This window comes from Molothrus aeneus, chromosome 1 (assembly GCF_037042795.1).
Source record: "Molothrus aeneus isolate 106 chromosome 1, BPBGC_Maene_1.0, whole genome shotgun sequence".
Lineage (NCBI taxonomy): Eukaryota > Metazoa > Chordata > Aves > Passeriformes > Icteridae > Molothrus > Molothrus aeneus.
Window position 1 is genome coordinate 117884121 of NC_089646.1, and position 60948 is coordinate 117945068.

The window sequence follows — 60948 nt, forward strand, 5'->3', positions numbered from 1 at the left end:
AAGTCTGTGCAGTACCTGATCTATTATTCTGAGCTGCTAAATTTTTCTTCTTATCTTTCCATCCCTGATGCATTTAAGCAAGCACAATCAGTGTGATTAAAAAGATGTTCTAAGACACTGCAAGTCACCTGTGAGACAACAGATACATAAAAGCAAGGGTCAGGAAAAGGAGCTGCTTTGGGGCTTGGATGGAGCTGCCCCTCCATCATGCAGCAGAGTGAAAAAGCAGGTGTCGGCTTTAGGACAAGCGAAACATTAAGAAAAAGAAAGGTATAAAAAATGGGAAAAATACAACTGGTGGGTTTCCATCTTCCTTTTGTTCTCCTGCCCCCTCACCACCAACAGAGAGATAATAAATTGAAAGACTTGGTGCTGTCAGTGAATCAGGGTCCAGCCTCCATTGGCATCTAGAATCCAATTTGAAATCATCATGCCATTTTCCAGGTAATAGATATAAAAGTTTCTGTAGGAGACAAAGCACCTGAAGTTGGATCACCTCATCAGTTTTGTACTGATGAGACATTGGATGGGTTTTCTATTACATATCCAAAGAGCGAACATCTGTCTTACCAGAAAGCTTATTCAGGCTCAGCCAAAAGCTTTCATATTCAGGGATACATGTCATAATTCGAGCTTAGTGAACTGGAGATATTCTGGGGGAAGAAACATGCCAGCACAGAATATTTTAACACAGACAAGATTGGTCTAACATGGAAAGGACACAGAAAAACCCCAGAATTTTTGAGTTTTCTATTCCTGTTTAATTCTGAGAAATTTGTTTTTCTCTGTAATTCTAGTCTGCTATATACACACTGGCACTTAACAGGAGATAAAGCCACTCTCAAAAAAGAAAAAAAAAAAAAAGAACATTAAACAGAACAGTAAAAGAACATTAAAAAAGAACAGTAAATTTCAAAAGTATTGGCTCTCTAAAACAAATTTAAAGTATGTGAGTTTTTTGAAAATGACATAACAGAAAAATTCTCCCAGGCTAAAGCAGACCTCCTGAGACTCAGTAAGCCTCCAGAAAGTGTTTCTTTCTGGCCATCAAGGAGATCAGGCTTCAGGGAAATTTTGCTTTAAAGTACACGGGGAAAAGCAAGCTTTGATCATGCATGCTCTGGTTTGCCTCCTGAAGGTGACCTCCTGCCTGTGCAGTGACCAGCCTCCACACCACACACCTTCCCAGAACACCTAAAGTCACCTGAGGTCAATATTGCCCAATGTGACCATAAAATAGAAGCCTCCTGGAGTCACACCATGCTATAAATCAAACAGCTAGAAAATTTATCTTTCCAAGAGGGCTTTTAGAAGACAATCTATTTTGGATGCTTAAGTATTCAGGTACAAAACAAGAGGGTCCAACCTGGAAACAGCTTCCTCACACGGGCAGAGCCATCAGCTTTAATGTAACCATTTGCATGAGTAAGTATTTTGCAGAGTCGTGACTTTATTTCTTAAGTACCTTTTGTAGAAATGGCATCCTAAAGCCCCTTATAGAATTAAATAATGCTGTCCACTCTCTTGTATCTCATATAAATTACAGAAAACAGCATCATAAAGATATTGCACAGTGAATAAATTAAACCATTCAGTCGTAAGGCCAATGACCAAAGGAAAGAAAAATTAAGAGACGTAGGCAAAGGAGGAAAGATATGTTTAAAGCTCAGGTTTGAAAAGAGATAGAGTTGATGAAGCAGAGAGACATATTCACGCAATGGGAATGAGTACCAAGAAAAACTTTCAGATGTCCTGATAGCCAGACAAAACAACCATGGACAGGCTTGACTAGACACATGGTACATGGAGGCTGTCACACATCTTCCTACACAAACAGCAATTCTCACACCTCACAAATTAATTATAGGGAGAAGCCTGGTGCTTGACTGGTCTATAACTTGTTATGTCTCTTGTTTTTCAGTTCACTGCCCTATAAAAGGCATTTATGCTAGCACAAATCCAGCAAGGCACTAGGAGCATAGCTTCAACCCATAAACCAGAGACATACGGAGTGTTTCCTGAGAGAAAGAACAACATTTGTGAAGGTACTCCAAAACCTTGTGCAGTTATGTGCAGCCATCTTGAGGTGCCAGCAATCCAAGGTGCTAAACAGGTGGACAAGATTACTGCAGTAACAGCAGTAGTTACAGCAGAAACTCCAGCCAGGTGGCATTGGGTTTGGTTTTCACTATTGTATTTGCAGGGAAGCCCTACGAAGGCAGGAATGATGCATCTGACTCCATGTTCTCAGAAGGCTAATTTATTACTTTATGATACTATATTATATTAAAGAATACTATACTAACCATACTAAAGAATACAGAAAAGATACTCACTGAAAGCTAAAAAGATAATAATGAAAACTTGTGACTCTTTCTAAAAGTCTTGACACAGCTTGGCCCTAATTGGCCAATGAGTCAAAACAACTCACACCGAAGACCGATGAAACAATCACTTGTGGGTAAACAATCTCCAAACACATTCCACATGAGCAAAACACAGGAGAAGCAAATGAAATAAGAATTGTTTTCCTTTTCTCTGAGGCTTCTCAGCTTCCCAGGAGAAAAATCCTGGGCAAAGGAATTTTTTCAGAGAATATGAATGCCACATTTCACTTCTATCAAACTCATGGGCCATACCCACATTCATGTTTGTGTGTCCTGTGCCACTAATTTCAGTGAACCTAAATACCTCCATAAGAACAGGTTTTATGCTTGCTCTTCTGCAAGTCATTTAAAGATTGTGTAATTCAAACCCTTCTCTACTAAGCTGGGATGTTAGCTCTTGGTAACAATAAATTAGGCCAGTGAAAATTCCTGTAATAACACTCAGCGCTAGAGCAGTAATATCTGCCTAACGCTTCCTGTGTCACATCAACCAAGAGACAAACAGCCCAATGCCAAAATTAGAAACAGTTGCCAGATAGGGCTTACTGCCTTTACATGCAAGAGCAAGACACTGTCAGACCCAGAAAGAGATTCTGAAAGTTCATTTAAAACCTGCCTGTATGTCAGTTTCACCAGAGCTGATGGAATAAAGCTGGAGTCCACGGGAAGACAAAGACAAAGGATTCCTTCCATCAGTGCAGAGATAAAAGGTGTATAGCCTCTTCCTGCTGTCATACTGGCTGTTTTCTCTCAAGGGGGGAGGGATCAGTTATATGATTGTAAAAGACTCTTTGCACTATGTACATCTTCACTCCAGGTCGTCTTGCCCCTGTTCGCACATGCACCTTCTCTCCGTCATTACGCTGATCAAAGTCCCAGAATATCCCTGCCACCTCCACCTAGAAGACTCCCAACCCCATCTGAATCATCTAAATTTTTCTTTTTCCCTAGAAAACTTATCCTCTGAAGTTTCCACTCATGTCAAACAGCTTAGGTGTGATCTGAAGAGCAGTGCTGCAGAAAAAGCCCTGGGAATCCTGGTCAATGGCGAGCTGAATATGAGTCAGCAGTGTCCTGATAGCCAGGAGGGCCACCTGCCTCTTGGGGGACATCAGGGACAGCATCACCAGTTTGGCAAGGCAGGGCATTGTCCCACTCTGTGTCACTCTGGTGTGGCCTCACCTTTGAGCGTTGTGTGCAGTTTTGGGTGCCACAATATAAAAAAGGTACATTAAGCTATGAACGAGTGTCCAAAGGAAGGCAACGAAGATGGTGAAGGGCCAAGAGAGGAAACCTTGTGAAGAACAGCTGAGGTCACTCGGTTTGTTCTGTGGGGAGAAGAGGAGACTGAGGGGAGACCTCACTGTGGTTTTCTGATGGGAAAGTCTCCTGATGGGAAGCAGAGGGGCAGGATGAGGCTGGTCTAGCAGACTGCCCGGCAGTAACCTTGCTGCCCATGGCAGCAGGGCTGGAAATAGATGATCACTGAAGTCCTGTCCAACTCAAGCCATTCTATTATTCTATGACTTAAACTGGGAAACCCACAAACCAGTCACATTGTTAAGCTGCTTCTAAAATATCATGCTAACTTTTAATGCTCTGTGGAGATGACTGCTGATGAATAATATGGTCTATCCTGCTAAACAAAAAAAAGAGAAAAATTAGTTGTCTTGTTTTTGTCTGAAGACAAGAGGGAAATGTAATCTTATAGGTCCATCAGTAGGACAGGTAGTAAGCATTTAGGTTCTCAGTTTTGGCAAAGACTTTTCACCTTTCCTAAGCTGAGTCATGCTGGCCTGTGTTTTCCATGGTACCTTTTTTTGCATTATGAGACACCATAGGTTTGGCTCACCGAGAACTTCCAGATTCATAGAATCATAATTGATCAGAATTGTAGAATTATCAAGGTTGGAAGAGGCCTTTATGATCAGCAAGTCAAACCATCAATCCAGCATTACCATTGTAATCATACTATTTTATCTGGAGGTACAGCCAAATCGTGCCTCCATGAGCACTGGTTGTGAGGAGAGTCGAGTAAAGAACTCACAAAAATGCACCATTGCTTTTGAAAACTTGGATATTAACAACCCTTCCTCTCAATTTTCTCCCTAGTGCAGAAATGTTGTACCTGCTCAACACACCAGGGCATAATGAAGCTGAAATCAAGCTTAGAAATAATGTAAGACTCTTGGAAGGAGCTGCCTCAGAGGAATGATTGCTTAGCAAATTCCTCCTAGGAAAGGGAAGGGACACATGTTATGTCTTATTGAGCCTGGCTGTTGAAGTGAGACCCCAAAGATTGCATGGTACATGGCCAAGATTACATGGTACATAGACGTTTGCAAAACAGACACATTCTTAATATGCTCTTAAAGTCACATGGACACTCACTAATTCTTCATTAGGCTGATAATCCCTCTGCATGAAAGAACAAAGACTACAGATTTTTCCATGTAGCCTGGGAGCCATGAGGTCAGCTTTACTGAATGAATTTATCAATAGAGTTAGAGTTTCAATTTGTCTAATATGTTTTACCTAATAAGGCAGTTCCTGTTGTAATTGCTGCTGTGGAGATAGGAGGTTAATCTTGTAAGTGATGGCACTGGACTTACCTGCTGAGAGATGATCTGGAGCTCTCCAATAAAACATTCATGGCTTCATGCCTCCTCTGCTGCACTTAAATCTATGTTAACAGTTTCAAAAAGCTGAAAAGTCAGGTCTGTGCCCTGCAGTGATCAGTGGCACCAGAGTTAGATATCATTGCATTCGGCTCAGTCAGATGAAAGTTCAGTCTTTGGTAGATTTAGTAGTGGGTGGAAATGACAGATGGAATTTAAGTCTTTTGTTAAAAAGCTTTGTTCTCCTCCTGCATTAGTGCTAAAAAGTTTTCTGTGATGTTTTGCTTGCTACCCAAGAGACCTGAAGCACCAATCATTTTGCTGTGTTCACCCTGGAAAATAAAATAAAAGAAAAATATCATATTTACTGAGTAGGTTGTGAGGAGAGAAAGGGCAAAAAGGGACACACATCACCCCTTCCCTACTGAGGTGACCCTGAGAAGATTACATAGAGTAATTGAAGGATTTAGAAAACAAAGAGCTAGAAGTAACTGACAAGAATGGCAAGACTTAAAAGGAATGACTCTGCCATGTAATAAAAGTTACAGTGTGTTTGAGTAGAACTTACAAACTAGTTACACTTTACTATTAAATCTGGGGGACAGAGATTGCTTTCATCTGTTAATGACAGAGTTAAGAAAGACTATGATTATCCAGTGAAAAATGGCATTCAAGTGTGAATCATCAAGCTCCCAAAACTACTGTCTTCTTTCTGAAAAATAAGAAGCCTCTCCTCAACAATGGTCATGTTACTAGTGCAAGTCAAGCGCAGAATATGATTTATTGGTATCCTCTTTATTATTATTAGATGGATGTTACACTTGCAATTTGCTTTTTATAAAAGTGAGGTAGTTTACAAAGATACAGTGGATGTAATTTTAAACTTGTGACCCAGTTAAGGTTATAGATACCTGCAATCTCAGCAAACACCAGTCTGCAGTGGGGAATCAGTAAATTGTCACCAGGTCACCATGGAATTCAGCTGAAGAAGACTCAAAAGAAGAAAAGCAAAAAATATAACAGCTGAAGGTTAAAGTCTAGTCAGCAGTGGCAAGGCCAAATACAGTCCTGGGCAATAATTTCCTCAGAAGTTGAAACAAATATCTCTTAAAAGGCTTTTTTCAAGCAACATTCAGAATAGTTTGTTTGATGTGCTTCTTCCAGAAGAAGATAGTCAGGTATGGAGAAAGAATCTAGAGAACAAACAATTCAGCAATAGACTAAAACATAAGGATTAAGATAAAGTTATCAATATTTCAATCCCTAAAAGGAATGCCTTTTGTTTAATCAATAAATTTTTCTCTGAACAAAGTGGAACTTGAAAAATCCTTGAAAAATCCTACTAAAAAAAGGCACACAAGGGTTAGCATAATTTGGAAGATGCAGCATAAGTGGAGCCATACTGAATATGAAGATGAGACACATTTAGTTTAAACCTCAGATAGGGATTTTCTCAAAGGAGGATGAAACATAATGTTTGCTATGTGCAAAACATAAAGATTGCATCACCATCCTTTTAGATACAGCATATGAACATATCTGCTGAAAGTCAAAAGTGAAAGACTCTAGGAAGCTGCCAGACCTAGGGAAAATGAATATTCTGCAAATATATTTATTTTACATGTAAAGCAAAGCAAAGAAAAATGTTGTTAAATATTTACTCATCACCCAGTAGCTTATTAATCTTTGTTGCAGCAAATACAGCTGACTATAGAGTGTGGGCAGAGTGTGGGCAGAGATGGTCCTTACCAATAAATAAAGCAGAAGATGCACCACCACAGCCTGGGTAAGCACAACCCCCAAGAGGGGCAGTGACTCAGCTGCACAGGCAAACCTGGCCATTGCTCTTACATCTTCTTGCTTTTGTTTTTGCTCTGTGGTTTCCTTCATCTGGCCCCCAGAGCTGTCCTGCTCTAGCAGACATCTCACAGCTATTGCTGCAGCACCACCTCAGAATCACTGGAGCCCATGAAGACGTGGACTATGTTCCTACTTCAGACACTTAATATTGAGGGTTGCAACACCTGAAAATCAAATGCCTTGTCCTAGCCTGATGACTCAGGAGCAAAGGCTCCTCAGCTGGTCTGTGGGGAATCTGATTCAGTGATTCAGGTCATCAAATGTCTTTTTCTCCCCTTGGTCCTCTAGGTTTCCCGAACATGGAACTTTCTGCCTCCACCTGGTAGGAAACACTGGTTCTTAGCAGGTCTGCACTGGAGCTTGGTGCAGTTTCATGCCACTGCCTGCTGAGAGAAGACTCAGAAGTTCAGGCACTCTTCTGATGGATCGAGCAGCCACAGTTCTTCAAGTCAAGAATGGACACTGATTTCCTGCCTTTGCACAACAAAGATCCCCAAACCCAGGAAGAGGAGACTTAAATTCTGAATTTTGCTTCAGACTGAGGGCATCAACTCCATCAAAATCCCATTTCCCTGGAAGTACCTGGCTGTACAGATTACACACTAGGACACAATATTCCCTTTCTTAAAACTATGCCTTTTTTGTTCCCCTACACACTTCTGTGCAGGACTCACAGCACCAGACAACAGACTGGGAACCTGCCTGCACCATCCAGAAGAAATCAGAGAGGTCTGATTCATGGTTGCTGTCATTCAGTGGAATTGTCATCAATTCAAAAGAAAAATACCAAACCTCCTGAAGCAGGAAGCAGATGACCTTGAGAGAGTCTCCTCCTCATGGATGGCATAGAGGCATAGAGGAAAGTCTTTTATTAGCTTTTGATTAAAAAAAAAAATTTAAATTAACACATTGCACATAGAAAAGACCACAAAATAGTTAACAGAGAGCTTCATTGGGAAATGTGCTAAGAGTTGCAGTGGGCTCTGGCAATAAAATCATGATTGGCTGTTTTCCTTTGGGATACACTGGCCTTCAAGTGTGAGTTATTTAGCAAAAGTCCAAAGGTCTATGTTATGCAAGAAGGCAGATTAGATGGTCATAGCAGCCCCTTCTGGTCTTTTGCAATTAATCTATGACATGATGTCAGAAGGTTGGTTCATCACTGCCAAGAAAAAAAGCAATTTTCTTGCTGATAAATGAAAAAGTAAATCAATTTTTAGTCCTGAGGATGGGATTCCACTGGTCCCTAGGGGCTGTTTCCCCGTTCAGGCCCTGAGCAAATGAGCAAGGGACTGTTGGACCAAACAGCATGTGCTCTTTCCAGGACCTGGATTTATTCTCTCAGTTTCCAGCAAAATCACAGCCACAAAAGGTGAATTCTGGCTTCTGAAGACACTGATGAGTTTAGATGAGGTCTTGGCTTCCAAAAGAGTACAGAATGCTGAATGATACTCAGCTAAACAAATGATGGAAATCAGGGAAGGAAAAATGGGCTGATATTTATGCTGCAGGATCACAACCTCACTGGTCTACATTTTCCCCACTAATTTTGTTCTTTCCCCACTAATTTATGTTCTTCAAGTCAAGAATGGGCACTGAAAGGCAGTTTTCAGACTTCACTACAAAATTGTGCAAGTATTGAATAACTGACTCTCAAATACTTGTGTGACACCAGGGGCAATGCTTTTCTTACCTCCAGTTCCATAGGGAGGGAAGTGAAACATGAGAGGACATGGCCAAGGGACAAAAACCAAATAAATAAAAGAGAAGGAATTGAAAGTGGAATAAACAATTCTCCCAGTCCCATACTCCTACCACCAAATTTCACAATCCCTCAAAGGTGATTCCTTCCATTTGCAAGACTCATACAACTTAAATCTCCATGTAAGTTTAAATCTCCATTTAGATAGCACTGTTTTCTTTTCCCTATACTGGGATCTTACAAAGTGAGAAAACAACAGTGGTTAGAGCCTGTTCCTTTTTCAGCTGAGTAATGCCTGTAATACAAAATGGCAGAAGGAAACCAAACCACAAAATGAGTTATGCACCATCATCCTCAAAAACTGAGACTGGGTGGATTACACTGCCACTACCTTTTTATTGATACCACTGCCAAGAGAATTTCTCTACAGCAAATGTAAATGTAAATTTTTCATTAATGCAGTTGCAGAAACTATATATTTTTTAAATTTCTCATTGGTTATCTTTAAGTGTATAGCAGAATCGTTGATGTGCATGTTTGCAAAGGACAGATGCAGAGGAACTGCTCAGAAATAATGTGAAGTGGAGCCACAGTGCCTTTATTTTGTATTTGAGGCATCTTCCCAGTCAATGAACCTCTGTGGAAGATAAATGTCATTTGAACATTTATTGTGGAATATCATTCGTGCACTGTCACACTTCGCACAAATGGTGCTTCAGTCACAGTTGGGTAACACTCCAGCATATTATTTCCCAGGCATTTGAGAGTTCAGAGAATTATTGAAGGGCAAACTGTACTCATTTGGTAATAAGGCAGAGTGCAGTTGCAGTCTCCATATGAATTCAACAAATGGAATCAATGTTAATTTCATTGAACGTAGCAAAATAGTTGTGATAATAACCCCAGTGAAATATTTCACTAGAGAAAAGAGATGAAGGATAGTGTCACAGTGTTTTATATTATCTACACAAAAGATTCCAGAAAATATACAGAAAAAAATGGGTGTGAAAAAAAACCTTAATAATTTCTGAAAAAATATACTCACTTGGAAAATCAAAACTGTTATTTCTCCCAGTCCTTACTCTTTGATTTTAAGAATGTGCTGCAGAAGAAAGACTTAAAGAAACCAACTGAGATTCACTTCCTATTTTTACCAACCACATCCAGCTTTGAGGGAGTCTAGATGTTTCAATTTGGCATTACTGTTTGTGCAAATACATGTTATACTGATCCTGAAAGTAAACATTTCCCAAAGCCATGATTTGTTAGCACTGTCTTCACATATTATAGTCAATTAGTCAATAATTAGTCAAATAATTAAAAATATAATTATGCAATGATGTTGCCTTATTTTTAAATTAAGGACTCATTCACAAGCTGATTCCTTTTTCTGATTATATATTTCTTTGCTGCTAAGCACAGAAAGTTTAAGCATGTAAGCCTTGGTTTCTTTTTCTCCCTCTCAGATTTATAACAGGATTCTGTTAATAAACAGACAAGTGCTTATTCATATGCTGTCACCAGCAAAGACACAAATGTGCAACTACATACTTATGCATCTCCCACAGATGCAAATATATCTGTAAGAACCATCACTGATGTGTTAGAGACCTCTAGAGCTGTAGCTCTCCTCATGAAACTACAGTTGCTAATGCTACCAATTATTTTATTAGAGCTATGGTTCAGGTACACAATATCAAGCTTTAATTTAAAAAACTAAACAAACAAACAAAAAAAACCTACAATAAAACAAACAAACTCACTAGCTAAAAATGAGAGTTCCCTTGCAGAATTATCAAAATATCTCCAATAAACAATCATAAAATGCACAACACCCCAGCAACCGCCATAGTTTCAGTGTCTCTAGAAACTTGCTTGAAACAGAGGGATGTGAGCCTTTACATGTAACTTCTACATGAACATCACAGCCATGAGACAACCAAAATCAGGACTTTAGTGTGTCTTTAACCATCCATTCACTTATCTGGTTCCCATCCATCTATACCAAGGCTATAGGACTTTCAGCTTGCAAGGTCTGCTAGGAGGGACTAGGATAGCTTGGAGTGAAGCAAGACACACACTCCACCTCAACCTTCAGAGCTAAATCTATGTTTCTAACTTAGGAACAGATATGTATTGCTCCAATGCTCTCCGGTGACTATATTCACCCTCTTATCTAGGTATCTTTTGTAGTTGTGGTAATGACACACAAATTCTGAGAATTTCTTTCATCTAGGCACTCAGTTATCAACAGGATTGTGTGATGCTATGCCATGCTCCATTGCAGCCACCTCCTGCTTCTTCACCTTAGGGCTGCGAAGAGACCTTATCTCCCTGCAATCTCAAGTTAAGAGTTACTGACACAGTCAAAACAAACACAGGACGACTATTCATTAGTTCACCTATAGATGGAAATGGAGACTTATGCAGAAGAACAGTTAAAATTTGAACAAAACATTTGCCAATCCTCTCATGTCTTTAAAAATGCTATTACTTTAGCAGATGCAAACGATTCCTATCAAAAACTCATAAAGGTTGCCTTACATTATATTTAAGGCCATATAAAATCACCACTATGGGCCAAGCTGTCCTGAATAAAATATCATCAACAAATGTATCTTAATGATTGGAGGGTTAAATACTGAATCACAGAACCACAGAAAGGGTCAGATTGAAAAGGACAGCAGTGGGTCATCTGATCCAACCTCCCTGCTTGAGCAGGATCATCCCACATGGCATAGCGTTATGTCCAGATGGTTCTTGAATATGTGCAGCAAGGGACACTCCACAACTTTTCTGGGCAATCTGTTCCAGTGCACAGTCACCCACATAGTATAGAGGTTCCCAATATTCCAGTGGAACTTTCTGTGCATCAGTTTCTGCCCATTGCCTCTTGTCCTATTTCTTGGCACCACCAAGAACCTGGATCTATCCTCTTGACATTCCTCATTCAGACACTTGCATACACTGACAAGGATCTCTCTTTGCTGTCTCTTCCCAAGGCTGAACAGGCCCAGCTCCCTCAGCCTTTCATCACAAGAGAGGTGCTCCAGACCCTTATTCATCTTTGTAGCCCTTCACTGGACCTGCTCCAGAGTCTCCATGTTTCCCTTGTCCTGAGGAGGCCAGAACTGGACAGAGCACTCCAGCCATGCCCCACCAGGGCTGAGCAGATCAGTACCAGCCACTTAGCCACACAGGTGAGCCACATTCTTGTCTGAATGAGGACTGAGTAAAGAGATCAAAGCTTGACTGCAGTTATGAAGGCAAGCGTCCAATTCCAGTCACACATAACATAAACTTCTAAACTAAATGCATCCAATACACTATCAAAAAGATTCATTTTTGTAATATGTATCTTTTTCCAAGAAAACTCTCAACCATAATTGGTACCAAGATGTGGGCTTGGCAGGTGTATAGAAAACTTCAATTTTTGTCTCTTAATACATGGTACTAGAGATGGGAAACATTTCTGCCTTCATACAGGACCCAGATGGCAAACCGTGAAAGCTTAATTTCAAGAGCATTCAGGCTGACAGCTCTACAAGCAGCTAGCTGAATTTAACTTATGTGATTATGACACATACACAGGACTCTTCAACCAAGTGGTCCAACACTCTACCTATTAGAGGCACAGCTATGAGAGCTTTCCTGTGTGTGCTGCAGGAAAGCCTTTACTGTGCAGATCAGGTCTGGATTACTACGCTAGGAACCCCATGTGCACGTGCATACAGCAGATTTACATGGTCTAGCCTGTCAACCGGGGTATTGGTTCTATTTCTGCTTTTGCAAAGGGTAGTGAAGAGTCTAAACTTAAAGGGTTTTGCTTGTGTTATGACTTACTCAGCTCCATGCTGGCACACCACCTACTGACAGCCTAGCGTTGCTTTCCGTGTTTATTAACATCCTGTCCCTATGTGAGCCCAAGACCTCTGACCCTGTGGTGTGTGGCTGTGCAAACCAGAGCAGCAGCATTTGTCAAGGCTCTAAAAAGAGAAGAGCGGCCTGAAGAGAAAGGGTCTTCAGGCCACTGGTAGTATATTGATAAAAATTAATAAGCTCAACTGTTCAGCATTTCAAGCCAAGCAGTGGGAAATGAATTGTCTCCCAGCCGAATGAGAAGCAAGCAGTAGGACAGCTTATCAGCAAGCAGTTAATGAGACTCTGGTATTCTGAGGATCTCTTTCATCCAGGCACAAAGTTAGAAAAAGGAGTAATAATTGTATGGTTATATCCCATCCTCCATTTCAGGCATCTCCTCATCTCCCAGGTGCAAAATCAGTTTAAGATTCTTTTGATTCCACATTATTTTAAGGTGTTTGTGTATTTTAATGGTTGCAGATATGCAGCTGGATTGTGGTGCACTGAACAGAAATGCATTAAAACACCACCTTTTGCCCTTCCTGACATTTTTTGTATACCACTACTGCACAGCTCCAGAAGGTTGAACTTCCTGTCCTTATTTTTGGCAATATTTGGCATTCTTTTCCATGTATTTACTTTGATGCTCCATAAGTAGCACCCTTGGACCTCACAGGCTTTTCTAAGTAAGAGGAAACCATGACAAAATAGTTGATCCTGATAGTGAAATTAGGCATGTCTAGAGAGAATTCACAGCAACTAATGAGCTCCTTTCTCCAGGTTGCAGCTGACAGTACATTAAGTTAACCAAGCATTCTTGAACTTAGTAATGCTGGGATTTGACAGATACTTCACATCATCTTTAACACTATTTAAGCCATCCTGATCCACCAACTTTGTCTCCTTCAGCAACCCACTGGTAGCTATTCGTCTCCCTTTCCCCCTGACTTCTCATGACACCTTGATTTGGTCTGGATCTCCAGATATCAGCCCATCTGTTCTACCTTAACTCACAAAAATACCATAAAAACACTATTTCTGGAATTTTCGGTGTGAGGAAGACATGAGTGATAAAAAAGGAGGGAGAGACTGTCACATATCTGACTGAAGAGCTGTGTGATCATCCTCCTTTTCCTCTGCTCACAACATGAAGGGTACACAGTCACATCCATGGAATTCCTGTTCCTCAGTGCCAAGATCATCATGTGCCTGTCCCTGTTAGACACTGAATAGCCATTTAGAATAATAAAGGGAGGGATATTTCCTATGGAGGTTGCTAGTGTTGCAGTCTCTTAAAAAGATTAGTCTCTAGAAGTATCTAGTGTGTCTAATCATCTCAAGGGCCGATTGGAAAGAAGATTAAGAGTGGTCTGATCCAATTAGCAGGGATTTGAGGAAGAAACAAAAAAGTTGTAGATTAACCTTTAATAAACCCTCAGGCACAAGTCTGAGGAATTGATAGAGGTTCTGCATAGCTGTACAAGAATGTGTTCATTTTGGTATGTGTGGCCTTAATGGGATCACTGCTGCAAGGGGCTTTGCCCTCCTGCTGATGTTTCCCTGTTTGGTGTGTGTACCTCAGCTGAGATGGCACAGGGCATCCAACTCCCTCTGCAGCTACATCCAGCCTGGAACACTGTTATTAACCACCAAGGGAGAAAACCTGATGCCTTCACTTGCCCTGCTTAGAGCTACAGGGTGAAACATTGGATGATCTCCCTAAGTCACACAGGTACAGCAGGGAACGTAGCCCTGGGATCACCAAACAAAAATTACTGTCCACAACAAAGAGCTTTTCTACCTGGAGACAGAAGAAGCAATAAGAGTTAATCCTAAAGCAGCATCACAAAGACTATCAGGAAATGGGCACAAGTTTCTATTGCACAAAGGTATTTGTAGAAAAATCACCCTCTTTACTTCAGTTTTAAGTGTTGACACTAAAATTCCATGAAATCTAACTGTAACAGTTAAACTAATGAAGATCCAGCAGATGTTGGATCTGTGATATTTTATAGCATTATTTTAATTGGGGAAAGAATCCAGTTTTGCTAAAATATTAATGAAAGCATGCTCATTTTGCTTCTGGATTCACAAAATGCCTCTTTTCAAAAGCTTGTTCCTGTTTTCAGTTCTCACTGTTACTTCTTCATCTTACTAGCAAGACAGCAATAGGCAAAAACAAAGAACTAATAGTCTTTGTGCACTGAACTGTTGAATGTTTGCTGCGAAGAGGACAACACAGAGGCTGACATGGGCATATTTTTTCCTCTATGAGTGCACCTTGGAAACATGTCCAATTGAATCCCAATTGAATTCAGACTCCCCAAATTTCCTTTTGATTATGTCCATACTGTGCGAACAAAAGTCACAGGAGACTTTCCAAGTCTCGAGCTTCAAAACTGCAAACCTCATTATGGACAAAATATCCCAGAGTAAACTGGGAGGTTTTCATATAACAACTATGTTTGACTTGTTATGAAAAGGTAAAAAAACCTCAAGTTTTGCACTCAGCCTAAGTCACGGGATCACAACCATCTAGGCTTGCCACGGGGCCTTGCTATTTGGAACATTTCTAAAGGCCTAGAGTGAATTCTCATTTCTGACTGACTGTCAGGAGAAGTTCTCTTTTCTGTCCCCAGAACAGAAACCTCAAATTCTGTCATTTCCATAACAAGCAATCCTGTGCCTTTTTTTTCCTGACTCACTCTGCTATATGTGCCTCTCTCCTGTTATACTTCTGTTGTGGAACAAGCTCATTTCCCCACTGTCATTCTCTGAGTCAGTATTTGTACTTCTGTCTCATATTATGAAGAAAACATCTCTAGTGGCACTACATTTTAATTGGTATGAAAATATTTGGTAGCACAGTCAGTAACACCCACAACTTTCATTTATTGCTTCTCTCTCTCTATGGAATACTGGTATCATCATCCACTTTTAAATGGCATTATTTTTTATTTCACTGATGGGACTCCAAGTTTTAAGCAGTCCATTTTACTAATACATCAGACTCTTTTCAAGGAAATAGCTTAGAGACATGAGAAGGGAATTTAATCATGACACAAACATCAATGAACTTTACACCAACATCTTCAGCTGCACTTACAACCAGAGCCTGACACAAGGTAACATAGGACCATAACACAAAGCTATTGCTGAAATTTCTGTGGGCAGGTCTTCTTGGCCAGCAGCTGTGGCCACAGACCAAGCTGACTTCTCTTGGAAGGGTCCCATGAGGAAAATGACCATGTGCCCTGTTTATTACACTGCTAGAATATCAAAGCCTCTGCACCTGCAGCAATTTTATGAAATTGTACTTATATATAACATAGGGTATGGTGATGAATATGCACTGTCGGGGGCAGGAGGAAGTCTATAAACAGACTGTTGTCTATTCAGAAACATTCAGGTAACAAGAAGAGCCTTTTGAATGAATATACACATTTCTCTCTCCCACACATACCCACCAAGTCAACTGATCTTCCAGTAATATATTTTAAACAGGCCCTACAACAGAAAAAAATACTTGTGTCTGCTTTCTGTTCTTTGGAATAAAAGTGCCTACATGGCATTGTGAAAAAGATCTTCTAGGTTCTAAATTAAAATTCCTTTCTGTTTCCCATCTGTACTGATTGTCTCCATAACAGTGGCACTAGTTTCCTCTAATTTCACAGTTAATTCCTCTGTTTTTCAGAAGCTAAACAAAATAGAGTGGAAGGGCATCACTTTCTAAAGAAGAAACTTGGAGCTCAAATTTTGGCTGCATTAACCTGGGCCTAACTTTACATATCCCAGCACAGCTAAAGGGTGCAGACCTCTCCTTTGCCTCACTCGACCTTCCACACACCCATGGACCAACCCCACAGGCACAGCAGCCAGGAGACTCTCGTGGTGCCAGCACCATCCTTGCAGGGGAATCAGCTCTCCTTAGGAAAGGAGAAGCCAGGGTGCCATCCCTGCTCCCAGAGCTGAATGAGGCACAACACACTCAAAACAAAAATAAACACACACAGACAAAACCTTACACTTCCAGGAAACACTTTTTTTGCACTTCTCACTAATTCCTCATTTAGATGGACATTCTTCCAACAGGTATCACCATGAGAAACACCAGAGCAGCTGAAGAAGAGAGGCACTGCTCACATTCCTGTATTTTAAAGTCAGCCAGTGATGGGGCATTGGGTGAAACCCAGTTACAGCAGCCTCTGCCATGTGCTGGGCAGGTCTGAGAGCCAACCACTGCTCATGCAAACTAAACCTACAAACCTACAAACTCCTTGGCAATTCCTGGAGCCTGGCTCAAGCACGGGTCTGGAGGTTGAACCAAAAGGAATGTCCATTGCTCTGGAACCAAAGCATGGACCTAGAAGGGGGCATTTCTTTGCAAAGAACTAGGGCTGAATCCTGATTTGTGTTACATTTGGGATAAAACTAGGATTAAGTTATCCTGTACTTGCACTGCTGCCAGGTAGATCAGCTCAGGACTCCTGTCACTCAAGCAGGTGGCACACAGAGCATAAATCTGCAGATATTTACACACAGACATACAAAACCCACTATCCATTGCCATTTCATGGGTCATTAAGATCGTCTGTAGCGCTTTATATGCAGTTATGAATAAATTATTTGTAAAAAATAAACAGGTCTTTATTTAGAGACAAAACTCATTTCCAGGGTTTGTTTTTAAAAAAAAAAAAAACACAAAACAAACCCCAACAAAATAAAAAATTGAAGAAACGCAAGTGTGAGATCCATATGAGAACAAAGAAAGACTAATGCTCCATTTATGAAAACCACACGAAGTTCGGCAGAAAAGTGAAAGAATGCATTAAAACAAACAAACAAGCAAAAAAAAAAATCCAAAGGAGTCAAAGATGGTCAGACATCTTCAGCCTCGCATCCCAGCCGGGAAGGAGCCGGGGGCTGCGGTGCCAGCATCCCCGGACGGGCTGCCCGCTCTCCTGCTCCCTGTCTCCTTCCCTTCCTCCCTCTCTCGTTCCCCGTTCCCGTTCCCTGCCGCCTCCCGGCCATCGGCACGTCCATGCTGCCATCTAGTGCTGCCGCCCCGCTGCGCACCCGCCGCGGCAGAACCGCCCGGCACCGCCCGGCACCGCCCGGCACCGCCCCGGCACCGCCCCGGCACCGCCCCGGCACCGCCCCGGCACCGCCCCGGCAGAACCGCCCGGCACCGCCCCAGCAGAACAGCCCGGCACCGCCCCAGCAGAACAGCCCGGCACCGCCCCAGCAGAACCGCCCGGCACCGCCCCAGCAGAACCGCCCGGCACCGCCCCGGCACAGCCCCGGTACAGCCCCGGCACCGCCCGGCACAGCCCCGGCACAGCCCCGGCACAGCCCCGGCACCGCCCGCCACCGCCCGGCATAGCCCCGGCACCGCTCCGGCACAGCCCGGCACCGCCCCGGCACCGCCTGGCACCGCCCGGCATAGCCCCGGCACCTCCCGGGACACCCCGGCACAGCCCCGGTACCGCCCCGGCACCGCCCCGGCACAGCCCGGGACACCCCGGCACAGCCCCAGCACAGCCCCGGTACCGCCTGGCACCACCCGGCACCGCTCCGGCACCGCTCCGGCACCGCCCCGGCACCGCTCCGGCACCGCCCCGGCACCGCCCCGGCACCGCCCCGGCACCGCCCCGGCACCGCCCGGCACCGCCCGGCACAGCCCCGGCAGAACCGCAACAGGTGCGCGACCGCCGGGACCCGCAGCTCGGGAGGGAGGGACACGGAGGCGGGAGCGGGGCGGAGAGGAGAAACGGAGCTGGTGAAGGGTCTGGAGCACAAGTCCAGGGAGGAGAGGCTGAGGAAGATGGGAGTATTTAGCCTGGAAAAAAATGAGGCTCAATGATGACCTTATTGCTTTCTCCAACACCCTGAAAGAAAGCTGTAGCCAGGGGAGGGGTTCAGCGTCTTGTCGCAGGCAGGCAGAAAGCATGAGAGGTCACAGTCTTAAGCTCACTAGGGGAGCTTCTGGTTAGACATAGGAAGAAATTCTTCAGAGAAAAAGTGATTAGATATTGGAATGGGCTGCCCGGGGAAGTGCTGGAGTCACCGTCCCTGGAGGTGTTTAAGGAAAGACTGGATGTGGCACTTGGCCGTGGTCTAGGTGACAAGGTGGTGTTTGGTGACAGGTTGGACTCAGTGATCTCAGAGGTCTTTTCCAGCCTGTGATTCTGTGACTTACTAGCTTGCCATCTTGCTTAATGTGCAGAAGTGGTTTCAACAGGATGGCAGAACATCTCAGAGCTGGCAGCATCAGCTGCCAGCCACGGGGAGCAGCCCCCAGTGGCATTGCTGAGGCCCAGGATACAACCCCTGTGCTTGACATGGGTCCATGAGTAATGGGAATGGGCACAGGCAGCAGCAGCCGAAAGATGGGCAAACACCTGAGACACAATACAAGTGGAGTTTCTTCCTAAAGTCTCTTCCCATGCAGCAGGAAACCAGCATGGCCATGCAGACCTTTTAGGACTTTGGACTCTAAAGGCTCAGTTAACTTTAGGTGTTGCTGCAAACATCTGTTTATGTGGGGTGTCAGTCAGTCCCTCCTTCCCATTGCCCCTTCACGCAGGAGGTTTAGCGTGGTCAATTAGATGGAGATGGAGCATCAGCCAAGCCAGTGCTGCAGGTCCACAGGCTGGAAGAGGAGGAGGTGGGGAGGGTTTTCCCTTTGCATCAGAACTTCCCTTTAAAAAGTGCCTCTTCAGAATTTTCATAACATTTACACAGTCATCAACCACTAAGCAGCAGCTTGGGGAATAAGGCCAGACCACAGTTACCAAGAATACCTGAACTGGTGGTAGTAGAAGTCCAGGAGTCCTTCCTGCCTGCACTAGTGGGTTGCACAAGCAGCCACCCAGGCTCCTGGCAGCAGCAGAGACTAATACTTTCAAACAGAGAATAAAGGAGTTTCCTGATTTCCCACATTTTCATTGATACAAGAATCATCCAGGAGAGGAGGTGTTACAGCTTCTCTTCATAATCTTCACATACCAGAGACAATTTCTGTGATTTCATAATATGTGTGGGGTGAGATTTACTAGCAGCCCCCTCGTATCTTGGCCCAGTGCTTGCTGCTCAGTCAAGCCTCTCTGACTTGTTTCAAATACTTCACTTTACCAAATCCCAAAGGAGCAGAAACTCTCAGCCCTGTTATCCTGCTTTGCCTGGTTGAAAAGTGAGATGCAAAGCTATGGCAATCAAAACAGGCAAAAGAAAACAAAGCAAAACACAAACAATCCAAAAGACTCTGAATGCTTCAAAATCACAAGCCAGGGAAACAGGAATAGGTTGCATGAAACAGCAGGATGAAGCTGAGGCCAGCGAGGAATTAGCAAAGTAAGGGTGAAAAACTTTTAACTTTCTGTTTTGTTTTGTTTTTCTGATGCAAAGCCCCAATTTGTAAGAAAAGGAATTCCACAAAATTTCAATTTTCATTTAAAATAAGCATCCCTAATCCTCACAGCTGCAGAAATGATGGGGAAAAGCAGGGAACTGCATTCTAGCATACCCAAACATCATGATAAAACAAAGAAAGAAAATTATTTGGTTTGAATCCTAGAGAAATTTAAATCCAGGTTCTTGTGGGAACTAAATTTCCATATTTAGTATTATAAGGACTGAAAGGATGAAAGACTACAAAGATGATGACAACAATAGTATTGTAATAACAGCAAAAACAAGGAACAAAGTGTGCACTAAAAGAATAGTTTGTACAAAAGAAAAATACTTACTTGTCTAAGGATCTCACACTCTGTGCTGATAGACACTGCACCAAGACTGGAACTCCCAAAATCCTTGGATTTACTTTTTTCTATGAAGGGAACTGTTAATTTTAAGTGTCTAGAGTCAAGGTCCTGAGGAGCAAGAAGCTCAGGTCACAGAACCCAAACCAATTTCCCTGTTTCATGCTGGTCAAGCCAGCATTTTGCAGGATGGCCCAGCAAAATGCACTGCACAATTTTTGTGGGTGTCCAGTTTCTTAAACAGCTCTCCCCTTGGCAGGAGACAAATTTGGTTCTTAGTTTTGCCTTCTCATGTCTCACACAGAAACTTTCTTTGTATAAACAGATACTCTCATCCACTTTACATTGTTTCATAATTCTTGGGTTTAGAGAGTGGAGGCCCTTGGTTATGCTGGAATTCAGTCACCTTGTAGGACAGTCCCAGTTGTACTGCCCTCTGCTATGGAAAAAAGGAAAAACTCCTTTATGGAGGCCAGTTCTGGTTATGTCATAAAAGCTGGTACAAGGAGCAATCACCAGTAACTTTCTTCAGATTTTTAACTTTTGCCTGCCAGATTTAAGGGCCAGCCTCAGAAAAGTATGAAGGAAATATGTTCTTGCCAAGACACTATTATTAGAAAAGCTATCCGTGGAACAGCCATTGCTTTGGGGTATTACGGTGGCACTGCAAACTGCTACTGATAATTAATAAGTGGCTTATAAGAGCTTTGTCTTAGGAAAGTGAGAACACATCACCCATGGATGAAATAAAAACATTTTTACATTATTTATTCCTATCAAAGAAAGTTTCCAATTAATAGCAGTGGAAGATGTTGATCAGCTCACAGACTTCTTTAAAATCAGCTTAAGGACAACATTGCAATCACAACAGCATTATGTGGGGGCATTTTTGTCAGCATTGACAATTTTTATCCTGTACAAATGGTGGTGTTTAACAAAGACATATGTTTACACAGATGGAGGAGGGAGGTTGTAGTAATGGTGTGATTGAAAGTAAATTGGATTGGTTGAGTAGCTGATGCCAGCTGCCGTTTCAGCCTAGGAGTAGGTGGGTACTTGAGATGGGCTGTAGTCACTGGGACCAGATATTGGAAGTTTGCTGGGTACCTCTTATCATTCATTTGGATGATCCTAAACCCATCACTCAGCAGCTGAGAGCTGGCTCAGGGTTCAGGATTCAGTGAGGAATTTTGGGTTTGGATGTTCCTATCCTGAAGGAAGGAATGGCATTTAAGTACACATCTCTTTAGAGGCGGGCACACAGCACATAGATGAAGGCTAAACTTAAGTATCCTTACAGTTCCCCAAAAGGAGAATTTATTTAAAGACCACCCTTTCTCTCTTCCCTGATGGTGGCAGACTGTCCCACAAGCCAGAAATACAGACAACCATACTGTTGTTTAGCCAAAATAGCATGGCATTGACATTGCAAAGGAAACACTGGTCCTAGAGCGCTAATATTTTGTCTGGTCAAAAAGGGGTTTCTAAAGATAGAAGCTCAGTTTCAGAATTTGTGTCTTTATGAGCAACCACTACTGGAATGTTGAAGTATCTCAGATCTAATGGGAATGACAACTTCTTCCACTCATTGCCAGTCTCACATGAACAGAGGGTCTGCTCCTCCCCACATCTCTGTTTACAGACCCTGCTGCAGTCTAGTGGTGTTGGGATGAGGGACAGAGAAGGACCAGGAAGGGCTGGGCTATGTTCAAGCTTTTTCTTCATTTTGTGGCATTAGGTTTTTTTCTTCTCTTCCTCCTACTCAATTAATTTAAATGATGCTGGAAACTCTTACACATTCAGGGTCTTCACAGATAATAGTCAGGTGTAGCTCTCACTGTAGTTAACCAGTATCCATCCATTCTGCAGACAGCTCTGCATCATGCTTCCCTATATATATTATGAACAGTGCCTCAACAAAGCATTTTTTAAATTTCTGAAGTTATTTTTGGTGCTTTACCCTAATAATGACCATTTCCGTTTCATAATAAAATCATAGGCCCTTGATTAATTGAATTGCAACTGACTATTTAGCTTTACCTACATCAGGTTCATTATACTGGGGATGATGTGTGTGGAAGGCTGAAGAAAAAAGAAAACAGCATAATATGACATTCTTCACTTCTTTAGCCAGTACCACAAATATGAATTACAAACATAATATTAGAGAGGGCATGACCTCTGAGACATTCCAGGTGAAGAACTAGCCACTGCCAGCTTTTATTTACAGGTTCCTAGCTTTGAAGAGTGTAACACACACCTATTTGATAATAATCACTGTGAAATTATGTATCAAGAAGCTGCTTTCACAGTGAAGGCTTATATCCAAAAATCTATTTACTTTATTTTCTTAGAACAAAATTTTGCAGAACAGCAGAGAATTTTTATTGTTGAAGCTATAACAGTGAAAAAGGTTTCAAAAACCAGTCATTATTTATATTATATTTGTTTAGCCTGTTGTAAGGTTCAGATATAACTTCATTTAAAGAGCAGGAGTATCCTTCGAGCACACGTAATTTACTGTTACAAACACCAATGGATTTTATACACCAGAACATCTACACATATGGAGAAACAAAAGCAGCTACATTGACTATAACAATAAGATTGCTTCAGCAGCCTAAATGACAGAGTTAATGCTCAGCTATGTTAAATGGCTGCTATTTCCCTATTATAGTGGGTGATATATCTTCATTGTTTCAGTAATGTAGCCAACAATTGAGAGCTAAGTAGTAGTCACTCTTCACCTTCAGTAAGCTTTACAGGTATTTTATATGCAAAGAAATAGACTCCTTAAAATATGCCATTTACTACATCCCACTGAATTACAGTGTATAAACACTAATGGTTATTTGCTAAAACATTACAGCACATATTTGTTGTAGCAAAGGAGGTAAAGCCATGAAATCCAATGACAACGTATAAGCTGCTAGTTTTATACCAAGATTATGAACCTGAATGGCATTGTCAATATTGAGTGTGGGACTTCCATACGAATAATACAGGGATTTACAATCAAAAATCCATTATGGCAGTTTAAGATTTTATTCAGAAAAAAATTAATCTTGCAGTAATGCATATTAAATCCTCACCTTGAGACAACTCATGTAAAGCTAAATTAGCACTGTTCCTCTGGCTAGGAGGAGCAGCCATTTGCAGATGCAAAGTCTCTTTGCCCGTGAATTGCCTTCCAGCTTCCTTCCACTCCCTCCCAGCCTTCCCAAAACCAGGACTGCCTGTGCTGGATCATCTATCTACCCTTTAAAGTTAAATACAAAACAATACACCACGGATACTTGCCCAGTGAAGGAAGCACAGGCAAAAGGTCACACCACAAAAGGGACACTTTGGTGTGCTGTCATTTTCTACCTGTGCTATACACAGGGGCAGGAAGGGAGTTTAACCAAAAAATGCTCTTGACAAATAATTAAAACGAAACACCACATTTATATAAGATATATAATACTGTGTATATGGGGAGTCTAACATTTCTCCTTAGAGAAATGTTAAAGATTAAAACCAATTAATAACATTAATTGCTGGAAAGAGCACAGATACCATGGTCAGGGTGGTGTTTAACTCTGCTGAAATAGATCATGTTGTGCAAAGCTTTTGAAATACAACATATGCAAAGATAGCTCATTTTTTTAAACAATTTAAAAAGGTATTTGTTACCAAAAGTTCTTTGCTACCTAGAACTTCAACAAATCAGTAAGAACTATTTTGAGATGAAAATTGGCTTTTGACCACGCCTTTCAACATCCTGATGTAGGAAATGTATAACTCAATAAGGAAAATTGCTTGTGACAGGTTTGACTTTCCTACTCCAGCCCGGAGAAGTTGACAGTGCAAAGGTCTCTCTTAAAATGGAAAACATTTCAGTTTATTTATGAAGTGAAGCATGAACTAAGAATCCGAGACAGCTCACAAAATTTTGCACTTCCCAGGATTCCTGAGCAATTTGGGTAAACAGATTCTGTTGTGCAGTCTGTAAAAATGAGGTCAGTAGAAAAACCTTTTTTAAAAGACCTTGTGTTACGTATGTTCACGTGTCTGTGGGATCTTAGGTGTGAACAGTGTGCCAGCTGCTCCCTGCTAGCTCACCATGGGCTCACAAGGGATCTCACCCTCCCTTCACCAGCAAACATCCAGAGGGGCAGCTCCCACAGAGAAGCTGACACAGCAATTCCCTGCACCGGTTAGCATGCCATGAGCCTGAAGGATCTCAGAGAAAAGAGATTTGAAACAGCAAAGTATTACCTCAAACAGTACCCCCTTATTTTCTGTATTTAAACTTAGTGCTCTGATAGGAAATGAAAACAACACTCCTGTCATATGGTGGGTTTGTGGCATTCAGATTTCTCTAACAGCTACTTAAAAGACCTTTGGTATGCCAGTCAGACACAGTGCCATGCACTGCTGGCACAGAAGTGCTTTTGACATAAGAAGTTTGGTTTCACTTGTGATTTTATTCAGCTCCTTAGAAACAATAGAGTAGCACAAGCAGCAGTGGCTGATCAATCTGAACTGTAGCCACTGGGCAACTATTAAACACTGCAGAAATTATTTAGCTACCAAGTTCTGTATCTTGGTAGCCACAAAGAGAGAGAGCTGCTGGGAACTCGATCCACATAGCAGCCTTCGGATCCTAACATAATAAACAACTTCTACCATGACAACTGGCACAAAAATCTGTTAACAGTGTGCATCTCCTCTGAGATGTGTTTGTATCTTGAGACTTTAACTGCTTTAAGGGATCTTAATTTATTCCACAGAGGAAGCTCTAACTCTTGCCATCACTTGCATAGTGCAGCATGCACATAAATGAACAGCAACTTGAAGAAACTTTAAAATAATGCAATTCTGATGTGGCACATGTGTCAGCTCACAGAGGTAGACTGGCTCTCTATGTGCTCTCTATATACATGCAAAGTACTGCAAATTTAAATCAGCTTTTTTCAACCCTATCTAAAATCTGCAATGCAGGCTAAACAAAGACCATTGCCTGCCCTCTGTAAACTACAAATAGAACAATTTCTTTTTCTAATAGCTTTATACTAAGCTTTAGAGCAGAGCCTCAACAGGCAGTCACCCCTGGGGCTAATTAGATGCTGTACCTCACTGAAGAAGTCTCCAGTGACCCCTCCACTCACTCCCTTTTGCCAAATCATGTGCTTTCAACTTTTCCTGAAGAATTACAATCAGCATCAGAGATGGGTTGAGACATTATTCTCATCTCTATCTGTTTTCAACCCTTAATTTTACCAGACAGAGGCTGCTAACGTTTTAGGAACTCTGAATAATTAGGTACGGACAAAAAACCAGGAAAGACTGTATGATCCAGCCTTCTGCCAAAGGGATATGGGAAGGAGTGGTGCTGCTAATTTTTATTAGGTGTGTTTTTAAACTCTGCTAGTTGACAGCTAGAACGTTGTCAGAGGCAAAAAGGCGCACCCACGTTTTATTTTACATAGCAGGCAGTTACAGGAGTACTTCACACCTGCCACTTTGCATCTGCCTAGGTAGTCAATGTTTTCTTCCAAATTAGCCCCACACAGTACCCGCCTCACCAGCTTACACGGCCTGTGGCTAAACTCAGCCACATCAGCTATTTTTGTACAGAATAAGCCATAGGTGATTTGGAGTGGGAAAGCCAGAGTATAATTTATTTCACTGTACTGCAGAATGCTTACAGTGTTTTGACAGCTGCACACAGAGGCACAGCTATGAGCCTCAATTTTGCCTCTACCTAGCCCATCAGCATTTACTCTTATTATGAGGCAACATGGTAGTGATTATTCCATTATGCTGTACAGAGATAACCCTAGGACAATTCAGGAACTTCCACCATGATGTAAGCAGCAACTTCTTTGGCAACTGAGTACTTTGCAACTTGGCAATGCAATACCAATGCCCCATCCCCCAGTTCAGCTTGTTTTTAGAAGCCTCTAATTTTGCAGTAATTTTTTTTTGTCATATCCTTAGGTCAGAGCAAAAGGGTTTTCTTATTCTTCATCTGACCTCTGAAAAAGTAGAAACATAAATTAATGAGTCTGTGTTATGACTTTCCCCCCTCCCCCAGTTTTATCAAAGCAATTTCTCCAGAAGTGTTGATTTTTCTTAATTTCCCTAATGAAATATGACCTACATAGCATCAGTTATTAAAAAAGCTAATGTCCAAAAAAGCCCCCTAAGAATCAATTTGAAATAATATTGTCAAGAATCATCTGCTTACCCACTTTTTACAGAAAACTTTGAAATGTAAGCACGTTCTTCACACATACAAAAGACCTGCTGTGACATACAGCAAAGGAGTCACTACAACTGGACATCTGCATTCCTCACTGTGAAATTACAGATGAAAACACTTCTAAAGCCACAAGCAGCTTAAAAGAACGGCAGAACATTTAAGAAGGCACCAGATTTTCTTTAGACATTTAAAAAGGCACCAGTCATGCTTTGTTTAGTTATATTATCCTTTATTATTTTACAATGTATTTCAAAAACTTTTACAGATGCCTTAAACTGTTCTACAAGAGCTGCAATACTGTCATAAAAGCACATCTACAGACCGAATGCACAAACGAACTGTAATACCTACTGGTATTGAACCATTAATATCCAAAGGGTGTAGTCTTTTAGTAAATAGATGTGCAGTAATGCAAATGCAAACAGATGTTAATGCAGAAAAACAAAACTCTGCATTCATGGCTATAGAACAGAGGACTTTTCAAACACATTTGGTACTGTAACATTCTAGACAGCAATATGAAGAGCATTACATATTTAAAGCAATACATGCCCTGAAAAGCCTGTATTTTCAATCTGTGCGTGTAAACCTGAATCAAAAATAAACTAGATATATTAAAAAACATGAGACATCTAGTCTGCCAACAAGATTTTGGGTTTCTTTTTTTCCCCAGAATGACAATCAACCTGGGTGGGTGAACTCTGACCTGCATTATTATCATTATTATTATTATTTTACATTATCATATCCTCAGCATTTCTGTAGGACTACGATGGCCTGTGGGTTTTTTTATTTATTCCTTGTGCATAGGCACAGCAGAATAACTTTGATACATTAAATTTCTTTTCTGAGTCTCCAAGTGGTAAATATGATTCATATTATAGCAAATACATTACCACAAAAAAGCACTATATAACAACATTTATAACATGTTTCAAAGTTCTCAGCTGTATTTCTCTGGTGCAACAAAGCAGGGGCACTGCAGCTCTCAAGCACTGTGTATTGAATCCTCTCAGGCACAGTGTTTACTAACAGCTCAGATATATGTTATTCTCTACCTACAGAAGTTTTGCTTTTATTATCACTTCTGCTCACAGGAATTACTAGGACATCTTTAGACTTATACTGTCTGTAAGTTACAGGGCAAAGCCAATTGTTTGCATATGTTTTTAAGCCGAGCTGATGTATTTTCATGGGAGTCTCATGAAAGACATTAGGAGGAAACAGTAATTGCATATCGAGATTGTTAGGGGGGAACAAACAAAAAAAAGTCAAAATTTACGAGTGTGGCACTGTGGCAAAAGAGGCATTCTGTCCTGCTTTATACTTCAAGTTTAAAGTTTTAGTTACCATTAAATATTTCCTAACAGTAAACACCATTTCTTAATCAAATATAGTCTACATTCCTCTATTCTCTGCAGGCAGAGCCGCAAGGGGTCATCACTACATTAGACCACAGCTTTTTCTGCTAGTCTTCCCAGCTAGCCTAAACAGCAGTCAGTGGTATTTATTAGTTATATATATGTATATATATAAGTCAGTCACACCCATCATTACAAATATGTTCTAGTTTATTTACTGTACAATGTATGTATACATATTTGTGTTTTTTCAGTCCCTTTTTTCTTATCTTAAGCACTCCAATAGTTAAGGGCAGGCTGGGAAAAAAATCAATATACATAAAATGGTTACACATTTCAAGTCTGTAGTGATTCTAGTTTTAACAGCAAAAGGGGGGGGATCCTCGTGCTCATGCTGTGAACACAGCTGGCAAAAACAAAGGCCAAAAAAAGAGGCAGACTGTATTTTTCTCTGGAGTCAAAATCTAGAAAATTGAACAAAACAATGTTAGTCCAAAGGGATGTAGAAATGAAAAGGGAGTTTCATTCAATGTAGAACTGGAGCTATTAAGAATTTTCTTTCACAGAGGCCCTGAGACGAGTTGAATGGATTCTCTCTACCATGTGTTTCATGTGAAGTCAAACTTAACTTAAAGCTCTATAGGTATAGCATAAACATTTGGTATATAAGAGTGGACCCATTTTTAAAAAGTGAAGCAATAAAATCTACATGAAAAACTAATGAAGGAACAATTTGATTGGAGGCCTCTGTCCTTTGACCCCTGCCCTATCAGGCTTAACGTCCAATAAAATGTAAAATGCAGCATACGTTTGCTTAATCTAAAATTTTCGCGATGATTTATTGCAAATTGCACTTGGCAGTTCACCACACCAATGGAAAACTGGCCCCCTTGTTGGTTCATTCACACAGTCTTTCAACACCAAACACAAGTCACCAGTAGAAAGATCTTGATAGAAAGTTTGCTGCTGTGCTGAGCCAACTTGCTGCACCTTCTGGGTGTGAGCCAACACGAGACACTGCTTTGTCCTGCTCCTTAGTAGGGCTCTCATCTTCTGGCAAATACTCAGGTAGATCTGTGTTCTGCTCTACTTCCACTGGAGTATCTTGGAACGGAACTAGCATCTGGTAAAACACAACAGATTAAAATTATGTCCAATGTTGCAACTTAAAAGAATGATTCAAAGTTATAATATACATAATATACATGTTCAGGGTGACAGGCATGTACATTGTGAAACTCCTCCCCACTGCCCTATAGAGCAAGAACATAAATGGAACCTACTATGCTTAGAAGAAAGACAAGAAAAGCTTTGGCTTAAAAGGGAAGAGAAAGTATCAAGTAAATACAACTACCTTTTAGTGTAGTAGTTGTGAAAAAAAAGCACATCAGCAACACCAACCAAGAAAGCCCACCACTGTCATTGAGACCCTTTTCATATTTTTATAGAGATAATCAGTTACAGTACTTTCATCCTTCTTCTGAACAATAATTTCCATGTAACTGTTCTATGGATTTGTATCCTGACACAGGAGATCCTTGAGTCTCTTGTACTGGATGTGTAACACTCATGCTTAAAAACTTTTGCCTACTACCAGATGTTATGGGCACGGAGGAGCTGATATTGAAGATACAGCTGAGCTGTAACAATCGGTATTTAGAAAGAAAGAAATCCTACCTCCTCACCACTTTCACTTTTCACAACTTGCTGTGCCTTCATAACTTTGGTTGATGCTATCGCTGTTGCCAGCGCCTACAAACACACAGAAAAAAGCAAGAGCTCAGTGCAACAGAATGCAATAACATGAGGGTCTGGAGGGTTACAAAGCACTTACCTCTGCTTTTAAATCTGAGCGAATTCGGACCACACACCTTTGAACAGCCATTTGAAAGGTAAAACTAATAACACCTTTAATTTTCAACAAGGCTTCTTCACAAAGATTCCTTCGAGACTGAAAAACAAACAAAGTCCCACAACTAAAAAACATACCCTTGTGACAATGCTCACAATTAATTGTGTTCCTGTATGTCTCAAAGCACATGGTTACAAAAGTGTGCTTGAGTAACAGAAAAACTAAGACTTACATTTTAGTGCACAAATATTAGACTCTCTTGCTGCAAAAGAAAATTTGCTTACACTTTAGAAGTCAAAGAAGGATGGAATCAACTGTAAATAATTAGAGAAAAGTGCTGAAAAGCAAAGAATGTTTTTCTCTGTGTGATCAGCTAAACAGTCCTCTCTGGTTAAGGTCTGATTGACTGAAGTGCTCATTGATGAGTAGTTAGTGTTTAAGTTGCTATTTATCAGACACCTTGGCTCCATACTGACTGAATGCATCAAAGCAGCTGTTGTACCTTTCAGCTGCTTCATCTGTGGCAGCTCACAGACATCATGGCACAGCACATGCTTAATTCTTATTTTAAAGGGAAAATACTTGGTTGATAACCCACAGAGTGTTATGTTTAAAGCAAGTGACATCACCTACTGTGCTGTAACATTACATTGACCCGTGCTAGTTGCATCTGCTACATTACCTTAGAATGTTCCATTTTTTTCCTTTTAATATTTGCACAACATGGTTGCAACAAAAAGAATTAAAGTATACTTGGAGAGACTTCTAGCACAGAAGGGGATAAAAAAAGATGGACTGTATCAGAAATAAAGTGACAGCCTTTAAAACAGGTTTAAAATAATTATTCACTTTTTTTTCTGTAAGGTTTTAAATAATTAGTTATTTGAAAGTATATTTGCATTAGTTACCAAATAATCACTAGTCAGTATTCACATGTACAACAAGCAAATTAAGTTCTTTTAATCTCTGGAAGAATGAACTGAAGCAGTTTGGGGGGTTTTTTAGCAGTCTAGCATATATATTAAAACGATTCATTTGTGTAAGTTTACGTATTGAAATAGCTAACATTTTTGAGTTTTCCAAAACGTACCTTTGTCAGATAGGCTACCTTTACTATAGAAAGGAAATATTTGATGCAAAGATGATAGGCTGCCTTACACAAGTGAAAGTTGAAACCTACATCTGGACACAGGAAGCAAAACTTTCATAGCTTCTTAGCCTAAAAAAATAAATTCATACATGGGTGTGTAGCAATTCTGTGACAGAATTCAGCTTTTTACTCTTAAGATCCCAGGTGAGTCACAGGCACCTCAGTTTAATTCAAAATGAGGCTTTCCATGATCAGAAAACTGGTGAATAATTTCTTAAAAGAAAAAACTTAAGGTCCACACAAACTCTGTAAAAAGCTGGCAGCTTGGCAGCCACCAGCTTTGCTGCACAGACATACTTTGCAAAAGGCATTTCACGGGCAGGTAGCCGCAAACCCAGCAATACACAACTAAACATACTTCTGCATGGTACTCCTGAAGCAGGGACACAGGCAAAATTTAGCTTATTTCCTTACACATCAAACCCTGATTACCATGCCTCTCACAAATACTACTATGATGTACAGACTAGAAAACTGACTGAGGGGCATGCCACAAACTCCTGAGCTACTGCCTTGTTTTTTACCTTTATCACCAAATTTGATTATTAGATCTTAAAACACCACATTAAAGAACAAATGACCTTTCCCCTCTCTTCCTGAAACAATCAATTATCTACTGTTTGAGGTTTTGAAATCCACAAGCATTTGTAGGACCTGCAACCATTCCTGACAGCAGTTTCCATTTACAAATGTAAATGACTGAGAACACTGTGTCTAAAGCTCTGTGTTTACCCACTATGCCTCTCAAACTCATACATGCAGCCTAACGTTCTCTGCTACTTAAGTCAGGAATAAACTATTGAATGAAACTAAATGGCTTTTGTTGCTCACAAGCTTTAACACCCTCCCAGTCCCAACTTATCATAACACTTAAAACAGCATTACAGGGATGTTTAACTTCTGGTGAGCATCTCTTAACATTTCTTTAATCATCTGATGAAATACAGAGCTACATACACCAGCTATCTCAGCCTGTGCACAGACAGACCTTCCTTTAACAACAAGCTAGGAAAACATGCTGGTGTGATCTACCTGCAGTTTTGCTCTCTAAAGATGAATATCTAAATACCCTATACTTTTTCACAATACCTTTACCTCAGCATTGCAGAGAGAAAACTCCACAAATATTGCTAAGTTCCATTTGTTGAAGAAAAAGACATGCTTTTAAGATAGAATTGGACTACAAGCAAAACATCTAAACTCACGAAGTAGAAGTGGATGAAATTTCTTGCTTGGAGATACCTGTAAACAAACAAATCAACTACAACCTTAAAAACAACAACCTATGGGACTGAATTAAAAAAATTTCACAGAGTAGCAAAGCCAATGGTGTTGACAAAGCACTGCCTTTCTAGCTAGAGCAAGTGCTGGAAGGCCAAAACTGTAAAAAATATTTTTATAAAGTGAGCTAGAGCAGCATGTTATTTCTAAAGGAATTAACGATGGTCTTGTGAAAACAGAACAGTGGGAATGCTGTTGGTAAACTAGGCCCGTGGACATGCTTACTTGGCAGAATGTAAAGCAACAAAGCAAAGGATCAGGTTTGATCATTTAAAATGGGTACAAAACTGAAAGATACAGAGTCCGGAGGGCACTTGTGGATAACGTGCTTAAACAGCCTACATGCTGTTTGGCAGCCGTAAAAAGGCAAACATGGCCCTGGGGTGTTATCTACAGGGGTATGGTAGATAAATCTGTAGAAGTTATTCTGACATTACATAAAGACTCAGTGAGACCTCATTAATTCAAATGCCATTCTGGTCACTACAGTAGAAAAGATCTCACAGACAATGAAAAGATGCAGCAAAACCAGCTCAAAGAAAATACAGCATTGCTAAATTACGAATAATAAAAAAACTCCCAGTGTCTGAAATCTCTCTTAACTAAAAGGAAACTTTTTTTAGATCAACACACTTATACAACTACAAGAGATCCTTAAGTGAAAAATCCTGAAGGCACCTTGTCCATTCTATTCTTTCTTGAAAAACCATCAAGAAAACTGCCTTAAAGCTTCTTCTTTAGGTGTTCTGAGTAAGCTGAATTTATGCAATATTTTATACATATCTCATGCTTCAAAATACAATTCACAGAAATTGCTGACAATTAATGATGTGACACAGGGAGCCTCACTGGATTTCTGGAGTTAAAATAACTCTCAGTACAGCATACCTTATTTACACAAACTCTGAAGGTTTCCTTACCGAATCATCAAGGCCATCTATATGCAAAACCACTGTCTTGGCACGCTTATTTGTGCTGCCAAGGAAAAACTGTGCTTTCCGCCGACGATAATTCATCTCATTCACGTTGTCCATGTCTGACATGTTGGAAGACTGAAGGATATCATAGACTTCAGAAGCCAGGAGTTTAGTCTCTCCTGGTGTAGTGGTCCTGAAAGAAAAAAAGGGACTAAGATTTCCACATATTTGTTTTCACATTAGTACTGCAAAAAGCTGTTGATTACATCCTTGCAACTGGAATATTCCACACGGTACAGTCAAGACGTGGCAAAAATGTTAAGTAGGAAGAGCAAAAATTGGGTAAAACTATTTTCTTTTCCTGATTCTAATTTTTATGTCAATTTGTTGATTCTATGCTCATTATAAACACATCTGTTCTCAAACAACATGAACACAGTTTGACAACTACAAGCCAAACATGGTAGTACACGGTCAGTGTTCCAGGGTTACTTTGTGTTGAGCTTTATTTTTTTATAACTTCTCCAATTGCCTTGTGACATGTTTTGTTTCCCACTTTCCTTGCTACATAAGAAAAATAATTTCTCTGTAGAACTGGCATCTTTCCCAAAGTTTTCTTCTCCAAATTTATTGAGCATCAGCAGCACAGCAGAAACACAAATTTTCTTGAAGAATCCAAAGGTTATTCCTGATTAGACTAAAATTTATGGTAGAAATTATATGATAGCATTTTTTTTAGATAGAAAAAAGTAGATAATAGACTCAACATATACTGAATTGTTACGATTTAATTAAAACTAATTTTAATCAGGTACTGATATAAATCTGTAGTCCAAATTCAGCCCTGTTTTAATTATGCTAGTGACTTTAAGCTTTGTGTAGAAACAAAATTATTACTGCATCAACTTGCAATTAATTTTAAAATGATGAATGACAGCTCTGCTGCTTTGTTTAGCAAACACTAAGTAAGTAACAAGTACCTTTAAATTTATTTTTTTTTTCATTTGACTTCCTTAATTACCAGCCATTAAACACATTTTCCATCCTACCATATGGACAAGAGAGAATACTAAAGCAAGCATGTTAGGAGTTCTTGGCTTGTGGGGGTCTCAGCTAGCCTTTTTTTTTTTTTTTTACTTCTCTGCACCTTGTTTTGAACAGCACCCATTTGAAAAGGAAAATGTCAGTTCTTGTGATAATACAGTAGATTAACAACATTCAGAGGGGAAAAAAAGAAAGATAAAGAAGTGGTAATAAGCAAATAACCAAGACCTAGGAAAGGGAAAGCATTCCAACATATGTTCAGTTTTAAATACATGCTTATGTTCTGCTTTCCTATACTGAGAAATCACTTATGTTAATTCACAGAAAAAAGTGCTGGGAACTCACCAAGATTTCAACTTCATCCTTCCATCATTTATTAGATAAAGTAATAGAACTGATGATAAAGCTATGCAACAGGATGTCCTGAGATAGTAATAAAACAGCTTTTGCTAAAGTGATAGCTTATCAAGAGATTAAGGAATTAACCCACCTATTATTAGTTTTGCCAATTTCTTTCAACAACAATCCTGTCAATATCAAGTGATTTACAACAGACAAGTTTTATTTTTGGTAAATTTAAATACAGCTCACTAAGCAAACTACTGAAAATGTCACTATTCCACCTACAGCACCCACTATGCAGTTGGTAAGGGGTTTTGCTTCAAAACAATTGTACTATTGCATCAGAGAGTTAAAAAAAGTCAGAAAGACAAATGAGAAATAAAAGCATTCTTAATACTTGCCATAATATATGTGTGTGTATATATATATACATATATATACTAACCCATGCAAAATAAAGAGAATTTAAAGCTGTCACTATGTCAGCAAATATAAAATATTCAAATGCCTAAAACAAAAAAGTCAACAGTGATTTTCATATATGTTTTATTCTCCCAACATTATAGCTGGCACAGTTCTTGAAAACTAATGATCTGCTATTAACTGCACAACTGAAACAACCTGTTGACTTTAAAACACAAAAGTAAATTGGGTCTTATTTGACACAGTTATTCCAAGATCTTCCTAAAACAAATCTATACTGATAAATTTTATGAGCATACACACATACACACACACACACACACTCTCTAACAAGATACTCAGATAATTTCCTGTATTTTTCCAAACAGAGGATTACCACTATCTACCACTAAGTTACCCCTATTACCTTTAAAAAAAAAAAAAAAACAAGTGCAAGACTTTAATCTTATTTAAAGAGAATCAGCAATAAGCAACTGACTGTGTAATAAAAAGCAGTAAGAAACTCAGACACTACACTACAGGACCAAGGACAATGGCTGCCACTTAGAAATAACAGATTGCACAATAAACAATCCAAAGTGAAGGTGTGCACCAGTTTTACACTGCAGAAACAAAATACTACACTTCCAGCAACTCAGTTAAACAAAGATGCCCAAAATTCTTGACAAAACCTTCTACAATTTAAAATATACTAGTAAAATGAGTGAATACAAGTTTTCTGTTATTCTGAATACAAGCAACCTGTTATTCTGTCATTAAAGCAATTTCTGCAACAGCTGTAAAAATAACAGAAACATTTATATCTTAATATCAGATTAGATAAAAGGAAATTTTTAATGATGAACATGGTGAAACACTGGCACAGATTGCCCACAGAAACAGTAGATGCCCTATCTCTGGAACCATTCAACATCAAATTGGAAAATTCAGTTGCAGATATCCCCCCACTCATTGCAGGGGGTTTGGACTAGAAAGAGGATCTTTAAAGGTCCCTTCCAACCCAAACTACTCTATGATTCTATGATCTTTAAGGGGAAAAAAACACCTATCTGGAAGCAAGTATAATAAAGCCTCTTGGTTGCAAAACCAAGGTGATGTTCAGTGGTGAGTCTGTTTCCTTAGATACTATATTCTTAATAAAAACAAATACAATGAAACTGCACATAAAATGAAACCACAAAACAGTGGAAGTTTTAGTTTTTTTCTAAAACTACTGTAACTCATGGGCTGTGGTTTTGTTGCCTAAAATGAGAAAACTTTAGGGGAAGAGTTCTGAGGGCACTGACACCAGTCCTCCCAGCACCAGTGTGTCAGCAGTTTCAGATAACACTGCTCACAGCTGTGTGAGCCAGCCTCCTGCCACCATCAGAGCAGCACATAGGAACTCTTGCTCTCTCCCACTCCAGTATGGCACTTCAGTCACCACTGAAGGTGCAGGTGCATACTATAAATTCACTGTGCAGCTAGAGCTTGTCTGAGAACACTTCATCATTGAAAATATCACCAAGAGACACAGTACAGCCCCCACTGCTGAAGGTTTTCAAGATACAGATGGACAGGACACAAGATAGTCTCACCTAGGTCCCATTTCCCAGATCATCTCCTGAGGTCCCTTCCAAGCTGGGCTGTTCTGTGATTCTATGAATAGTGTTCAGCTAGCCTGCTAGGGAAATGGCAGCATCTACTTAGAGCACAGTAACAGTTGGCAAGAGTTGGTTACCATCTCTTTCAGAGGCGGTAACATCTTACATTACTTCAGCAAGACTCAGAAGATGCCTGTCAGAAACTCAAGCCTTTAGTCTTCACTGTCTTCCTGAATTCCTGTCATCCTAGATTGCTGCCTGTCCTTCCATCATGTTTACCCAAGGCCGGCTGTGTAAGAAATATGAACACAATCCAATCCAAGTGACACGTGCTGTATCTGTCATAAGAGGATACAAGAGGATACAAGAAAAAGTTCTCATTTTCTACACTATTATTAGAAATAACTTTTTAAACATGGTCCAAGTACTGGAGAAGTTTTATTAGCATGGCAAGACATTTTTTGAAGTTTTTGCTAACCTTAAAGGACATGAAAACTAATGGCTACAACTCCATTATGTGGGCAGAATATGGATGCTAGGAAAGAATGTGTAAGCAGTGTACAGCATTATGGCTCTGACTGAAGTAAACACACAGCATCATAAATTACAACGGAAGGGCATGACAACCTTCCTACCATAGCTTTATCTGATGCAAAGGTAACAGAGACTTAGTTTCTTCCTTTAGAACAAGCACAAAGACTGAGAAAGACTAATATAGTGATTTTCCCCTTTTAGAGAAGGGCAAGACATAAATAAGTTTATAAATGCATACATGGGGGCGTGAGACTGTAAAAGATAATCTTATCCTTTTTTAAGCTATAATATTTTATGCATATTTTTAAAAATAAACGTGTGTACATACTTGTAAATTACATACTAACTCCTGCACCAGAGGAAACACGCAACTGTAACTCTATTCAAAGTAGAGCAGACCTGTGCACAAGCACAGGAACTATTACATGCCTTTCCTTAGTGGCATCTATTGTGCTCTAAAGACACATTAGCCAAACATGTAACACACTGCAACACCATTTCATTACTGTGTTGCTACTGAGTTCATAACCTTGACACAGGAGGTTTCCAAATAAAAGAGGGGATTTTTCTTTACCCAAGACTCAATTACATCCCAGACTCTATTGAAAGGAGATTTATGTCATTTAATTCCAGAAGTTTCACTTCTATAGTAATTCTGCTTTTGGATGTACTTGGTCAGTCTCCCCACTACCCACAATAAAGATGGCAAAGTTAATTGTCCATTTATGAAATTTCAAGGCTCTGATAATATCTGAACCCCTGGGAAGGTGATGGAAAAAATCTGAAGGTGGTCAGGAGGGTGAACCCAGATTCACAAAGACAAAGTCATACCTGAGCACCCCAGGAAGCTTCTACAATGAAACAACTGGCTTCACTAGGATGGGACAGCAAATGGCTACTTGTCTGTTGACACTGGCCCTTACACAATTTCCACAGAGAAGCTGATGCAGGATGGACTGGCTGACCAGATTGAGATGGGGACTGAAAACTGGCTAGATAGCCAGGCCCAGAAGGTGGTGATCAAGGCCATGAAACCCAGCTGGAGGTCAGTATCTAGCAGTCTACATCAGGGATCAACACCAGGTCCCATTCTGTTCAGTATCTTCATTAACTATCTGGGCCACAATGGACCCTTAACAAGATGTGCAGATGACACAAAACAGGAAGGAGTGACAGATACATCAGACAGCTGTGCCAGACAGACCTCAGGAGGCTGGAAAAAAGGGCTGACAGGCATCTCATCACATTCAACAAGGGCAAGTGCAAAGACCTGCATCTGGGGAAGAACAGCCGCAGGCACCACTCAGATCAGGCACAATCTCTGAGTGAGCAGCTGGAAAGCAGCTTTGCAAAGAACCTGTTCAACACAAAGATCAGCATCAGCCAGCAAAGTGCCACTGCAGCAAAGGTTACTGGTTATCCTGGGCTGCATTGGCAGGAGTGCTGCCAGGAGATAAAGGGAGGTGATCCTGCCTCTTTCATCAGCAGTGGTGAGGCCTCACCTGCAGTTCTGGGGCCAGGTCTGGGTTCCCAGTACACAAGATGTATGAACCCACTGCAGAGTCCAGAAAAGGGTCAGGAAGATGATTACAGGGCTGATGAGAGAAGGGAGAGAGATCTGGGATGGATGAGTCTAGAGAAGGCTCGAGGGGAGCTTATCAATGTACATAAATACCCAAAGGGGTGGCAAAGAGGACAAAGCCAGGACCAGAGGCAAAGGGCACAATCTGAAAAATCAGGAAACACTTTTCCACTGTGAGGGTGACTGAGCACTGGCAGAAGCTGTCCAGACAGGTTGTAGAGTCTCCATCCTTGGAGGTACTCAAAAGCTGCCTGGACATGGCTCTGGGCAAGGTGGTTTAGGTGCCTATGTCTGAGTAGATGGGAGCTGGACCCATGACCTGCAGAGGTCCCTTCCAAACTCAATCACTCTGTGAGCCTGTGAACACATATCATGAAGTCACTAAGTAAATTCAAACAGCAATATACATGGAGCACATCTATTTTTACCTACTTGTGGGTCTCTAATCTTTCAGGTTAAGAATATTTTAGAAGATAGGCTTTATGTAAGTAAAGCAAAAATTTATTTAATTTTCTGCCAACTATTTTCCTTACACATTGTCTTCCAAAGAGTTCTGCATGACAGCTTACATAATTCTAACGCATTTGAAAATTACAAAAAATGATTTCAGGAACTTCCTGCTCTCATATTTAGAGTTCACTGCTCAGTCCTAAATTGTTCTATCTTAAAGCTTCATGAACTAAAGGCAAGACTAAATGTAAAAAGGAAGGCATCATTCTCAAAGTCATTAGAACTTGTAATTTGGTACTGCTGATGTTTTCATCTTCCTAGAATCATCCTTGAATGGTTAAGGTTGGAAGAGGACCCTGAAGATCATCTAGTTCCAACCCTCCTGCCATGGGCAGCAACACCTTCAACTAGACCAGGTTACTCAGAGCTGCATCCAACCTGGCCTTGAACACCTTGAGGAATGGTGCATCCACAACTTCCCTAGGCAACCTGTTCCACCTTAGGTTATACCAAGATCTTATTACACACACTCATCACAGAAAAACTACACCTTATAATAACAATTTAGAAATTTTTAATACAAAACTTAAAAATCCAATAGTTCACTGGTTCAAACATGACACTGACTTCAGGAGAACACTGCTCCCAGGTTTCTCACTCCAAATATATAATTTTTTGTAGTTCTACTTAGCACAATAACTGTGTTCAGTAAATAAGAGTATAAAGCCAAAGATGAGCTCACACAGGCAAACTAAAGAAATATTTTAATCTCAAGTAACTTCACAACATAGATCAAAAAGCCAGTATATATATAAACTCACTCAGTTTACACTGTTAATCTCTGAATCTGATGTAGCTCAACAGTATTCAATTTGTAATTTATGGACCAATCTCAGCCTGGTACTGATGGGCCTGTTTTCTCCAGGGTTGCTCATGAGCAAGAGAACCGAAGACAGACAGAGAGACCATTCTCAGCTTTTAGGTTTAGAATTGGGCATCACTTGCATCTCAAGGCTGACCTGTGAGGCTGTCCTGCGCAGAACCAGGAGCTGAACTCAATGGTCCTCGTGGACCCCCTCCAACTGAGGATGTTTTACAATTCTCAGGAGACATAGAGAAGAACTACAGCTCATTCCCCTCCTCACGGAGAAGAGCTACAGCTCATTTGTCTAAACTGAGAAACCTCTGTGAGAAAAGGGCAACCAGAGGTAGCCTCTATGATAGAACTCATGGCCCAGAACTCTAAGATCCAAGCAAGGAAATTGATACAGAAGAATGGTACATTTGCAGTACACCACTTACATAACAACACTTTTCACATAGAGAGTGTCTGCACTACATATATTTTCAGTTGGCATGGCTCCATAAGTAAGGGAGCACAACATATAGCCTTACAAATCATGGACAAAGCCTGTGATACAGCCAAACAGAAAAGGTGGACATGCACTGTATGGCTCATCACTGAGCTCTTGCTCACTAATACTTCGGAAACCAAATAAAGAAAAGAGCAGCTCTGTGAAAGCAAAAAGAAAAGTAGCTAACAGTGGTGAAGGAAAGATAAACTCTAAACATAAAATAAGGAAACAGATCTAGACATTTTAAAGTTAAGTAAAATTTCCTGTATTGACATCTCAAGAATTTTACATAGTAATGGACAGTAGAACCTTAAAATGCAGATCTGTAAAAAGAATCCACAACACAATTCAAGTCTAACGAATATGAAGAGTTTGAAGATGAAAAATATCTTCATTACCCAAGGCTCCAATATTTGACAAGACCTTGGCAAATGCCATCCTAAATAACCTACTCATAAATTAAAAATATAAACAACTCTCTGACTTAACTTACACTCACAGAAGAATCCTAAATCACTGAACATAACAAAGGACTGAACGTAATTTTTCTTTCTAAAACATTAGTTTGAGAGACCTCATCTACAGAGTGATGCAAGTACCTTTCTAAAAAGTTAGAGAAAACCTATCATCACATAAAAGCAGATATTTTCATTTGATCCCAATCCTCTTCATACATGCAAGCACTGTCCCTATATTTTTCCCTAGGACCCTGAGTAGTGATATTTTCAACCATAATTTTATTTCGATAACAAACTTAATTCATTACAATGCATATAGTAGCCTGTATGACACAAAAAGCACAAGAATTTCATGGATTGACACAAACTCTATCACTGTTTTATCACTGTTGGGCAAGTGCATGCATATCAGAACATTCAAAGTATATACACAGTAGAGATTTATTATTTAGTCATGGGTAACAAATGGCTAGTCAACATATACTCAGATCACTATGCTTTAAGATCACTCATGTATTTGTTTCCGGGGAACAATTTCTTTTGGAATACTTTCTTCCTATATTTAAAGACAGAAGTTGTTTCCAGCAACTAAAGGGAGCAGTAAGCTGCAAAGAGTTGTTACATTCTGTAAGAGGAGGCTGGGAAATCACTAATCTTTGATTTTAGAAGTGAGACACAGTGATTGACATGGTTTTGATGAAAACTTTGAGCATGAATGACAACCCTAAAGAAAGAGCATGGTATTAGAGAAAAAGCAATCTGTTTCAAGACACTTATCTGATCTAGCTGCTTTTCTGCCTGTTCTGCTCCAGTGCCAGGGCAAGATTCTTTCTTATCTCCACGAATGCTGCTCTTTCTTGTAAGCTTTTAGTGCATCCCGTGATGCAGTGGGCTCACTCATAAGCACATGACTGCTCTCCTGACTCCTTCCAGGCAGCAGGCACGTTATTTGAAAACAACTTGAAGAGTAGTGTTACTTCAGCACACACCCTCTCAGAATCCTGGTATGGTGCTACTACCATGCTACACCTCAGTTCCCTCTAGCCCCAAAAACACAGCAAAGACCAGATAATATCACAGAGCAGCTGACAAAATGATTACCACCTGCTTTCTGAAAAGAAAGAAGTCAAAATCCCGAAGAATACAGACAGCAGGATCCTTATGTTGGTCAACAACAATATAGAAAGCATAGTGATGGATCAACAACAGGAAAAACAATTTGAAGGTATAGAACAGGAAAAACAAGAGAACCTGTAGGACTGGGCAAGCCTTAAGTGACAGAATAAGGAGCAGCACCATGGATCTTCAAACCCCAAAACCACGCAGGTAGACTGCTCAATGAACCTAAGCCCAGCCTGAGTACAGCAGTGCTATGTGCCTACACTCCAGTGGTATCAACCACGTGCTCCAAGGTGGCTGCACCACAGCAACAAGGCAAGGTCACACATTTTCCTACACTGCTCCCTAGAATTGCAAGACATCTTTCACTTGGCAAGCCTTCCACACACTACTCATGTCACAGCTGTGACAATTTGACCAGGAGACACTAAACTAAAAAGCTTGTAATGAACAAGGAAATTGGATATCTTAAGGCTGACTTTGTACTTAACAAGACATACTCCACTGAAATTAGGAGCAAGGATTGGATTTCACAATGCCACTTCCAGCTCAGTTTACATCATATACCCACTGACCCTGAAGATGTACAAAAACCCCATGAAATTGCTGGGCTGTCCTGAAGACTGTTGACAACAAGCAAACAAAAAAGCCTAAATATTAAAAAAGTTTTAAGTAAGAGTAAAATCACAGTACAATCCCACTAACTGCTGTAAAATCAGCAACTGTGATTAAATTAAACATTTAGCAAATTGATTATTTACCTATACTTAAAACATTTTCCTGATTCATTCTATTGTCCTCTGATCACAAGAAGAGAATGAACTTCCAAGAACGGGATAACGGATTTGAACATATGCCATATGCTTAACCCAGCTATTCATCCAATTTTGTTTAACTCTTGCTATTTATACACTAAATGGAAAATCAACTTTTGATCTCCCACAGCTTGGTATCTACCATATGGACATACTCTGCATTAAAAAAAAAAGATGCAGGGCCTGTTAACTCAACTACACTCAAAAGGCTTCATAGCAGCATTTGCTAGACAAGAGTACACATAAAAGACAAACTCCATGTTGAAATTCACAGTAGCTAATTCCAACATCTTGCCTGCTAATGAACAGTAATAATTCCATGGATGGCAAAAATCATGTTTATTATAGGGTTCCAACAAATTGCATCAGGGCTAAAAAAAAAAAAAAATTTCTTAAGGGCAGCAATTGTCTCTGGTCCTTTACGATGAAAAATGTAAAATGTTGGCATTAAAAAGCCAGCTCTTCCTGGGGATGATGCGGTGGTGACTAGGTAGAACTATTGGCAGTGCTGAAATCAGTCTCAATACAGAAGAATTTTAGAAACATCTTGGAGGAAGCCAACCACTTGCTTGTGTTATCAGCATGCTAACAGCACTAAGTATATAATATAATAATAGTTGATTATAGTCCATAATTATCTGGAAAATCCATTTATATCTTAAAATCTCCAGTGTTTATTTCAGTTTTTAAAAGTAAGGTTCATCTGATTATTTCACCAACATTTACTGGAGAAAAGTTTAAAAAAAAGAAAACAAAGGGTTTGAAAGCTCTAAGATTCAGGCTTCCCTGAACAAAGCCTGTAAAAATAGTAAGAATTACACTCCAGCAGCAACCTGCCCCAGAGGAAAAAAAAAGCAGGTTTAATCTATGTAGGCATATCTATGTCTAAGCTTTGTATTTGATTAATTTGCTAATATAGTTAATATTAATTCAGTAGAGACTCAAAGTAGGTAACTATTCAAACATCTTCTTCTCCTACTCTTAAACTACTTAATTATTAGCAAGGAACTGACTTTTTTATTTTTAAGTAAGCCAGTATTAGCAGCTTAATTTCTAGTCAAAGGCACTGCAGTCCCCATGCAAAATAGGTTAAAGCATACAACAAGGTTTAAAAAAAGTGCTGTGGGAACTTGATGATGTACTACATAAATACAGCATGTGCTAACAATTTAAATTTGTTTCAAGTTATTAGATAGGACTTTCTACTGCAAAATCCAATGGAAATCCGGCCAGAAGATATCATAGCAGGTACTACAAAACAACAAAGTATCAAAACATATTCCTGGATAGAAATACATCCTGTTGAAAATCACATAAAATTTACTTCCTTCTGAAATAACAGCTCCATCCAGAAACTACTAATGAAGGCTGTATCATCATTAGTAAGTTCCTTTGTAGCATTTATTGCCTGTAATACCCAACTGAAACCATGTAAGTTCTAATCACACACCAGCACCTTACTATGTTTATTGATCAAGCAGCCCTCAGAAGAGTAATAAAAGGGTAATCCACTTATGGTTTCTTAGGAAAAAATCTGCAATTTTTTGGGATGCTTACTATGAAGGTCAAAGACCAGGGACAAATACCACCTGTGGACAAGGTCACTGTAAACCAAATGTAGACATTTGACACTGGTAGGAGAAGGTGAGAAATCTCAGAGTGCTATGAATGTATCAATGCCCTCTTTGTAAGTAAATGACTCCAGCCTACAATACTGTCAATCCACACCTGCACTAGTATTAAATACTTCACCACACAATTTGTTGCTTTAATTTCAAAGCATCTTCAGCTTTCTTAGCTCTTAATTTTAGCAAGCATCAGTAAAAATCAGCATATTGAAGAATCTACCTCAGCAGTTTTTCTTGTAAACTCAATAGTAACCAGAGAAGGTCACTGTATTCCTGAAATGCTTTCACCACCAGCTGATGACAAGGTTTATCAAGCATTAGAGGCACCCATACCATTACAGGCGTTGCCATTACTAATCCTGACTCTTATGCCAATCCACTTAAATCTCTACCATTCAACACAGGTACAGAACTGCCCCACAAAAAGAAAAGAAGCTGCCTTTGGCACACCATGTCAGGCAGATCTTGAGGCACTAAGTTCAGCATTAGTATTTGTTTCCTATCCTACAGTCAGCAGTTATTTAAATATCAACTCGGATTCTTTATTTTTTAACATACCATAATATTGTATCTCACTCTGTAAACCACTTGATTTTTTTATAATCAACATTTCTGAGTTCTTTATTTGTTTTAATATAAATTCTGCAAAAATATAGGAAGTAAAACATCTTAAGTTTCAATGGCTTCCTAAAATATTTAGCTCCCTGTTCCAGTCAATTTCTAAATAAAGAAGAAACTGCGTAAGACAACCTATTGAGCACAAAAGGCTTTTAAACAGATGTTATTTTAATAAAGTTAGTTTATACTTAATAACTTTTTCTCAGTGTTTCAAAGTTCTCTATTTTTTAAATTCTGCAATACTCATCACAATTATTTTTTGCCTACAGTGAAAAGCAACTAGCTCATTTTTAACTTCCCAATTAATTTTTTCCCCATTTAAACAGCAAGCACTGAAAGCAATTATGATTGTGGCACTCCCTCTGTCAGAAAAGCAAGAATAATGTCTACTTACTCAGTAACAGGTACTGAAAATTCTCTTCCAGGTTTAGGAACAGACAATTTGGTAATTGTACATAAATCACCACTGTACAACTTAGGCACCTCAATGGATAGGTCACTACTTTCATTGCTTATATTCTTAAGCCAGTCATTGTAAACCAGCCAAAGGCCATGATTTTGAAGAACTGGCAGGTACTCATTATAAAAACACTGTATTAACAACTACTTATTTTGTTAACTAACAAATAGTGAGGTAACATGAAATACTCAAAATGCCAAGAAAATGGAACATTTCTATCAAAGAAAAGAAGCAAAAGAAACTGTTGAAATGCAAGCAAGCAATGTCATGTCAGAGAAAGTTTTGCATCAACTGCAAGTGCTGCACAGAAACCAGTAACAAAAGTTCTGCTGTTTCATGGAGCGTGCAAATGTTTTGATGTAGCAGAGTAAAAGCTGCTCCATTGAACCAGTATGTACTGAACTGGTACTCTGAAAAGTCCATGGAAGCACAGTACCTGGATTTCAGTGAGACAGACATCAGGCAGTGTAAAGCTGCCCAACCAACAGTCCTGATAGAAGTGCCAGACAACAAGTGGAACATTGTGAGGTAGAAGCAATAGCTTGGAGAACAAAGAGCAGAACGACGCGGTAGTTCTGCAGTCAAAAATACTGTAATAGGAATTACACCCACATGACAGAATGAAAAAAATAGAAAACACTAAATCCCAAACTAGAGATTAACAAACACCTAAACTGTTAAGTACAGAAACAGTACTGATCATTGCATGATCTTGCTTAGTGAGCTAAGTACTGTACATGTTGAGTACAGTACAGCACTTAGGTCACTAAGCAAGTTGCATAAAAGCAGAAATGATGACTGTGTAATGTCTCTGACTGCAGAGAGGTCCTGAGATAAACAAAAAATTTTAAAAATCCCCCACTAACATGAAAAGTACAACTTGTAAGGGCACAGAAGACACCCCTCTATTAGGCCATGCTTTTGTATTTTTTTGTGATCAATCTACACACGAACAGGGAGCTTATCCTAAGTTGTACCTCTCAAAACAAACCTTTAGAACAGTTATTTACATGACTGCTAATTTCTATTAACCCATGCAAATATAAACTCACAGTAGTATTTCAACACCTAAATTGCTAGTTACATTTCAATTGCTGATGATCCAGTCTTCCACTAGTCTTAAAAATTACATCCATCTTTACAAGACTTTAAACCTTATTTGCTTACCTCACAGCAGCTGTAAAATTCTCCCAGAAAGGCTATTACACTATGACTAAAGTCTAGGTTAACACCAATATTGCAACAGTAAGATTTTAACTAATGCTTCTTGTGTTTTATTTGTCATCATTTGCCCCTGTGCCAGCACCTCCACATTGAGATCATAACCTTCTATATGGTTACTAACACTGAAATACACTAGAGGAAACAAAGACTGCTGAACCAAAGTTATTAGTTGGTTTTTTGTTTGTTAGTTAGCCACAAACAAAAAGAGCAGAACTTGTACTGAGAACATTCCTAACTAACTGAGGTCGCTCACTACATTAAACCCTCTCCCCTAGATACAATCTCCTTCAAATACAAGGAAGATTTGATAGACAAAAGGAGCCTTCAGTTATTTATAACAAATAACATGGTATTTTTAAAGAGGACACACTGATGTCTCCCACGTTTTGGGGGAAAGGGGGCAGAGAATGCTTTTTCAAAAGTAACTTCAAGAAACAATCTATTTCCAAAACTTGCACCATTTAGAAAATACAATGAAAACATTCTTTAAAGAAACTCAGGGTATCTAGGGGAGAGGGGGATATTAAGCTACTTTGCTTAACAATGTGAACAGAACAGCCTGCAGGCGTCTTCCTGCTGTGACCTTCTATTATTAACAAACACATTGCTCAGGCCGTAAATACACTGGAGCCCCACAGCCCAGAGATGCACCAGCAACCAAGGGTGTCATTTTATTGGGAAAAATAACAGGAAAGGAAAGCCCAGGAAAGTTAACATGGAACAGACAGATGTGTGTATTATTCTTCCTTCAGGTGATACAGTACAATTTGGAAATAGCAACTAAAACCAAAGTTTTTGGAACCTACTGCTCACACGAAAATCCAAGGCTTAGGATAATCATATATTTCTCCAAAAACACAACTTCTCAGTGCCGAATCATAAGTACTGCAGAGTGCAAAAATAATCATGCAACAGAATCATGCTTCCCATTACCCAATCTCAACTGCTTCTCAACTCTGACGTGTTAAAGATACCCCACATGCCAAGGATTACAAAAACAGCATCATTGTTAAGTGATTCAGGCAGAGAAAAATAAAATCTCTACAGTCTATAAAAAGCTGTTTCCTTCTCCTTTGCAGATCAGAATTTAAGCATTCCACTTAATAACATCAATGCATTAAATGTAAGAAATTTAGATGTTTTTAACTGTAATTTCTCACAAAGTATTATCTTGAAGCTATATGGCAACTTCCCTTTAATCATCAGATACCCCTTTAAATACATAGTTTGCCTACTTCCTAATTAATATATGGCCTTTGCCCTGTCTTTCTCCAACCATTCATCCTCTCACAAAGAAGAAAAATAGTATGCCATACAACAAAAAAATTATAAAACTGTTGTGATGCAACATCCCTATTATTTTAATTTCAACAAATACTATCTGAAATACTTGGCTTTTGCCTTTTTTCTTTGTCAGATATCATAAATTTAAACTTTGCTGGTCTCAATGAATAATTAAATTTTCAAAAAGTGCAGGTAATTAAGACTACCAAAAATTAAAATTGAGTAAGAAGTCAGCAATTATAGACTGCATCTATTTTACCAGATCTGCAAGGGACTCTAATTAAACACATATTAATTGCCCTAATCTTCTTAGGCAAGTAATAAATTGGAAGAGCTGATTAATGCACTGGATTTAGTTCAGCTTGTTAAATCTGACAACCTGGCAAAGGAAGACTATCTTGAAAAGCTCTTTTAGCTAAGTAATTGGAATTTTACTCTCAGTAATTTGCCATTCCATAATAAGAGCTATTTAGTGCATTGACTCTTCATCAGTGGTTTTTTTTAAAATACATACTGGTTATACTGAAACAGTACCATTATGCTGCTCATAAAGATTATGAAAAATTATGAACTTTGACCTTTATTGTCCATCAAAAGACACTTTCACTCTGAACACAAATTAGTGTATTTCCTTGTAGGCAATAAATCCTAATTAATTTTAATTCTAGAAGCTGCTAATAACATTTTAGAAAGTCCATATGGACACATTAAGTCCTCTACACAATTCATAAAGCCAGCAACTAAACCAGTTTTCAATATTAAATTACTGCTGATGACTGCTGGAATACAATGAAATACCAGTATTCAAAGAGCTTCAATCTCTTCTCTCTTTTTTTACCTATTTATAAAAACACTTCTGCATGTACACAAGACAAAGGAATGTAACATTTTTGTAATATCAGCCTAAAAAAAAAAATAGAGAAGATTGGAAACCTCCAGGCAGAGATTTTAAAAGGTCTGCAATCTCTCCAACACAATTGCTTATTCCTAGCTTATACCATGGAAAAATGCCTCAAGTTTCACTTAAAAATAAGCAGATGTAGGTGAACAAAAAAAAAAAAATCTCACTTGCTAAGGAAAAAAGCACCAAGTAAAGAACAGGGAACCAGAAATTTTTATACTTGAAAAATATTTTGAAGTATTCCATGAAAGCTGAAACAGCTCTTCATATGTCCTAGAAAATGTGAAAGTATATAAAGTCTTTCACATGAAGAAGCTTAGAAAGTCATGTGTTCCAAATCAAGTTCAGTCAGAAAACAAATCCTAAACATAAAAATATCTAGCTGCCATCAAATTTTCATTCTGTACTCCTCAGAGCTGACATTCCATACTTCTCCTGTAGAACCTGTAACTTCCAGGATCTACATTTAAAATTTGTTACTCTTCTGTTAGCAAAATCTAGTGTTCATATGCCTTGAAAATCAGTCACAGTGAACCTGAAACCTTTTCTTTGTTCCTTAAGTGCAGTATCAACTAAGGAATCAGCCAGACATCAGTTTTGAGCAGCAACATGATTTTCACAACTAAGCTGTAACACTCAGAATAAGCAAAATAGCAAAAAGTTGATCAGATAATACTAGAGGACTGATAAGCCAGAGAAGGAGACATGAAGGTACCTCAAAGAACTGTCAAACTCAGATGTCCCAAATATTTCCTATTCATTGTTCATGATGCAGTGCAATTTACCACTTACCACTGAGGTCCCCAGCACAGGAGAAATTCTTCACTGTGAGGGTGGTGAGGCATTGGCACAGGCTGCCCAGAGAAGCTGTGGATGCCCCATCCCTAGAAGCGTTCAAGGGCAGCTTGGATGGAGCTCTGAGCAACCTGGATGAGTGGAAGGTGTCCCTGCCCAAGGCAGGAGGTGGGAACTACATGATCTTTAAGGTCCCTTCCAACCCAGACCATTCTATGGTTCTATGGTTGGATAAACAGGTGGCACTCAATTTCAGCTCTCATCCTCAATAGTGTTCATGAAAGAAATAGTATTTTGCCATCACGATATTGAGTTTAATTCAGTGGCATAGCCTTTTTCCATTGGTTGTGCACACTTGCAATGGAAGGGTTAGGGCTTGTGCCTAAGGCTCCCATGTACTACTGAAAGATGCCAACAGTAGAAAACCAATTCCAACCACTTTCCAGTTGATGGCATTGACCATCTAAAGATCTGTTAGACTTGTTAGCTGCACTTAGGCTATGAGAAAAAATTCCATACCTGGACTAGAGGTCTCTAACACAGAAACCTTCAAGGCTTATAAAAAGACATATGATGAGAAAAGCCCTCAAATGTCAGGATCTGCATAACTGAAAGGAAAAGAGAACTGGAATGCTAAAACACCTCCACTTCCTAGCACAGCATCAGTTCAGCACTGCTGAACATAAACTTAAATTTGAAATATGACAATTATTCAGTTTGTGATTTGCCTGCACCCCATTTCATTGCTTGAGAAGACACACCACAGCTTTATCAGTGGCAGAACACAGTTTGTCATAAATCAGCACTGAACAGGGAAAGCCACTGAATATTATTTAGTTAAGTGAGAAAATGGACAGTGAGAGTTGAAAATTCCTTGGTGAAAAGGAACTATTCAGATGACAGGATGTGCGTCATCTGTCAGGAGCTAAAAGCACTGACTACAACTTCTGGTCCAAAAGATGCTGGGTTCTGTCTCACTTGAAAGAAAGAAACAAAAACAGGAAAAGCAGAATTCTGACAGAAGTTCCTATCTTTTTTGTATCATTTCTTTGCATTTTTGTACCACATTACCAAAAAAAATTAAATCCCAAATTAAATTCTGAAAATAATAAAAAAATATTTTAGATAGAACAATGAGTTAAATACACAGATTTTGGAAAGTACATGGGAACAGAAGAGCATGAAGTAATTTTGACCAAAGCATCCATTAATGTTTAGTTTCAGTTCAACAGACTACATTATCTTCTGGTAAATTGAAATCAATTAAAAGCTAGAACCTGCAATTTGTAAAGCAAATCAAAGACAGGAGAGACCTTGTTTTCTGCCCTACAGTCTTTCTAACAAAAAACCCCACAACCCAAAACCTAATTGTGATAAAAAGAAGTCTACATTTATCTTCTCAGCACTTTTCTACCATCTTTCCCCATATTTATGCAGGCAGTACAAAACTCAACTTCAGCATTTCCTGTCAACATTAAAACCTAAAATCCTGACAAGCACATGACAAAGTCTTGTGGTTGAAGATGCTATGTATTTAAATTTTCATGATATCACACTTTCCAAATGTTACAAGCATACAAATCCAACGTATGTTCTTACTGTTGCCAAAGAGCTTTCTAGAAAAAAAAAAAAAAGAAACACCTACAGGATTTCCAGTTTTCATTGACTTATCTCTCATTTTCTGCACATATCTGAACTTCGCTCTTTTGGCCCTTGAAACTGAAACCTAGAAAAATATGTCGCTGAAGAGATTTCCAAATTCTTTAATGTTTCCCAAGTAATATTTGCAAGCTACAGACACTGATAATGAACAACCACTCCCCTCTCAACTTTTACAGAATGTCTCTGCACTCTAAATAGACATGTAATTCATACTAAAAGTAAGTTCTTTTGAAGCACATGCTTCTGTTATTACCTAAATGTTTCAGGTCTTATTGTTATTATAAAAGTAGCAAAGACTTCTGTATAGTTCACTTAATTATGCTTGTCCTTAGAAAAGGTGAATATCTTAAGACTTAATTCCATTTTTCTATCCATACATCATATTAGAACACCTATCATTTCAAAAGTTATAATTTTGACATTATTTTTTAAAAATTGACACATCTCTTCTAAATTTTAGTAATTTTGTTCATTTTTCTTTTTAAGACATATGTTTTAAACCCTTGTGTTTTGCGTAACTGGTGAATCATAAGATGATACTCAGACATAATGCTGAATTCCATGCCAATACCCAATCGTCTTTAGCTTTAGCACAATTAATGAAGTACTTAAAGGTGAACAGTAGTGATATTTCCTAGATCACACAGGACTTGAGTACAAACCATAATTTCCCCTCCTTCAGGTTCACGCATAGATAAGGAGTGTCAGACAGAGGGAAATACAACAATAATCCTGTAATATCCAATAAAAATCCCAAATCCTGGGCAGCATTAAGAGCAGTGTGGCCAGCAGGTTGAAGGAGGTGATTCTGCCCCTCTACTCTGCTTTTATGAGACCGCACCCAAACTGCTGAGCACAGTTCCAGTGTCCTCAACATAAGGACACAGAAATGTTGGAGCAAGTCCAGAGGAGAGCCACAAAGCTGGCAAGAGGACTGGAGCACCTCCTTTACAAAGCCAGGCTGAGGAAGTTGGGGCTGTGGGTGGAAACTTCATTGTAACCTTTCGGTTTCTGACAGGGCCTACTGGGAAGCCAGAGAGGCACTCTTCATCAGGAACTGCAGCAATAGGTGCAATAGGTACAAATTGAAAGAGGTTAGATATTAGGGAGAAATTATTTACAGTGAGGGTGGTTAGGCACTGGAAAAGGTTGCCCAGGGAGGTTGTGGGTGCCCCAACCCCAGCAGTGTTCAAATCCAGGTTGGATGAGGCCTTGAGCAACCTGGTCTAGTAGGTAGGGACTAGATGATCCTTAAGGTCCATTCCAACCCCCTAACATTCTATGATAATAGGGCACACGGCCAAAACTGGCGGGGCTGTGGGATGAAGGAACTAGCAAAGTCTAGCCTTGTGTTTTTGCTAAAAGAAACTCATACATCTACAGCACAAGTGACAGAGGTTCAACTAAACCATTAAAATATTCAAAATTTTTCTACCTAAATATTTAATATACAATTCCACTTGTGTTTTACCCTATTCTAAATAATTGTTTTAAACATTCATCTGAGGCATCTCAATGCAGCAACATGACTTTTCTCCATCCCCATGGAACAGCTCCTCACATCTCCGAAGTCCAGAGCTCCAACAGAACACTACCAAACTGTGTGTAAAATAATCACCTTCAGATAGTTTGACGGCAAGTTAATTTCTGCTACGACAGAATAATCTTTGAAGGAGGCTGTTGGGGTTCCTTTTGAATAGTGATTCACCTTAGCTAATCACATAAATTTCTGTTGATTAAGTGCATCATCTCCAGTGTGTATGTACACAGACATCTTCCAGTACTCAAGACTCAGCAGTTAGAAATCTTGAGAAAACCAACAATCACAAATTTTAAGAGACATAACCCATCTGACACTTCATACAAAGATATCAGAGACCACTATAAAACTCATTAATTTCTACTCCACCTGCAAGATGTTCTCTCAACACAGAACTGCAGATACTTACTTCCAAAAATACACTGAAACAAATTCCCTACCCAAAGGTGGGGTTCAAAGAATAAATCTGGCAGATGCCACGCAATTTCTTTAACTGTACTACTTCAAGGCAACCTTATACAATGATGAGAAGGATTATAAGAGAACCTGAAGGAAAAGGAAAAAAATAGTTATCATGTAACACGGCAAAGAAAATTTGTTGTTTGGCAAATGACCTGTAAATTAGTATTTCTTGTAGGCTATGGTCTAACTACTTCAAAATACTGTAAAATGAAAATCATTATTTGCTTGCAGCCACATAATTTCAAGAAGGCAATATTAGAAACTTAGCATACAAATTCAGTCCAAGTTGCACTTTGTACCACAATTACATGTTTACACTGTTTGGATCCAACATTCCATTGTAAACTTACTTTTGTATTACATTCTGTAAGCTGAGCATCATACCCAATTCACTTTTCATCTTTTCTCTGTTGACACGGCACTCAGCCAAATAGCGGAGAGCCTAAAAGGAAGAGGAGCACAGCAGATCAGCAATAGATCCAGCACATCACCAGTCATTTCTGTTAGTGCACATCTGCAAACAGTCACAGAGGCAGGTCTAGTAGGGAGAGAAAGAATTATCACCTACTACAAACATAAAAAAATATTTTATTTTTATAAATACACAGAAAGCACAGAGTATCTAATCTACGAGAAAGGGCTGAGAGACTGGGTTTGCTAATACCAGCTGAGAGCCTAAGGGACAATTTAACAGCTGTCTACAGCTATGCAAGAAGCCTTTACAAAGATGGTCAAGCCCAACTTTCCTCTACAGCAGCAGACAAGGGAGAACAGCCACAAATTGTAGCTTGGGAAGTTCAAATCAGGTATAATAAAAAGCTTTTTTCCTCTGAAGGTAGCACAACAGTGGAACAGATGACCTAGTGGAACTGCAGAATGAACGAGACAAAACTACAACTGACCTGATTGAGTGCTGGTGACAGTCCCAATTCAAACAGGAAACTGAAGTGAATGACTTCCAGAAGTCCCTTCCAATAAACATTTATGTGACCTGAGATCTAAAGTAATTTTTATACATGATGCTTCCAGTACAATTTCCATCAATTCTGTGGGCTCCTCCAGTACTAGAAATAGAAACCTCACCACTACCAAGTTCCTACTGTCTACAAAAGGAGGTCTAAAACATGTATAAACTTTTGAAGACTAATTGCAACTTCCTAATTCCATACAGGAATAAGAACACCAGCAGCAGCAAGCTTCTTAGCTTACTGTGACCTAAACTGGGAAATTACACTTATTTGTTGTTCAAGGTTTTGTTTACTTGACTGTCAAGGCAGGCTCTTTGCAATTTTTACATTGTTGATCCCAGTTGGTAACTGCATATTCATATGATCCTCCTAACATAACACTATTCCAGTTAAAATGTCAGTCCTTCTTTTCATGAGACATCTCTCTATTGCTTGTGCTGAGAAAGTTTTCTTAGAAGGAGCCTCCAAAGGTGTTTTACTGATGTAGGTACAAGAACTGCACTTGAAAAATCCTTCAATACATAAATACAGTGATTTATAAAATGGGGTTTGTGACACGAGGTTTAGAAGCACACCAACTCTTTATATATAGCCATGTAGTAGCTACACTGCACAGTAACTGCTTTAAAAATAACATGCTCCTTAATCCCTTCAGAAATAGAGGACTAATCATCAGGGCTTGTTTTTCCAAGTCATCTTCTGCACATATCAGGTAAAATTCTCAAGACTGTTTTATTGCCTTTCAAGACACTCTGGCTGCTGTCTGGCATGGTAAGAACCTGAGATGTGATTTTTGTTATTTTCTGATGAGGATCAGTATCAATAGTTGCATCTTATAAATGTTGGATATCCGTTTATTATCTTACTTTTCAACTATGGGAAAATACCTAAATGATATCTCTCAAGCAACTTGCATGCTATGAAATATATCCTTGCCTGTGTAACAAGTTTCTTATTTTTATTCTGGCAATTTAATAAGGGTGCAATTCAGCTGGACAAAGAAAAACCTATTCTCTTAACAGCTAATTTTTTGAGTCACAGCTCAAGCAAGGCCAAAGTCATGAGATCAACTTAATTGACCCAACTTTTCAACACCAGGAAGTTCCCATCCCTCCTGCCTCCCACAGGAGATACAAAGGTATCCCTTCAAAGAAGTGAGATAATTTTACACTTATTAAATCCAGTATACTGAAAGCATAGGGAAAGCTATTGATATAAACTTTGGCTCAGCTTCTGTTCAGCTAAACACTTACCTGTGTTAGCTTTAAGGCTCACATAGGTGAGTTCATCAAGTAAGGTCAACATAATGAATAGGACTACCTGCATATTTTAACACAAAATACACTGCTGCTAGTCTTGATAAAAAGACATCTTTGATGGTTTTGATGTGCAATTTTAAAGTAGTTCCTTAACTTCAGGGTTCTAGTTCATAAAATTTTAGTCCAAATTTCAGGGGAAAAAAATAGTAGTGTTGCCTGTGTTACTTGTGATTTTAATTTATATCATTCAAAAATTCTAACATTTGAAGTATATCAAAGAATTTCTGAAATCAAGACTAGAGAAAACCAGAAATAGAAATACACAGAACATACATATCAATTCTTCATCAAATACAAAAAAAACACCCTCCCTAAAAAGTTCTACAAAACATAAAAAAGTTATATATGGAACTATTATGATTCATACACATTATTACAATTTCAAATGCAGGAATTTCTGAGCAGTCTGAGAAGAAATTTAAAGCCAGTGCTGCACATCCTTTTATTAGGTACACACTTAATGGAAGATCATTACTTTTAACTATTCCCATTCAAATGGAAGCACTTTTTGACCAACAGGATGACTACAAAAACAAAAAGACTTTTCAGAATGGAAAAATATAAAACATGAAGGCTAAAAAGTTGTCATCAAAGATATTTAAACCTTCAGAACCTAAGCAGTTCAAGAACTCATTAACACAAGGAGTCTGAGCAGAAGACTAGAACTTGTATCCACAGTAAACGGATCCATTTCTCATTGCAGCCACATCCTGGTCTCTAAATCCTGATTCTCAATCCACTCTAACTGTGGGTTATCAATCCATGGGACAACCCATCTGCCTCCCATCCTCACCCAAGGAGATTTCCTTTCAACACAACTTGAGTACTGTCAGGGGCTGTGGAACCACACTGCAAATTGGGTTAGTGCTCATCACTTGACAAAACCAGTCCTTTTATGCAGAACTAGTTTTTGTAACATGATCAAGAGACTGATTTGCAAATCTCATGCAGGCAGTAAGAATACACAGCCCAACATAACAAAGGAAGGAAAGACAGTGGGACATCCAAACAAGAACTTCTTTTAAAAAGCACAGCCTAAGGAAACTACACTGGGAAGAAAACCAGTGCAACAGATTTCCAAGAACAGTAAACTCAAATCTATGTTCTCCTACCAAAGAAAACTACAGTCTGCCAAATGCTATGGCAAGGCTAACCTAAAAAACAATTAGCAGGACACAGGTTTCCTTATGGGACCTCCCTCCCCAAACACAAAAGAAATCAGTCACTAAAGTAATTTCAAGAAGTCCACTAACACCCACCATGAAAGCAACACAAATGAAAACCAAAGAATTATGGTACAGATAGGTCTCACTGATATCAAGAATAATGTACACCTCCCATGTACACATGTAAAAGCCAGAGCTCTTTGCTCTTTCACATTCTTTACAATTAAATAATGACATAATTAAAAAAAAAGGGGCACCACATAAACTTCAGTAACTTTAAATCTTAGAACTTTAATTCAACTCTTGAAATTACTAAATCCTGACTTTCATTTCTCCCATTTCTAAGCAAGAAATACATTTTTAAGCTAATATTACAATTCAGGATAAGAAAGCAGGACTTCAGCATTTAAGATTTAGAATGAGAAGAAACAGGCAAAAGTTGGAACAAATTGTATTAGGTACTGATAGGTTTTGGGTTAGTTTGTTTGTTTTTAATACCATGAGGCTGTTCAAATGCTGGAAGGGTGTACCAGAGAAGTTATGGAATCTTCATCCTTCTAGGTGTTGAAGATCAAGTGAACACAACCATGAGTTGTGATCTGAGTGCACCTAATTTGGGCATGGGATTGGACTACATTGCCTTGGGAAGTTGTTTCTAACCTAAGTTATCCTATGACTGGATTTTGATTTTTATAAAGGGAATATCAAGTCACTGTCCATATTTACCAAACTCTATGGCTTCATCTTAAAAAAGAGATTTAAGGGTCCTTACCTCCCTCCACACAAAAAGTGAAATAGCTGTATTAGGGAAAAATGCAAAGTAAATTAATATATTTTTTTTTAAATCCCCTGTAACAATGTGTCATTTTTAAAATACATGATTTTCTAAAAAAACCCACATGTAATGAATATGAACATAATATAAAACCAGGCATTATTTTTCACATTTTCACTTGTTTAAACAGCTTCATTTGTAAATTGCTTGTTTAAACAACTTGCTGAACAAAGTTTAAAAATTCCCTACCAACAGAGAAATTTATCTTCAGAATACTTACTAGTAAAGCTGAATGAACAACCTGAGGGTTGGGATGGTCCAAAAACAAAATGAGACCTGGCAGGCATCCTTGATCCTGAACAATGGCCCGTCTGTTCAACGGATCAGCTGCTAGATCTCGGAGTTGGTTAACCACAGATAGTGCATCAGGCTCCTCACTCATAGCAGAATTCATCTTTTCTGCACCATTCATACAAAATACCTGCTGGAAAAAAAATTATTACTACTATCACAACATTTATCATCAATTAAAACAGAGACAAAAAAAGCACAAAGGCAATGATTTGCTCTAAACAAAAAAGGTACAAAAACCCAAAGGACCAGAATTCATGAAAGCAGATGGAATTGACAAGGATGTGAGTCCTGAAATTTATAAACTGGAAATCTAAACTTCCTATGCAGAGAACAGATATATTTGGATAATAAGGTTTTTATTTGTTTCCTATATGTCATTTCAGACCAGTCAATCTTTACGAGAGTATTGTGTGTTAGTTTTTTTCTCCTTACACCAGTGAAAAATGTTTTCAATAAATCCAGTCTTCTCACAAGCCACTCTAGAAGTCCATAAACATCCTTCTGTGCAAGGGTGCAAAACCAAAGTATTTTCAGAGCAGCTTTGGAAATCAAAGAATTTTACAAAAAATGAACCACAAAAGTCACCAAAATATTAACAGTGTATCAAGAACAGTGAACATTAAGCTTTATTCTTCATCCATATATCAAATAACTAATGCAATACCATACATTCAAGGGCAGAAAGGGCTTTGGAGGCTGGGTTTGAGCTGTTTTTTCTCCTTTTCACAAGTATCCCTCAATAAAAAGAGAGCAAGCAGGTCACACCTTGCTGCAGTCGAAGTCCAAACCACCAGATCAATTTCAAAGGAGACACGTGTTAGTGTGAGAGTATCAGATTGCAGAGTTGTTTAATAATAACTACTTAACAGGCAACAAAAGCATAAGTTTGCTCAAAGAAAATGCTAAAATCTTGGTGCAAAAAAAAAAGTTTCTTTGTGCCTCAGAAACTCCTAAATGCTAACTGTAGTCCTGGTTGTTGCCAGTACCAACTCAGCCAAGTAGCTTAAGGCACAAAAGTGGGAGTGAACGCATATTGTTAATTTGTTAAATCACTCACTGTCCCCAAAACAAAGAATAAATACAATTTTTAAGCGATCACATTCTTTTAACATGATTTGCCAACATTAAATAGTTTTTCTTCACTGAAGGTTGGCCTCTGAGGAACATAAATTTATCATACTCATCAAAAACAATGAGCCATAAACATGCATTTTGATTATGATAATTTCTGAAATTTTCACAGAGAAAAAATTCTGTTAATCTCTAAGTCAATGTTTCTTACTTCAGGAGAGTGCTAGAGTGAAAAGTACAGGCCAATGATTAGTCTCCAGACTATTTCTCTGGACTATCAGAAATCAAAAAGATATTAACTGGGAGATACAGTAGCTCAACCAATACAAGTTTGTGTTTCCAAAGGAAAAAACTCTAATATTAAAAAAAAACCAAACAAACAAAACAAAACCTCAGCAAACAAAACGACCAAACAAAGCCAAAGCAGCTCTGTTGAGTATTATTAACTATTTTCCATAGTACACAAAGGAACTTATTATTCAAGACTTAGAAACCAAGTCAGGAGTAGAGCTGATGCTAATCAAAGTCTCTGACTTCCAAGTCTGTGTCCCAAGCACCATATCATTCCTATAACTCTTTCCATCCTGATGACCTTTTGCCTTTTTTCTTCTAATCCTCTGAAAAAAACCTACCCACAAAACCAAGTTTTACCCCCACCGATTCCATTAGGCTACACTCATCTGAAGGGAGCTACAAAAAAGACGGAGAGGGACATTTTACAAAGGCATATAGTGATAGGACAAGGGGTAATGTCTTTAACCAGAAAAGGGGCAGGTTGGGATTAAATATTGGAATAAATTGCTGTAAGGGTGGTGAGGCACTGGAACCCGCTGCCCAGAGAAGTTGTGGATGCCCCATCCCTAGAAGTGTTCAAGGGCAACTTGGATGGAGCTCTGAACAATCTGGTTGAGTGGAAGGTGTCCCTGCTCAAGGTACGGGGGTTACAACTAGATGCTCTTCCAGGTCTCTTCCAACCCCAACCATTACGTGATTCTGTTATCCCCAGACCCTTCTCCATCTCTCCTAAGCCCCAACTCCGGAGACAACTCTGAAATCCTCACCCTTCTCCATGACCTGCAACAATCAATTCCACCAAAACTCACGCCCTCGCCCACTTCCCGGAGAGTTTTTTAATTTAAAAAATAGGCGGTCTTAGAAGTTATAATAAGATATCTATAATTCAGGAGTCTGGCAGAGCAGCGAGCCAGATGCCTGCTCCTGTGTCCTCTCGTAGCTTTGAGACCAAAGCCTGACCCAGGCACCACAGCCCTGTCTGTCTGTCGCTCTCCCCCCCGCTTTGTGCTCTCGCCGGGGCGGCCCTGGCGAGGAACCCGCACAGCTCCGCTGCCAGTCTTGCCCAGGCGCCCGAGGCCTCAGCCCGGCGGGGACTAGGCCCCGGAACTCAGCTCCCAGGCCCCGCGATCGGCGGAGACTCAGCCCCGCAGGCACCGGGCGGCAGGAGCTCCGGGATGGATCGGGCAGCAGGGGGATCTCGGCCGCACACGCCGCCCCCTCACGGCCCTTCCCGGCGCGGCCTGTTCCCCTCCCCGGCAGGGCCGTACCGTCGCAAAAGCCGTCCCTGGGCGGACTCGCAGCTCAGCTCCGCTCCCCCATGTCCCGCGGGGCGGTGCGGCCTGCGGCGAGCGGAGCACGGGAAGCGGCTTGGGAGGAACCGCGGGCTGAGCACCGGAACGAGAGCGCCTGCACCACCCACCGGAGCCCGCTCTGACCCCGCACCGCGCCACACCGCGCGGCGCGATTGGCGCCTACCGAGGGCGGGCCCCCGCCAATCGAGGAGCTCTTTGTTCCTGTGAGGAGCGCGGTGCAGGCCGGGAGGTGTAGTCCGAGCGCTATAGTCCAGAAACACGCTCCTCGCGCAGCTCTATTTGTGTTGGATTTTTTTTTTTCCTCCAAAGACGGTTACCACGATAAGTCGAATTTACTGCTTAAATAAAGCTGTATGGACAGAGGATGCCCATATCTTGGTTCGAAACCCGAAATGGGTATTCCCCACACC

At 39.7% G+C, this 60948-nt stretch overlaps 1 protein-coding gene across 2 annotated transcripts; it reads right to left on the minus strand.

Moving 5' to 3' along the window:
- Positions 1-26646: 26646 nt before the first annotated feature.
- On the minus strand, positions 26647-60668 carry ARMC1 (armadillo repeat containing 1). 2 transcript variants are annotated; one of them, XM_066563530.1, is made up of 7 exons: positions 60494-60668; positions 57787-57987; positions 53629-53720; positions 33003-33192; positions 29634-29750; positions 29477-29551; positions 26647-28922 (listed from the first exon to the last, which is right to left on the minus strand). In XM_066563530.1, the coding sequence occupies exons 2-7, from the start codon at positions 57976-57978 to the stop codon at positions 28731-28733; spliced, it is 858 nt and encodes a 285-aa protein (XP_066419627.1). In that variant the 5' UTR covers positions 57979-57987; positions 60494-60668; the 3' UTR covers positions 26647-28730. The 2 variants fall into 2 exon arrangements, with proteins under 2 accessions (XP_066419627.1, XP_066419635.1); XM_066563538.1 differs by having other exon boundaries at positions 57787-57990.
- Between the last annotated feature and the right edge of the window lie 280 nt (positions 60669-60948).

Excerpts from the sequence above, each read along its gene's own strand:
- ARMC1 (XM_066563530.1), bottom strand. The coding sequence starts at position 57,978 with ATGAATGGTGCAGAAAAGATGAATTCTGCTATGAGTGAGGAGCCTGAT. Across the intron at positions 53,721-57,786 it reads TTGTTCATTCAGCTTTACTA|GCTCTCCGCTATTTGGCTGA; the intron begins GTAAGTATTCTG and ends TCTTCCTTTTAG. Across the intron at positions 28,923-29,476 it reads AAAGTGAAAGTGGTGAGGAG|ATGCTAGTTCCGTTCCAAGA; the intron begins GTAGGATTTCTT and ends GTGTTTTACCAG.